This window comes from Anguilla rostrata, chromosome 15, assembly GCF_018555375.3.
Source record: "Anguilla rostrata isolate EN2019 chromosome 15, ASM1855537v3, whole genome shotgun sequence".
Classification (NCBI taxonomy): domain Eukaryota; kingdom Metazoa; phylum Chordata; class Actinopteri; order Anguilliformes; family Anguillidae; genus Anguilla; species Anguilla rostrata.
The window spans coordinates 29,357,298-29,416,533 of record NC_057947.1 but is presented as its reverse complement, the minus strand read 5'-3'; the positions used below and the strand labels follow the sequence as shown (position 1 = coordinate 29,416,533).

Genomic DNA, 59,236 nt, shown 5'->3' with positions numbered 1-59,236 from the left:
CTCTCTCTCGCTATCTCTCTGCCACCCTCTCTCTTTCTCGCTCTCCATTTCTCTCTCTCCCTCCCCCTCTCTCTCGCTCTCTCTCTGCCACCCTCACTTTTTCTCTCTCTCTCCTTGCCTACCTCTCTCTCCTTCGCTCTCTCTCTTTCTCCCTCCCTCTTTCTCCTGCCCTCTCTTTTTCTTTCTCTGTCTCTCCCTGCCTACCTCTCTCTCCTTCGTATTCTCTCTCTCTCTCCCTCCCTCCCTCCCTTGCTCTCCCTCCCGCCCTCTCTCGGTGCTCATAGAAACAGCTGCACAGGCTCCCTCACGGAGGTGAAACGCTGGGTTGTGGGCTCACACTGTGGGTTCTGTGATAAATCATTAATTGCAGGCCCCCATGCCCGTGTGTAAACTTCTCTCCCCCCTCTTACCCGCCCACAAGCTTACGTCTACAGCAGACAGGGCCATGTAACAATGGCGGCACATCTGTCTCCCTGCTCCACTGCAGATACCAGCATACCCATTCACTAGTCAACGGACACATACATATTTAAAGCCCGACTTTTATTTAGCATGCGGTCGCGTTATGGTCTTCAAGCCCTTCTCTGTAAACCAGCCTCTGTACACTTTTGCACATTTATGTCCTGTTAAAGGGTCAGCTGCCTCCATACAGGGAATTCCCACTAACAAAAGACTGCATGGAGTAATTCAGTAGTTCCCAGCACCGTTCTCAGAGATCCACCATCCTGTAGGCTTTCCAACCCTAACAAAGCACGCCTCATCCAACAGCAAGAGATTCTGTTAAGCTGCTAATTAGTAGAATCGGGTGTGCCAAATTAGGGTTGAAATGAAAACCAACATGATGGTAGATCTCCAGAAACAGGGTTAGGAACCACTGGAGTAACTGATGCAAGCAGTCTGTTGGCCATGTTACCTGGCATTCAATTACCTTACAGCATGTAATACCATTTTAAACAGTGTGTAAAAACAGGAATTGCTTTTTTTTCCCTCCCTTTGATTCTTGAAGTAATGTTTTCATCCCCTGAAGCCTTTTTAATGATTTTCTTTTTCTTTTTTGTGTTGTTGCTATGTTGCAGAAATGCCTTCTGGGATACAGGAAACATCTCTCTAATGGGAGAACTGGGTACAATGTGAGATATCTCATTTTACTTCTTGCCACAACAAAATTGAAAGTGTCAGTGTGTACAATGGAACAATAACAGTATATATTTACGGTTACAGTATACTATACAAGGTCAAGCTTTTGACTGGTGTAATTTAGATAACTGGAATGCCATTTAGTTACTCTGTGTATTTTAGAATAGCTGCCATTAAGCTTGCAATTCTATATAACGGGCAATGGGAATTAGATACTGCTTTCCTTGTGAAAAGCCATCAGAGTAATGAGCTCACTCACCAGCTGAAATGGCCTGGTTGCCGTGGATGGGAATTGTACTGACAGTAGTCAGATAAAAACAGCTTGGGAACGGAGATAAAATAGCTTTCAGAAGTTAATGACCCATAATGAACCCACAACGCAATTGAGGGGCACCGGAAATGACCTGAAAATACGGGGAAATTTTAATCGCTGGCGGAGAATTCTGTTAATTTCGAGAGACACTTTGGTGTGATCGCTGGAAGGATTTCTTTGCAGAACTTTGATTTTCGGATCTGAAATACAGAGTCCAGCTCGGGCCAAGAACTGCTCCTCGAGGAATATTTCCACAACTCAATGAATGTCACACAACTCAATAAGACCGATCCTTCCGTGGGAAGAGCAATACTTTTATCACTAGACCATGAACGCAACTTGGCATGGTTTGTGGGTTTTGTGGTCTTTTCTTATAGAAATAGAACATACTGAAATTAAAAATATCAAAATATTGCAACACATGAGAATATACGTGAGCAAACATACACATTTGTGCAGTCGTGAGATATTACAAAAATTTTTTTTAAATACATTGCTGTAAAACATATGTATAATTATATTTCCCACATAAACAGTGAAAAAGCAATCACTGGGTGACCATTAAAAATATACTATATGGGCATCTTCAAGCACCTGAAAACCACAAAACAATAAGATTCTCATTGAACACCTGTCATTAGACAAACTTTTTTTTTTTTTTTTTTACTGATATGCCAATTTAATAAAGCCATTTTAATTTCCTGCTCCTAAAAAGAAGCCTTAAGCATTTTTTGACGCAAGCCCACTTTTATACCCTTTGTACCGTGGCATTCTTCTATGTTAGTTATTATACATTTTACACACATTTACAATACAGTATATTGCACTTCTGTAAGGGCTACCGAGCTCTATGTTGTGCATAGGAACAGTAATGCATACTACAATAAAGAAACATGGTGAGCAGTAGCTTGAACAATAATTGGCAAACTTCAGCTTGGTAAGTATTGTAGTTTTTCCAGAGCTACTTTCCAGTCTTTGGTAAATATTTACAAATTAATCGTTTGCGTGCGGGACCTACATAACATCGCCAATTGTTTAGTTTTAACTGAAAGGGTCATCTGATGTACTCTTTCCATCCTCAGAAAACAGTGATCTGTGAACTCAGCAGCAGCTCGGAGCTGTTCTTTCAGCACCACCTTGCCTCTACACTGTTTTCACATGCAATCACAAGGTAGGAATCTGGGGGGGGGGGGGTAATAATCATTATTATGTAATAATCATTATTATAGTAACATCTCTGTTTAAAAAAAAAATACTTTCCACAAAATAACTGAATGCCATTCCAATCAGTTAGGGTGTTTTTTTTTTAACCTTCTCTGCCCATTATGAAAAGCACAATGGAGAGGTACCGTCAGCTCTCCATCCAAAGCCCCTCCCTTCAAACACATGCACGCGCACTGCCTGACATCTGAGTAATGCAGAGAGAGGACATATGTAACCCATTCGTAATCAGCTGGAAGTCGCCATGGCCAACTTCATACAAATAAATGTTCATGTCAAAAATATTCATTTTTGGCTGTTCTAGGGTCTCATCTTATTTTAGCAGAACGATAACTTTGCTTTCATAATCTGTATGTCTTAATGGCAAATTCAGAGCAAAAATACAACTTTGGAGCTTCTAAATGTAAGATGACAGAACCAGAGTTTTGGATTATCTGGATTATCTAACTTTAGCCAGTTTACTGTCACTTGTCACACAATCACCTCAGTGGCTTTCTCGTCTGCAAGGGAATGGGTTTCACCTGATTTTACTCCAAAAATGTCTTGACTTTCATGATCTGTATGTCTTTGAAAGAACAGCCTACAAAGTCGTGAATGGCCACAAAGAGAAATACAACATACAGAACAATGTTTTCAAAAAGAGGAAATCTTGACAGCTGGATGGATCGAGACATTTTCCCCTCAAACAGAATGACAAAGATGATGCGCCACGATTGATCAAATTGCACTGACAGCCTTATCTCCAGACATTTTTGCTTTAGGGGTGGATGTGCAAGACTTTCAGCACATTCTATTCTAGATGCATGGCTGTTGTATTTTCAAGGCTTCCTGTGATCAATAATGAAGTCATTGGACCTCAGCAAGCACTCACTGCAAGACGGTCCCAGGTTCAAATCCTGGCCAAGGCCATTGTGTGCAGAGTTTACATGTCCTCCCTGGGTTCACATGGACTTCCTCCCACAGTCCAAAGGCATACTGGTTAGGCTAATTAGAGACTCTGAATCACCCATAGGTATGAATGTGTGAGTGAATGGTGTGTGTGTACCCTGTGATGGATTAGTGACCGGTCCAGCGTGTATTCCTCTCGCCCAATGCATGCTGGGACAGGCTCCAAAGTGCCCATCCCCCTTACAATCCTGGCCAGAAATTAGAGGGTCAGATAATGGATGGATGGGCCTCAATAAAGCAGTCCAACTCCTCTTTTTAAAAAATCAGTTTTGAGATCATTAATGTGAAGTCCAATTAAGAGATTATGTTATATCCTCTTTAACTGATAGCACAATTCATAGTAGTAAGGTTATTGCATCATGGATGGGCCCAGCAGTTTGGGATGGAAACCAAACCGTGCCAGTCCCAACGGTGGCTGGTAACCCCACAGGGTGAAGCTGCTGTCAAAAAGAAGCTGAAGGTTTGGTCCCAGCAGCATTACAGAATCTCTCCTAAGGAGATGACGAAAAGACAGGGGTCTTTTTGGAAGGGGAAACTGACCTATTTCGGGTCCAGTTCCGAGTTCTTCTCCCAGCTGATCGCGCTCTGTACAGGCAGCTGGCCAAAGAGCCAATTCACTGCGGGAACCAGCAGGCTTAACGAGCTGCAGGTGTGTGAGGTATTGATCTGTTTGCAGCACTGCACAGGCGTTTTGTCGTCTTCTTGGCCGTCTTCCTGGCTGGCCTCACAGCCGTCTTCCCGCCTGTGGCTGGCACGGTGTCTACTTTTTAATGCCGCTGATCATTGAAAGTCTTACACCTACACAGTTCCTCAAAGGCTGATATTTGCCTCGAGTTTTTACGGCAGATATTCACAGGGTATTTCCATGCATTGCGTAGCAATAGGAAAACTCTGTTAGGAGAGGCCTATGCTTGGTCACAGATTTATACAGAATTGTGGCAGAACGTTCCAGGATCAGCACACTGTGCTGTCACCCTATGAAGCTCTGCTACTCTGTTCATTTCTACGGACAGCGAGTCAGTTTACATCGACAGCTTTTCTGTGTAAGCATTTCTTTACTGCACCGCTGGAAACAATTAAAAACACATCTCTCCAGAGAACACCTACGAATGCAAATCTGTATTAATCCACCGCACTAAAAATGCATAGTTCACACCTTCCTTTGCAATGGTTTACTTCATGAACACTTTAAATGCATTAAATGCATATTAGTGGTCACTTTTTCCTCACGATCAATTATATATATTATAAACCCGAGTGCACAAACCCTGGAATAAGACTGCAGCGTTGAGTAATTAGACGATGGATGAAGGAGGAAGGGCACCAGATGATCTCCGAATGCTCTCGTGGACACGGATCCATATGTACAAATATTTCGGGTCTTTCATCTGCTGAAGCTCATCAGAGTATTCCCGTTAGTCAGACGCAGAGCCTATCTTCAAATGTCACCGTACAGTACTGGCTGCTTTGGACTTACCTGAAGTGTATTTTCTGGCTTTAGGTCATAAACCTCCAAATGCCCTGTATCATCCATAGCAAAGCCAGAGGGTCATCACAAACTTCGGGAAAAAATATCCCAAAATTACCCCCAAGAACTTTCCGGTCAAAAGTCAAAAACACTCACTAAATCTGAAATAGTGTCCCCCATAAACTGAACTGTTCATTTAAAGGAAACAACAACCTTTTGTCCAAAGTCAAATCACAGCATAAATAATAAATTCCCAAATCCTATTACTCTGGGAAGCTGCATGTACGATGGAGAGAAAATTTATATTTTGAGACATTACTGTAAATCACTGCATTATTGCACATTGCAGTGAGCGCTAACAAAAAGCAAAGCAATTTAAAGTTTCAGTTAACTCATCATGCACCATTTCAGCATGCAGAATCAGCATTTCATATCTGAGCGTCTATGTAATTTAAAATGGCCGTAGTCTTTAAGTGTCTAAGTGTTGTAATGTCACAACACAAGTAACATTTAAGCAGATATTTATCAATGCCAGTTGGGCTCATACATCATCTGTAGTTTACTGCAAGTCCAAAAGTGCATCAAATATTCTCAGATGGCCTATAATAATTTAAGAAATGCAAACATATCTGTCCTTTGTTTAAGAATCATTTTATTTCTATATTTTTTCATTTTAATTGGCATGATACTGAATTCTGTTAAAGCCCACTTTTTAGGAGCTCAGTAAAAGGACCATGTCTGAGGACCCTGGGAGCCGCACCTCCAGTCAGGCACATTCCACAGCCAGACATCCCATAATAGACGCCCACATTGTGTTCCGGCCTCTCATCGTTGTTGTCCTTGGCAATATTTTTCACTCAATTATCTCAGAGAGGTGAATCAATTTCCAAAATGTCAGATTGGCCATAATGGCAGTGCATCATTTCTCCATGGCTTTAGTGAGGCAGAACAGTTTATGGGAACATTAAAGAGAAAAATCATTTGTTTTCTCCAGAACACCTACAACCTTCTTGCCAGCAAACGTTCTGCCTCCCATTCATCTTATGACTTTGCAATTCCAGAATTTTAACCAGATATTAATTTTTAAATAGATAATGAGCACTACACTACCTAGCCTGATTGTCTATATCTCGTCAAGCAATAGATGGCCTTGTCTAACATCCTTCATCAGTTTCTTTGACGACAGGCTGTCGGACATACGCCTCCGATTGCTAATTTGCCAATCAAAAGGAACCTGTGTGGCCCAAGGTGAATGGAGATCTCCGAATACAATTTAGTTAAAATAATTTCACTTGCTTTCGTGCATAATTTGGGGCAAATAGAGCATTTAAAAAAATTGTTCTATGGTTTTTAACACAAATGTTCAACACCAGAAAGGCTGTGTTTTTATTACTTCTTGCCACTCTCCAACGTTACCTCATCGATTTCAGCGCCCACAGCGACCTAATGTCATAAATATTAAGAAACCATAAGTTGCAAAATTATTTTCTTGAAATAAAGGACACAACTGAATCAATTCCAACAGCTGCAGTAGGACATTCTCAAACGTATCTCCAGAATGTCTGGGAGAGTTCAATACAGTTCTGTGGTTCAAACCCCAAGTCTCTGGGGTAGGTATGAAACCATAACCAGCGTAGCCAACCAAATCAAATAACAGATCTGCCAGGACCAATCAGATTGCAGCAACACTATCCCACACAAGTTAAAGTTTCTATCAGAGGCTGAGTACCTGGAATCAAGACAAAAGTGTCACTGATGAAAGGGGGTGCACAAGCTATAGAGATCACGATCGACTATATAATTATTATGGTGTACCCTACCACACTGACAGCTACCTGGAGAGGATTAAAGACTATTAGTATCAGTATGTGATTTTGAAACAAAGAAAACAGTAGTGTTGAACTGAAACAAATCCCATAATTATGTCCTGAGGGAAAGCTGGAATTACTACAGTGTGTAACCCCATGGGATCTGCCTTTTAGAGTGCTGGTCCTATATAATGTCTTGTCTTGAATGGGCTGACCTCTGCCCTTCATCCAAGGACTCTAATCATGGTCGGAGCCTCACAATTCAGTTATTGACTATCATAATGATAATATTGATCAAAGTGTTCCGGGGTAAGTGATCCTTTCGGACGTGTGCTGATGGCGGTGCAGAGCTGCCCAGGATTTTAAGGTGGACCGAATGGCCCTTTGATGTTTACCATGCAGGGTAGCCACAGAGAATAAAGGCCCGATAAAGGCCTTCCAGCCCGTTTAAACTTTAAAAGGTGAAAGATCACAAATGTGTGATTAGAATGTTGTTAACTGAACAGTCCAATACTGATGTAACGATCACTGCTGGTAACTGAAAGAAATGGAGTTCTAGATCACCGACTTTGAATTTTGGAAAAAAAGAAAACCTTTCTAACAACTTGCTCTTCAAAGGGTTTAGTTGATAGACTCCTGGTGCATTGTATCCCTGGGAGGCAGTGGGAGAAGAACGGGGCCTTATTTCCGTGAGATTAGGAAATGGCTTCAGTGAGAGAGCTTCCACTCCGCTCACATCCTCATCGTCCCAGGTCTTTGGAGTCCGTACTCCTTTTAATCTCTTTTCCTCCCTTCTGTGTATGTGACCTTAAAATAAAAGGGTATCATTTTAGAATGAAAAGCTTTCGGCTTGTACGTTACCTCAGCACCAGATCAATAAAGATGGTGGATTTTATTCATTAAACTTCCAACCCCTGACGTGTGTGAACAGCTTTAAAGCGGAGATAACTTGCCTAGGCAATGTGACAAACAGTATGCACAGGGGAGTGTGGATGGCTCTTGGCTTTGAATGGGAAAGCAATTGCAATGAATCAGGGAGCCGCCCAGATTTAATTTTGTGGGTAGGCAGTTTGTTACGATCGGCAACACTGCAGTGCATCCATGAAGCCGGGACTGAGAAAATGAATCTGAGAGTCACGGACGTTAGACAAGGTTTTAATCCTCAAAGTGAAAATTACTGCAGTTACGTCAAACCGCTGGGCTTAAGTTGGAGGGACGCAGCATACGTATTGGCTCGCAGAGCCCTAAATCCATCGGACTGACGTGGACGAGCATCACTTTCCACTCTGACCTCACGATTTCAGCTTCGACGTGAAGGACCACCCAACCCGAGAGAATGAATCGCGGGGTCCTTTTCATGTGTGGGTCTGAGTGGCAAAATCCCATGTTCTAATTTCCATCACCTTACTGCACATCGCCAGTGCTGGACAGGAGGACATGACAGAGGTGTGTTCTATTAGAGTGACAGTTGACAGGCGGTTTATTATGTTGTGTTGTTCTTGGGGAATTATATCACCTTCCACTCCGTGGCACAGCTGGAATGTAGAAGGGAGCAACTGTTGAGGGACGCCAATTTCCTTACTGTGAAATGGAAAAAAAATAAAATAAAATCGAACAGAAGATGACGCAGGAGCAGGCAGAATGCTCTGTGAGTGTATCATGTGTGAGCACATACATGTACTGTACATGTACGCGTGTGCTAATGTGTCTGTGTATAAAACACATGTGCATGTGTATATGCACTGCATGGGCATCTGTCTATATGTGCGTGTACATCTTTATGTAAGTGGATGAGAGAGAGGGCATGTCACACCATAAACAAGGAACCTGACACTGACAATTATAGACTTTCCAAGACAATGGATAAAGTACTGTGCGTAATGCAGTGTTGTAAATCTGTGGGATGAAATATAGTGGATGTGTATGCGCAAATCCTTCTCCCACAGGGGAAATGAGCCGCAGGTATGTAGTCTACATTAACATTACAGTTTCATGAGAAAGGCCAGTTAATCTGAAATGCCTCAGTCTGTGGAGCTGCTTCATTGAACTGCATATATGTGAGTGAATATATTACATGCTTGCTGGTTTGCGTGATACACACACACACACACACACACACACAGACACACACACACGTACACTCAGCACCACATAGTGCATTCCAAGGAAATCAAAGGGCATAATCGACATTTCAGACCGGAGTTTCGCAAGCTTTCCTCCAGCACACCAGTCACAGAATAATGTTGCCAATTACACTGCTCTCATCACACAGCCCTGTCCTGACGCTGCCTCTGTCACTGTGACAACAAGCACCTAATGAGCTATGCAGCACACTGCTCTGGTATGGACAGCGAATATCAGATCCTCTCTCACACTTATGCTCATTACCGTGCACGATTGAATCCCATTCCTTCCAGAGCAACTAGCAGAAATGCGTTGCTGCATTTTTGCATCTTCTCATGATGCGTCAGACGGTGTACGGCAACATCTGGTGCAGATGCACCATGGTTGATTTCTACAGTACCTACAGTCCTTCCCTTGGTGTTGTTACAGTACCTCTTTCTTGAGAATTTGTCCATTTTACACTTTTGTGATGATTGAAACAAACAAAACCAGATGGAACAGATATCGATATTGTGATGACGTAATGTTTTTCAATGGAAGAAAGTTTCCATAATGCTACACATGTGCAGGATCAGGGGTCCGGGACTGCGATTTTGGACTGCCCACATTCTGGGACCCATTGTCATGATCCGGCAACTCTCAAAAGGGGAAGATTTTAGAAAACATATAAATCCATGCGTTCCTCCTTGATAGTTGGTGTCTCCCCCCACCCCCCCCCCTTTCGGTGACCTCAGAGACCTTGAGCTTCAGTCACCTGCCTCACAGTTATTTTTCTGGCACCTGCAGATTTTTTAAAATTAAGCACCGCCCACATCCTGACTGTGCTTTCAGAGCGGGCATCTGCCACTCGGCCCTCTGTGTTCCGTGGCCATTCACACGCGAGCGCACGCGGGCACAGGGACACAGCAGCTGACAGCTGCGCAGAGCCGCAAAGCTCACTCACATCTCAATGAGGACACCCTGACGGTGAATAGGAGAAGTCTAGCACTTCAGCGGCTGGCATGTCAGCCATCTTGAAACAAGCCCAAGCGTGTGATGTCTCTGCCCAGTTTTACTGGGCACAGGCTAACCGATAAATCTTCTTTTTTTTTTTTCTTTCCCTTTTGGGAAATAAGAAGGAAAATCAATAGAATGCATCAAATTGGAATTCTATTATGCAGTAGGAAGTAGCAATTAAATCACATCGGAATGTGAAGGGGGGGGGGCTGTTCAAGGCTATTGATTTGCAGTGAAATCACTATCGGCTCAACGGGAGAGGAACAACACAAGCGTGCCTTCCCACAGACCTTACTTCCTGTCTAATCGTCCCCAAGCCTTCTTCTACAGGAAAGAACCGACGAATTACACGGTGGATTTTTTCCCCCAAACGAACGACGGATCGAGTGAGATTTGTCGAGCCGAGACGCCGATCGGATGCAGATGCGGCGTCGGCTCAGGTTTCACACAGCGTGCTGTTTGGCAGCGTTCACAGCACCAGATTCGGCTTCCGGAGTCAGACATTTCAATCCTCGAGCGCCCTTCACGTTACAAGCAAAGTAATGCGCTCCACTCACGGTAAAACAATTCCATGTTTTTTTTTTTCTTTATTCCAAATCCTTGGGCGGTCCCTGAGATTAATATTAATCTGTTCAGTTATTATAAACCGTATTTAGGGTGAAGCTAACAACCGGTTGCCTCATCCGTGGTTTTACTCAAAGCAAGACCCTGAGGATTCACGTCACATTCGGGCCCTTCTGTAGAACGCCACACACGTGCCCCGTACGGAAGCTCTTTCACAGCTCAAGGCTTAAGGTGGATTTTTCCCATCATCCTCTCTGAGCAGCCTCCCCCCACTCATTCCTGACTGAGCTGCAGTAAGCACACTGACAGAGTAGGGGAGTAAAAACATGTATTTATGACTCTTTCCATCCATTTTATTCTCTTCACAAAAAGAAACCCATAAATACTCCATCTGAAAGTGAATACATTAAAATTCTATATAAATATATTTATTTCTGTATATTCTGTATATACAATATATAATAGTTTGATAAGGGCAGATGGACAAAGAGTAACTGCATTTGTAACTGAAAAGAGAGCACAGCCTTAAAGTCAATATTGATCAAATTAATTTTTTTTAAAACAGCTGGATGGTAAATAAATTAACCAACTTTCATACATCGCTCAATTTGATATTAATCAAATGTATATTTTCAATATTTATATTTGATTAGTGTTCTTAAAAAAAAAAAAACGCATTGCAACTACGTGGTTCAGAAAGGCATCAATTGTAAAGCGCTTTGGATAAAAGCGCTATATAAATGCAGTCCATTTACCATTTACCAGAGAGACAGAGAATCCTATTGGCTGGCTTTTGACTGCATAAGGAAGTTTATTTAAAACCCCTTTGTTGATTAAAATGGGTATGCATTTTAGTGAGTCAGCAGTTCCCCTGATTGAGCTGGCTGTGCTCATTTCACCTCACTCTCTCATGGGGGGGCGGAGCTTAGTCAGCACAGGCTCTGTGCTCCTGTCAATCATGCCCCCGGCTCCCAGGGAACTCGCCATCCACGTCTGTGAATGACTAGACGTCAGAACGAGTGTCCTGCTTCAGACTCAAAACGTTTAGCGTGAAATTGCAGGGATGATTTACAGACTGACTGGAGCACACGATTTCAAGAAAGTGCAAAGTGGTGGAAGCTGAGGCCTTGCTTTCAATGGTTTATAAATCCGATAGAGGCCTGATGGATCGGGAGGAAAACCGTCCACGTCACATTTTATATTGGAGATAAACTGGCAACCATTAGGCAGTCAGACCCCGCAATATGTGGAGGCGGAGACCCAGAGCTTTCAGAATTCACTCAATTTCTGGAGGGCCGGTCTGTATTCCAGTTTTTCTTCCAAGCAATTAATTGGGCTTGATATTTCTAAACCCTTTATGTACACTAGTGCAGGTTCACCATATATCAGGCCACAGACAAGCGGTTTCCCGAGTGACGAGTGCAGTCTGTGACTGTAGCTCACGATCTTATTAAAAATAAAAGGTCAAATCAAATAAATGATGGGACTAATTAAGCCGTTAAGAGAGGAAGCTGACATAAAATCCCAAAACGGGTCAGCCCTCTCTGCGTGCCCCTGGGCTGTGCGGTTGGCATTAAATTGCTGGGGGCGCACAGGAAAGCAAAAATTAAACAAAAACAAAAATATATCACCATGACAACAAAGAAAGTCATAATGGGAATGGGAACTTCCTGAAAAGTCACAAAAGCCATTACACGCAAAACACCGAACCACAGACAACTAACGAACAGAAATATTTAACAATAACGAACGGGACGATGGATAATCAAAGCCTGCGACATTTTAAGTGTTCAGTTCCTCTCTGTGACTGGTCAGAGGCAGCACTGGTCCCAAACACTCGTAATGGCATAATAGATAGCGCGCTAGCTGCCTTTAATGAACGCATAATGCATTTGTGCACGCCTCTTCTAATTAAACAGTTTGGCTCATTAACTTCCAGAATGAATGCATGATGAAAAACTATTACAACGCGACGCAAGTGAAAATGGAATCTTCTGTCAGCTCCATTTTTTATTGTAATGAGATGCATTATTGCCATAAATGATAACAGTCATTAATTAATGAAGTAGCAGCTGCTTCTGTCTGTGGGCACATGCAGGTGAGATGCTCACTGACAGACAGACCTCAGATATGCGATTACTATCACTTGATGATGATGGAGATGGAGAAGGAGAAGGTGAAGGAGGAGAAGAAGATGAAGTAGATGCTGATGATGAAGAAGAAAAAGAAGAAGAATATAATTGACTGCATCTATATGTCACCTTTAATCACAGGTCCCTATATTTTGTAACGAGAACACTTCGGATTTTTTTTTTTTAACCTTTATTTACCCAGGGCAGGTTCACTAAGCACGGATGCTCTTTTGCAGGAATGCCCTGCTTCACATTCACACACACATTCACACCTGGGAGCTGCCCAGTACAACCACAATCCTCTATTGTTGGCCACTGAGCAGCTCCACTGGAGGGAGAGAACCCCCCCCCCCCCCCCATGCACCAGGAGAGCACGACAGGAGACCCTGTGTACAGTATAAGACGTACAGTGAATCGGTTATCATGTACTTGCCTATTTATTATTTACCTGTCTTACTGTCAACTACTGTTGCTCTATAATCTAGTTTGTAAATGTAATAGTCCAAGCATTACAATATTAACATGCAATACATATAAGCAACTATCTCTATAAATTCTCCTAAATATGATTTACTTGCTGGAAAGCAAATATCCCACACATTTCCATGTCAGCTCTCTACGATTTTTTCAGCAAACAGGAGTATATCTGAAAGGTACATAAGTAATCAGGTTTCTATAAAGGAACCTTTTCTGGTCCTTTGGGGGGGGGGGGCAGTTTTCAATTGGTAATTAAGTTAATCCAAGTTGGAAATTTGTGTATGAGCCTGCGGTGGCCAGCAGCTGTTTTATCCCTCTTCACACGGAGTCATTAGATATAATGAGTCTGTTTTGTATTCAGTACGTCCCATCTATCACATCAGTTGCCCCTGAAACATGATCTAAAATTCTAGAGTGGAGCCCCTGAGAAACAAAGCATCTATCATTGAGACATTATGTCCTAGATCAGTACAGAATAAGTGGGGGGGAAATGCATCTTGCATGGCACAAATGTGATTTATGAATACAAATGCACTCCATTACATTTCATTCATAGTACATCAGGAGCAATCCATTTATCTTCCAGCACACAATGCAAAATATGAATGACCCAACAATCAGTGCATTAGTCCTTGATAACAGGAATGGTTCTCTTAGGAGTATACGCAAGTATGGTTCCCTTGGCCATTGTGTGTGTGCGCGTGTGAGCGTGCGTGTGCGCTTATGTATGTGCATGCCTGTGTGTCTATTTATCTATGCATCAACATTTTTTTGACATATGCGCCTGAGAGCATTGGATTATGTGTACATCCGAGTGTTCCGAGTGTGTGCACTGTGCAGGTGCGTATCCGTGTGAGCGGGATCATTAAGCCATTTCTAATTTCCCCGGACACAGATGACAGCCTGCAGCAGCACTTCCGCTGGAATCGGGATGGTGATGAGAACACACTTCTGGAACGTTCTGTTGGAAGGCCATGGCAGAAAGTTGCTTCTGCCGCAAGCGTATATTTAGTTAGATAGCTAATGAGACCCTTCTTGTGTGTTTTTTGCACTCAAGTGCAAACTTTGCATGACTGTCTTTTGTCATTTTGCATATTTGATGACGTGACCTGAACATTGTTTGATTTCATTTTATCACAGTTGCATGCGGCAACGTAGCTTGTAAAATCAAGGAGAAATCTTTTTTTTTTTTTTCCAAGCAAGATTTGATAAAAATTCAGCTTTTTTTCTACCATGTTCTGTGTAAAACCTGTGTACGGAATGTGATATGATGGGCAATGATAAGGAAATAAGTTCTTGCAGCATTATGTATCCATGACGTGCTTCTCATAAACAGGTAAGGGCAAAATGTTTTTAAGAAAGTGACCAAGTAAAAATCAAGGTGAAAACAGACAAGAACATGATAAAGGATCTGTAGTATTCCATTAGGCCACAACGTTAAATTTATGACGCAGGTACACGTTGTGCTGCCTCTTTGCTTCGAGAGATCGGTCTTCGCTGTAATCACTAAGGCCTTGAAGGGATATAGTTTGCCAGCTTTCAGGGCTGAAAAATGTATTTCACCTTTTAGTTGTGCTTGAACTGTGTGTATTGATTTGTATGATATCTCAAAAATCATTTTAGTTTTTTTTTTTTTTTTCCTGGGGAAAAAAAAGTACTTAAAAATTAACTTTAAGAGAAGTGTTTAATTATGTTCATTTTACACAGGCCAAATGAATAACCCTTAAAAATAATGTTTCTAAATGCTTGGTACATGCATTCAGGTACCAGACTCATTCCCTGAGGTTCATTTCTTCCTCAAGTGCCACTCCAGGTGCCTTTAAATGATATAGGCCGACATTTTAAAGCGTTATAAACTAAAATCAGAGCGCACATCCTATTTTGCAGAGAGCTGAAGGGCTGACGGGGCTCATCTGAGCTTCAGGCTCTGAAGGAGATGCATTAAAAAAAGGAAGAGTGCAGATCAGAGGTGGACAATCCAGGTTCAGAAAGTAAAAGTTCATCCCAGGATTTTGCCCCAGTCACCTGGATTTGCTAATGAGCACCGTTCTTCAGCACCATTCTTTAGGGCTAAATCAGCTGGCTGAGTTCAGGGGTGGATGAAATACATGGCAGGACTTCTACTTTCTGACCCCTGGAATGTCCACCTCTGGTGCAGATATCCCAGATTCACATAGTTTGGACTGACCTACCGGTTCAGGGGAGCCTTTTTATGCCAGTCAGCAATTCAAAAAACAAAAAAACAAAAATCAACCTGCTTTGTTTGCCCCGTTCGACACGAAACGGTGTAGCGATCCCCAGCCCACATTGACGGGGAATTGATTTATTTGTTATGGTGAGGTGTTATTCTCCCGCTCTTTTCCATCCACAGATGGCAACAGTAAAATGTGCAGTCCAAGGTACGCGCACACACACCACAGTGCTAATGTCACGTGCTAGTTGTTCGGCAGTTCGCACTCATTCCTGCGTTATCTATCACTACAGAAATAAAATATAGTCCTCCGTTAAAATGCTGTTCCCTGGGGGGGGGGGGGGTTCAGTCAGACATCGCTGAGGTGAAATCTGAAAACGTGGGCATTAGGCATGCGAGATCTGTCTCTGTGATTACAGAAAAAAAAAACATGGCAGTAAGACTGATGAATGCATTTACCTGATTTTATTGGCTGCTGTACTGCCCAGGAACTCTGTAACAATGGCGTTTAATTTCATCTGAGGCCGTGGCCTGTAATTACGCCTGTCAAATCTTCATGTTTATTACTGTATGGACCTGTGCGTAAAACTAGCTATTAACTCAGTTAATCCCCGCACAACCTTTCAATTATAAGACGCAGTGATGGATCACGTTGCTTCGGTCTTTCCCGCAGCCAAAACGAAATTGGGATTGGCTCACGCGGGCCAGGTTCATTTGTTCTGGGTTTAAGGAAAAAGAACACTGACCTAGGTAATAATCCTCAGTGAGATCATTTGGAAAAAAAAAATAAAAATTTCAAAACCAGCTAAACAAAACACTGTACCTGTTAGTAATATGGTGTTCAAAAGTGGCCGATGAAGATGACTGTAGTACGGATAAAGGAAAAATGATCTTAAAAGGTTCACAGTGGTCCTATGCCTGCATTTGAGGTATAGTCACAATGTGGTATACGATAATCCCTTCTGTTCAAATGTGTAATGCCCGATCACTGTTTTCATGCTGAACATACTCACTGATATTGTACGTAATTGTGTAATAAATTCTATCCAGTTGCATTCTAGACTTGACCACATGTTTCTACCACAGTGTTCATGACACCAGTGGTCAGCTCTGTACACAAGCTATACATTCAGGACTTTTGAAAATCCACCCGATAATGACATCCTTGGTCACTGTGTCTCCATCACCAGTGGATGGTTCCGCATCCTAGGAGACATTTGGTCCCACTGATTACTGTCCAATCAGAGCGCACGGATACATTTCTTTTTACAGCACAATGCAATTCAAGGTTCCTACCGCTAACTGATGAGTCATAACTGTTTCAAGAGAGTAATAATTCACGTTTAAACATTTAAATAATTGAAAAATATCAGTTATACAAGTGGTCTGCCCAAGTGCTCCATCCCACTCTTTTTTTTTAACAAATATTGGCCTCACCAGGGATTTAAAACTCAAATCCCAGAAGGTGACTGTGTCTGCTGGCTTTTAATGTGTTCCTGCATGTTAATGCTTAATTTAAGTCATTGATCAGCTAAAGAGTCCTTACACCTAGTTTGCAAGGCATACATTAGCTGCTGATTGAAATGAAATCACAAAAAAACCAGCAGTGACTGCAGCCCTCCAGGACTGGAGTTTGAGAACCCTGGACAACACAGATATCTTTGCTGGCATTGTTGTTTATTTTTGACGTATTTTTAGCTCAGCTTACCCCAGTCCCAGGTTGAATGAATGTAACCGCTGTAGCTGATGTGCCAGCTTGCCATGATAAGGATAAAATGAATGGCTTCTGCTGCGACCGATACAGAAAAGGAATAAAATTTGAGCGGGACCCAGAACCACTGAACCATCAATAATAAATGCCCCGAGACTTTGTGTCTAGTTGGAGAGTGAGCTGTAGACTCCTGTTGTGACAATAGCCGCACTGTAGAAAATGCTATTGTAGAGCTGGCGATCGTGCACTTTTCGGGGAGCATTTAGCGTGGCTCCAGTGGACAGTCACTCTACACTGTGCTGGCTCTATAAGGCAGGAGCTGCGAGTTCAAAACCTGAGAGTGCTTTGTCTTCCACAGTTTGTTTATACGTTTATTCGTTTTACTTACTGTCTCGGCTTACACTGACACACACAGTTTAGCTATGCTAGGTCACAGCTACTGCATTTCCAAGTGATACAAGTGATAGGCTAGCATGCCCAGCAAACAGGTAGCCTTAACATTAGTAATGACAGTTACCTAATTTTTTTTAAAAGCAGATTTCTTCACATAATCACATTTCCTCACTGACTGCAGATTCAGATGGAAAACTGACCTCGGCAAAAGTACAAAAAAAAGTATACTAACCAAAAACATTCCTTTATAAATCACCCTTTATTAAAAAAATTCTGACAATATTGTTCAGTGAGCATTGGGAACAGAGCCAGGCCTGTAGCTTTGTTAAAGTAGAGCCTTATCTTTTTTTTTTTTTTCTAAAGTAAGAAGAATTTCATGACCTGCATTGTAAAAGTTTTTTAAATTTTGGGAAGACTTTAAAGGCTATTTAAAGTGTTTATGTTCATTTAATTCAGCTATATTCTAGTCTTATGCATTGAAACACAAGCCGTGGAGAAAAGAAGATGCACCAAAAGGCATTTGTGCCTCAGCACATATAGGGCCTTAAAACAGGGGGTGGTAGGCTATTGACTCAGGGTTGTCATGGTGACTGGAAAATCGGTTTGGAGTTCAAGAAAGAAAAGGAAAAAAAAAAAAAAAAAAAAAGAGAGAAACATCACAGTAAAGTCACAAAGATGTTAAAGATGTGTGAGAAAGCAAATCGGATATCGACTCCATCGCTACAGCCCCACGGGTCATGTCCAGGCCAGCTTATCTTCAAAAGGTTACGGTCTTGGCACAACGGAGCGGCGTAGCGTGAGCTTGCGCCCCTCCTAGATTAGAATGAAGGCGGGCTAATCCGAAAGCGCACAGGATGATTCATCCAAACCATTTGTCTGAGGCGTGAAAACAAACGGTCTTAATTTGGAGGAAATCGTACGGTTTTTATCTGGTATTGATTCTGCACTTGCCCCCCAGTGCCAGTTCTCCAGAGAGGGGGGGGGGGGGGAGAGAAGTACTGCAGAAACCCAATTCCTTAATTTCCACTCTGCTGAACCTAGACGAGGGGAGAAGCCATTCCCCACAATGCCTTGCAGACAAAAAGAGGATATTATCGTTTTCATGCTCACAGTCAGCGTCTCAAATGGCTACGAGAGAGAGAGAGAGAGGGAGAGAGAGACCCAGAGGCCTCTGAATTTCCTCTATCATGTTAACACGTGTTTCTGCTCCACGGGCAACACACAGAGAAAAGAAGAAAAAAAACTCCAACCCAACCGAGGGTCCTGCGTGTGTTTGCATACTGGATGACTTCTTGCCAGGCATGTCAGATACAGTGACATATCAAAATGGGGGGAGGAGGAGGGGTGTGCATAAAAAGAGCTGCGATTCCTGCACGTTTCACCCGATATGGATGCAAATATCCGCAAAATAAAGCAGCCAGTCTGCACTGTAATCTCATATTCTTATTATTTAATTTCCAATCCAGTGTGCTGGAGCGCAGAGCCAAAACAACAAAAACTGTGTCGCTGTCCAAAGACTTACAGACTACACTACATGTCCCAGAATGCTACTTCAGAGCTGTTCAGAGAAATATGTAAAGCGTGAAATAATCATGGTACAAATGCATAGAGTAAGAACACCTTCAAAGCTTAGCTTTTAGCTTGAATCTGTTTAATAGAACAGATGGGCCCATTACCCTGTGACTGGGACACTTATTACCCCATGTTGCTAATGGAAACTCAATGCAGCATAATTGTAGCGGACGATTTATATCCTTCCAATGTGGGATGCAGACGGGAAAAACCCAATGGGACTAAGAGAGGTTTTATTTCACCATTGGTCAACAGATTGAACTTAATTCTGAGCGATCACTACCATTAAATGACTGTCACAGACTGTAATCATAGACTGCAGTGAACGGATTTCTGACTGTGAGTGACTGGTAATTAACAGTGACATAAATTCCATCTTCTTTAGGCCTCACAGACCGCCCCCCCCCCCTCCCCCTCACCTCCTCTCGCACTGCCATTGCAGACAAAAGGCAGAATTCTACAGTCATCGGCTCCCCCTGCTGGTGATAACAGTAACTTCAGTTGCACAGCAGGGAAAAACGCTTCTCTGCAGAATGGTGGGTTACAGCAGTTACAATGTATTAGTCTGATGTCATGAGGTAAGAAATGCATTTAAATAAAACATGTTGGGAGAGTGTATGCAGACTTTTCACAAGTACAAAACATTTACATTACAAAACCCAATACGTATCACTGGGTAAAATATTGTAATAGCATACAACTCTTTTTCAACAGGTTTAATAATGGAGTTAATTATGTGATTATTTACCACAGTTATGTCTCCCACAAATAATCTGATTAAACATATTGATGACTCAGTTTGTTAAATCAGGTGTGTATTTGATCCTTCTTTCAATAAGATCCTGGTGTCTCTACAAATGACTAGGAATACTGACTGAAATGTCATTTAAGCTGCATTAAATGTACAGTTCTCTGAAATCTACCATAGCCCACACACACTAATGTGAACTGAATTTTTTCCTCACTCCCTCCTTTTCTTAGTATCCAATATGATTGTTGCATTGATAGGTGATCAGCCATCCACGGGTGTTGCAGTAATATATCACATGTTGATAGACTGAGCAGGATCATGCTGATGGCACTGGCATCAGACGTTGATTTTTAATATCTTAATAACCAAGTCATACAAAATCAAGTGTGTTCATACACACCAGCTAAACAATCAATGCAATTGCTATAAGATACATGTAGTAAAGTGTATCTTTATACAGTCTTTAGTACCTGTAAATGTTCATCTGGCGTTAGTGTTTGCAATTCTCCAAAATCAAAATCTTACGTAAAATGTAATCTGTGATAAGTGTACTTGTGTCTGTGTGTGAATTAACAGGAGTCTTCTTTCACAGTTGAACTAAACCAGGGTTTTATTTTTTAAAAATTGAAATCTCACTGGTGCCCTCTACATGGGAAGAAACAGTATTGCAGTCTAGCTGCTAATGTAACCCCAGTGTAGGCAAGTATAGGCAACAGTGTATTGTAATGGGTAAAGTGTTGGTCTTGTAACCTAAAGGCCATAGGTTGAGCAAGGTACTTAACCTGCATTCAGTATATATCCAGCTGCATAATTGGATACAATGTAAATGCTATGCAAAATAATAATAATAATTAGTGCTAAATCCCTGTAATGTAAGTGTAGCTTCCCTGCAGAACAGAGGGTGTGTTGACAGTCAAGGCTGCTGTTGGGATCAAATCAACATTAAACGCCTTGCTTAGATTACATTTGCTACGTGATTTGATATTGCACTGTTATCAATAGTCGAGTTCATCTTTAAGACTCCTCTGCCCAAACACGGATCTAACACTATTAACACCAAATTAACTTTCAATTGTTCTCATTAGTCCTATACATATTCAACTGCCCTAGATCAGGTGACATTATAGGCTATGTCACATCCGATTTTTAAAAAATGATTGATTTTCCTTACCAGAGAATAATCGTGGTCTTTCCGTGACCTCGCTTTACTCAATGCGGGAAATCTCTGTTTAGGCAGAATGCATTTATACCCTGCCACACCAATAACGAGCAACAGCTGCGGCCCTACCAGCCCTACCTGCGTCATTTTCCCCCAAAACCACTTTAGCGCAAACCACGCCCCGTAGTTGCAACGAACGTTCAGAATGGATTCCATTGGTCAACACGATGAGAGCGCTGACCACGCCCCGTAGTCCATTGCAAAAATATAATTATAAAATAAGTTGGAATATTTATCGCAAACCGACTTGGCACCTGCGCGAATATGCTATCATTGTGGTTTCAAAGCTTTCTTTTGGCGGTGGCTGAATCTTTTCTTTAAAACGATATCCTGGTTCGCATGTTAGCTTAGGTTTTGCTTGTTGGCCTATTACTGCAATTATCTTTTAAATAATTTTTGAACAACTGTATAACGATGGTTGATTTTAAATGAGAAGCAAGTTATAAAATTTCATTTAATGAGATTGTTTATTGGCGACCAAATGTTGTTTTTATTGTTTAATTTTTGTTCCATGGACCTCTATTATGTTAAAACAAAAAATAAGCAATCTGATCACTTCAGAAAAAAATTACCCTCTTTATTTAACATAGAGAGGCATTCCATGTGGTTCGTTTTATACACGACTTGCCTCATAATGTATTTCCAGTTAATGCAATTATGCAGTTTATCCATGGCAAATTACCAGAATAGCAAGAGGTTGCTAAAGTGTTTCAACAGGGATATATAATTTAAAGACAGTGTAAGCAAACATGCAAACTAATTGAGGGTTGAAATGATCTCACATAAATTTCTTATTTATTTTATTTGTTTTTTTACTATAGGAAAACTTATGAGCCTATTTTAATAAATTTAATAATAATTTCCATCTTTTCACATTCGTTGTAAGAAGACGATATTGTATTGCAGTTGTTTTCATAACCTACTGTAGCCACATTAAAACGATAATAATTGCGGCCGACAAATTGGCCTTAGGACTGTGTCACTATACAAAGCCTTTTTGTTGATGTGCTTAAGGATAGGTCAGGTCAAGTGAGACTGCAGGGAATACTCTGGGAGGGTTAGAATTAGGTACTAAATCACAAGTCAATCAATATTTATTTGGATTTAAGGATCGCATAATTATTCCACTCTTGATGATGTTGGCTTCAAGCAAAAATGATAATTGAATTCTGGGATAAGTGATATCAAAGTGTCTTCATCAGTGAAAATATATTTGGCATGAACCCACGATACTTTTTTCTAACTGTGAGCAACAATGATGGTTCTGTAGTAGAAGAATGCATGGTTTAACCATTACAAATACAAAATGTTTCAAGACCTGAGACGATTCTGTGTATATACTCCTTCACAGGTGTGCAGGGTTCATTTCTGGACTGAGAGATTTTGCAACAATCATTAGCAATGAATGAGCTTCACTGTTTGACGATCAGACAGAGACTAATCCGTTCACAAAGCCATTAAGCCTATGAAAAAGCACTGCTAAGACATTAGAACACTGCTTTCATGTATTGAAAGGTCACATGATCTAGAAGGGCAGTCATCATCAACCACATGTAAAATCCAGAATGTCAGAGCAGTCATGTTTCCACGCTGACATTATATTAAAATGGGATCAAGCCAATATTTATAACAGTTCAGTAAAACCCAAAAAAAAAAAATCATAGGACATCAGTGAAAATACTTGCATGCATTATCATAAAGAAACCAGAACTAAGCCCAAATGAAGTATAAATCGGAGAGCTTGGGAAATGTAAAGCCCTGAAGATGATAGAGATCCAACAGGACACATTCAGCTGAAATAGGAGACCTGAGGCCGATGAACCGCCCCCATTGGTCCAGATTGAACTCTGACCTCCCCAATGCCAAACTGTAGCTGAAGGTCCTATGGGATGACACATAATTGGCTACCTTTCTGCCAGGTTGGAAGGCGCCCCTTTAATGAAGTAAGCCTGAAGACACACAGACCGCAAATAAATGTGCTTTGTGGCGCTGGAAACTCAGGGGGACTCGCTGTCATTCCTCTCCGGGGAAAAAGGCAGGCTGACAGGATCCATCTGTGCGAATTGCTGAAGAGAGCTAGCCATGCGCATCCTCCATGTTGTGGTGTATGTTTATATTTGCCATGCAAAAAAGGCTTGTATGAAGAGCAAGTGATTCAAATGCAATGGCTGTATCATATGGAGGAGACTGTGTTGCGTCCAACATTGTGTGAGAACATTAATTATTACTGCAGAAGCTGGAGGGCGTGTGTGTGTGTGTGTGTGTGGGGGGGGGGGGTGTTAGAACAGATCAATTTCTGGAAGTGGGTACCAGCACGGGTCACACACAGTGAAAACACAGGAGGCTGCAGAAGCACCCCTGCTAGCCTAGCTCCCAGGTAAAGACTGCATTCTCATCCATTGACAAAAAAAACCTGCTGATGACTAGAAGTCCACCAGAAGTCCACCATTTTTTTTTTAGCTGACAATGACCAATACAGGAGCTGAGCAGGGAGGGGGGGGTAAATTCCACATTTTTATTATCAGCTTTTCAAATTAATTGATACAAAGGGATCAATTACAGGACATGAACATCTGACATGGCACAAAAACTTACTACAACAGTAGGAACAAGGAGAGGATGGGCGGGGCATTCTTCAGTGTTAGTGTTGAGGGGATTACTGTAAAAAAATAAAAATAAAGCACAAACTGAGAATATGGACAGATATGTGCTACATCATGTCAGGGAAAGGAGGTCTATATATATACAGTATAAACCTCCTGGGTCAGAGCAGCAGCTTCAGAGGGGACTCTCAGCAATAGGACAGCTATTACAACATCAAATCGAAAAACAGTCTCACCGAACCCTTCATCGGGTTGATCGTTTAATTAAGACATGCCTCATGTGTTAAAGCTCATCTGAAGTTTATACTGATGCCAGTTTTTCCAGTACTGAGTGACCAGTGAGCTGATGTCTTAGATGTGGTTCAATCAGAAATCAAGGATCCACCAGAGATGAAAACAGTTGCTGAATGATGCTAAGGCTAACTGGCTAGTGAGCTAACTAGCAAGCTAAGAAGTCTCCCTTGTGCTCATGTTTAAAACCCCCTTAAAGGCTTGTGCTGATCCTACACATCAAATTACGGTGTGCACTCCCCAATCGGCATCCAGTGTGGCTGTGATTGGTGACCTGGTCAGCACCGAGGACCATAGAGTTCCACCGATCACACGCTACCGACGCAGGTGGAGGTCTACCGGAGAGATTACCGATATCATACGAGACCACATGGGACAAACTGACAACTTGAATGAAAACACGACTGTCATGAACTGCCAATCTGAACATTGTCAATGCTGTCACAGGCCTGACAAGACAGGCCTGTTTATTGGGTGACACCAGCAACGATGATAACGGCGATCAAATAAAAATAATAATCGCAGTCCATGAATTCCTTGGCAAGTCACTGCAGTCTCAGAGCTATCTGTGCTCACGCAGTGCTGCTACAGTAGCCTATGTGTGCATGTGGTAAGCATAGCCACCAGACCTGGGTCAAATACATACTGTTTTTACATACATACATATTTGTTTTGGATTCAAATACTTTTCTGTGCTCTGTTGATCTTGCCTGGTGTAATTGAGCCGGCCAATACGACCAGAAGGCGGGGGTTTGCCTTTATTTGAGAGCATTTCATTGGTTCCAATGCACCAGGCAAGATCAGTAAAGCCCAGAAAAGTATTTGAATCCACAACAAATACGTATTTGACCCAGGTCTGACAGTCACATATGCTAAGACACAATTCCTGTGTTCAACAGCTCTGGCACACAGGGGAATCACATTTCACCATCTGAACTGTTGTGCTCTTTACCAAACTGTTGGGGGGGGGGGGGGGGACATTGGGGGAGGGGGGGCATCGGTGGGGGCAGGGGATGTCAGAGAGAGGGATCACAATCACAGAGGCACTTGAGAAATTAAAAAAACACCACCAGCTATCTGAATAAGGCACAAGGTCACGTACATACTACAGTTACAAATGCGTCTTTGGAACAACTACACAATACACTTAATTTCCAGACAGACGAGTTTTGCGCATCTCGTGCATTCTTCATTCCATTTCTCATTCTTTCTGCCATAAAACGTGACTTTCCAACAGAATTAAAAATCCTAAAAACACGTATGGGTTAAGTTATGGGTTTCAACGTACTTAATCCTAACGAGCAAAACAGATCAGCATTAAGGGGAGGTTTAGATATTAAGTGTTAAAATAGTACTACGTCAAGTAAATTCTGTCAAACACTTCTGCAGTCAGATATTTTTGTTAATAAAAATACTGTATGATAGAATGTATTTCTCTTGGTCAGCAATGCTTGTGAGAATGAGCAAAATGTAGACATGTACTGTACCACAAACACAAAAATTGCAGGCAACTATAAATCACCCAAAGACAGTTTATATGTTTTCTGTGGACATTTTGAAGCCTCCAACAGAAGCATGATTGCAGTACTTCCAGCATTATTTCTACCAATGACATAAAAACGTATTTTGAAAATCTGTCATTACTCTCTTCAGCTCATTTTTGCGCATAAACTCGAGTCCAAAAATAAGTAAAGCTGCCATTAATTAAAATAAGGTTACACACTGTATACATTAAGCAGCAATATGGCAAAATAACATGGAATGGTGATCATTACAGTGTCTAATCTGCTCGATACAATCAAAAATGCTCTTTAAACTTCAGTCATGAAGATGAAAAAGGAAAACATAATTGCACAAAAGTATCTTTAAGACATTATTTTCATTGTCCTCATTAATTCAACCTAGTGACAGCCTAATGCAGTCATGCATTGTAAAAGTGAGCAGTCACCTTGTGAGCAGTCACTTGACACATTGGTCATAAGAAGACAGAGCACCTATAATTAAAAAAAGGGTAACGGGACTGGTCAGTCACAGCCTCTCTTGTGGTGAGCTATGATTATGGGTTATGATTTATCTATATGTCAATGCATAGGGAATGTACGGAATGTGATTGGTCATTCGGGTTTTTAAATAAATATGCTCCAGTTTGTAGTGACTTTGTCTGAAATGTTTGGTAGATGTTTGATGTTTTTTGGTAGAAATGAGCAGTAAAATCATTGCACAAGGCATTCACATACACGTTCTTCTGTAAACAGGGCTCTGCAGACCACCTTTAATTTATTACCATTGTGATAAAACAAAGTTTTTAATTTTCTTTTTTTTAAATGGTGCCCCTTTTTTTAAAAAGATTAAAACCTCTCTTAAAATGTGGCTCAGAATGAACACTGTGGATTAAAATGAAACTTGTTTACAACTTAAGCTGTTAACTGCATGATCATGTGTGAACTAAAATCGTCTATGAGGACTGGAACATTCCAGCCAGCCCTATAACCTCAATCAGGTGATTCTAAGGGGGCTGGGGGGGGGGAGGAGAGAACAGTCTTGGTCAAAGGCCCAGGAGAGGGACGTGGCACAGAGGAGAGCTTTAGCCCCGGGGAACCAGGCCCCTCTTGTAGGCCACGACGCCGGCGGCCATGGCCACCGCCAGGAGGGACGACAGGCCCGCGAGCTTCAGGAACCCAGGGACCGACGGCAGGTTCCTCTCCCAGAAGGTGGTGGTGAAAGGCAGCGCTGGGACCTCCTGGAGAACGGCACACAGGTGAGAAACACGGCCAGAGTGGATAAATCCATTATCTGTACCCACTTATCCTGGGCAGGGTTGTGAGGGTGCTGGAGGCTATCCCAGCATGCATTGGGCGAGAGGCAGGATGACACCCTGGACAGGCCACCAATCTATCACAGGGCACACACAGCATCCACACACACACAAACTCATATCTATGGGGAATTTAGAGTCTCCAATAAACCAGCATGTCTTTTGGACTGCGGGAGGAAACCATTTATACCGCTACTGAACTCCTGATCCATTTCAACAGGCTGGGGAACACTGGGCCAGGTGCACATCACAGGAAACCAGCACCCATTCACTGACCCATAGTCAGAACACTCAGCACACTTACTTGACACTCAGGCTCATCCTGCCAAATTTCGCTCTTGGTGATGTGTCCCATTTTGCAGAGAATCTAAAAGGCAATAAAAAGCCAACAAGGAAATCATTACAACTTTTTATTTTTCACTCCGCCCCCCCCCCCCCCCCACCCACACAGTTTCTGGCTGTTAGTTCATCACAGAGGAACAATGACAACAAGTCGCTTTTGATCAGAAGTTTAAAAACAAACAAAAAAAAACCTTTTCTTTTAAAGACGAGCAGCACTCCCCTGATTGGCCAGGGGGCCGCAGTGTGACCTCTCACCTCTCGGGCGGCTCTTTCGCCCGCCTGCACGGCGCCCTCCATGTACCCGCTCCAGACCGTGGCCGTTTCAGTCCCCGCGAAGTACAGCTTACCCACCGGCTCGCGGAGCACCCTGAGGGCACAGGGCACAGAGAGGGCAGGAATGAGGGAGGGAGGGAGGGAGGGAGGTGCCCAAAAAAGCACTGAGGACCCGGGGCTGGACCTCAACGTTAATCCGAGAGATGACAAATATGTGATTAGAATGGTATTAACTGAACATTTTAATGCTGATGTTACAATCACTACTGGTCATTGAAACCAATGGAGTTCTAGAACACCGACTTAGAAAAAAGAAAAAAACATTCCAAAAAAACCAACTCTTCAAAGGGTTAAATCTTAATGGAGACCACTGGCCTTAGCTTCAGTGGAGGTTGTTATAGCAGCAAAGGGTGGACCAACTCCATATTAACGCCCATAATTTTTGGATGAGATGTTGGATGTCAGGTATCCACATATTTTATTGTGATGTCACACAATCCTATTCTCCACCTCATGCTTCCTCCTGTCCTAAAGTTTGCTCAGTGGAAAATGTCACTGCAGCTGGAGAATCTCCCAAAGCGCACTTCAATGACTGCAAGACAACAGTACCTCTGCTGCCAGCAGGGCAGAATCACCGTGAACTTAAATTACATTACAGGCATTTAGCAGATGCTCTTATCCAGACCGATTTACACAACATTTTACATAGCATTTACACTGTTGATTTTGAAGCTCAAATTTGAACCTCTTTCTGTAAGGCTCCAGGCCACAGCTCCATGGCTCATACTCACTTGCCAAACTGTGTGAGGATGCGGGAATAGAGTGTACAGCCTCCAGAGTTCCCTCCCAGTTCTTCTCCTCATATGCCAGCTAAAGGGAGGCAGCGGAAGAGAGAGAGAAGGAGAGAAGAGAGACAGCACTGAATATCCATTCTTCCATCCAGTTACATTTATTTAGCGACGCTTGATCAAAGGAGCAAAGTGATATGATGGCCATGGAAACGAAAAAACAGGTTCGATAAGGTACAATACTCATTTCGTACATCTACTGGGAAATCGTAAAAACAGCAAAAGATGTCTGACAGTTTTTCCACACAGGAAGTAAACAAGGAGCACACCATCTGTAAATGGACTGCATTTATATAGCGCTTTTATCCAAAGCGCTTTACAATTGATGCCTCTCATTCGCCAGAGCAGTTGGGGGTTAGGTGCCTTGCTCAAGGACACTTCGACACGCCCAGGGCGGGGTTTGAACCGGCAACCCTCCGACTGCCAGACAATCTGTCTTACCTCCTGAGCTATGTCGCCCCATCTGTAATAAGCTGTCACGCACTGGGGTACGACGCCTGTCACAGGCAGCGTTGCGTGATCATTTTTACACATCCGACTGAACTGCTGCTCTCCACGGTGGACCTCTGAAGATTTGAAACTCAGTGAGGGACAAACCATCCTTTGAAAAAGATGTGCTTGCTTCGTTTTGTAGAAAAGTGGGATTCAGACAGTGGTGTGACTAGACATAAAAAAAGATTCAAAATGGATAAATAAAACACTTTGTGAACACTAGAAATGAATTTAACCGGCACCACACGCAAGGCTGCCCCCTGCTGACCAGACAGGGTTTAGCAAATAAAGAACACTCACATGCAGAGCCTCATCTGAGCCGAGAACTCTGGAGTATATTTCACAGATCTTCCTCTTCCTGTGGGAACAGGTATTGATTGGTTAACTTATTACTCCATTCCACTGAAAGTCAGGGGCGTGTTTCCAACAGCTGAACATGACACCTGGATATAATTCTTATAATCTATACTCAATTCTTTACTGCAACTTCTATATACTAGGAATTGAATCAAAAATCAAATAAGGGCAATCAGCGGGGGCCAGAAACTGTAGAGTGGAGCATGCGACCTTTGACCTAGGTCAATGGTTCTCATTGGCATATCCTACCACAGAGAATCTCTTTACCCTTTTAGGTCACACAGGAAGCATTTAGAGCCGTAGGAACAGAAGTCCAGCACTCACCTCTCTTCCTTTGTCAGGTCTGCTAGTTTCCTGGCTTTGCGGGCGAGGATGAACCTGAAACACAGAAACCAAGGAGGGCCCTTCATTCACTCCTACAGACAGGGTGTCTTTACCGCAAAGCTCCGGAACATTCTCAGCCCCAGTTCTGGAACATTCTCAACCCCGCAGAGGCAACGTGATTCGTATTTACCCCATTATCGCTGGGACGGCACCGTCCGGTTTGGTGTCGTCGAGCGTCAGGCCGATGGCAGCCTCCTCCTCCTCGATCACCATTGTTCCACAGTAGCCTGAGAAGGAAGCATGACATCAAAGTTATCTAAGGTGGTTCTACACTGCACTGGTGGAATTAAACGTATTTTTCCATTTTTTATTAGAATATCACATCATTTATTTCTAGGGAAAGCTATGTGCTGATTATGTGCTGTCCTGCGTGATTGCACACCGCAGTCTCCCCTCCACATTTCAATCCAGCAGCACAGATAAATGTCAGCGATTCATTTTAGGGAACTACGTAACGGCAGACGAATGCAAAAGGACAGTTTTCACGAGGCTTTAACGGAATGGCGTCACCTCCGTTACCATGGGAACAAAAAAAACTGGCATTTGTGAATGACCCCTGTAGCAATTGTTTTGTCGGCCTCGCTAGGATACTTCTCTTTCAGGACCACACACTGAGTCACTTTTCAGGAGTCCGGACGAGGGCACGTGACTAAGGACAGAAAGCCACTAGATGTGATTACCACTTCACATCTTCACAGCTGAGTGGGCCGGGCACCTACCTTTCTTCCTCCAGAAGTTCTCCCGGTAGTAGATCATGCACTTGATCACGGAGCCAGTGGGCACACGGTGAATCAGCTGGTTCCTCAGCGGTGGCAGCGGAGGGTTGAAGTGAATCTTCAGGTTCAATGCCGGGGCCGTGGCAATGATGACACATTTGGCCTGTAAAATTCACAAGAGGGAGATAATTTAGAGTCACCCTCCACCCTCCTATTGGCCAGCATCATTATCTAAACATCCTGTCTTTGTGTGGTCAACCTTTAGCATGCTTTTCGTTGCATTAAAGCATTGTTTAAGGAGCTTAGCAATTGCCTACTGACTGCATGGCTGTGGTACACACGAGCCAATAACACAAACCAGCTAAAAAGGTCTTTAGTCACAGATTTACAACCCTTTTTGGAGCTTTGAAGTGATGTCATATTTCTTCTTATTCCTATTCTGTTGACTCAGCAGTTTCCATTTCAAGTGTGTCTTTCTCCTGGGGAGTGACTAGATTTGATGTTAGGGTCTACTGACTGTTCTGTGAGTAGGGTAATGGCTGGCAGGGGCTACTGACCACTCTAGTGACTGGATCGGTGGGTAGGGTCTACTGACCATTCTGTGAGAAGAGTAATGACTGGGTCTTGCAGTAGGGTCTACTGACTGGTCCGTGAGAAGGGCAATGATTGGGTTTGATGTTGGGGTCTACTGACCTTTCTGTGAGAAGGGTAATGACTGGGTTTGACGGTGGGGTCTATTGACTGCTTTGTGAGAAGGATAATGACCCGGTCTGATGGTTGGGTCTACTGACTACTTGGGTGACTGGGTCTTACGGCGCGGTCTACTGACCATTCTGTGAGAAAGGCTCTGGGATTGGCAGGCTACTCCATGCCCACAGACACCTCCCTTCCTCAACTCTGCAGCAGTGTTTAATGAGCTTTGCAGAGGAAAGAAGGGGGGGTGGCCAGGAGAGTTAAAAGGGATTACTAAACCAAATCCCCTCGGGCTTGCCACACACACACAGGCCACACGGGTGCAAGGTGACTCCACACACAGGTCTTAGAGAGGAGCCTGAGCATAGCTGTATGCTAATCTGACGGAGGACGTCCTTACACTCATCTCTAATTCCTGTGATACATGAGACGTGCTGTCTGTAAAATGCCAATACACTGTTTTAACCTGGGATAACTGACCTGGTTCAAAAGTCACAAGGTCAAGGGGATTTACGGAAAATATAATGCAGCACTGTCAGGTATTACGTGACAACTGTAAAGAAGTTATAAAGTATTTGGCTAGTGAATTTCACATGTATTAAATGTTTATACGTTCACTGAGTGGATGGTGTCTCTTTGCTGAGTAGCGACTTATCCAGGTGGGTAGAACCTCACTGCAGAGGGTTTCTCTATTGGGTCAATAGTGTGTAGATTCTGCATAGATTCACACACCGCAAAATCCTTTGTACCGCACATCCTGCCCATATTGCCCACTGCATCAGCCAATCACAATCCACGGTGCACTGCTGTCACAGCGCCATTGAGTGAGCAGAGCTTAACCATGAGATTAATTTAGAGTCATGAACATTCAAAATGGCCGCGAGGTACAGGCTCTGTGGCTAAAAAAGAAGAAGAGCTTCAAGCCACATTCAAAGCAAGTGAGCATGGTACACGGTAACAACCACAGGTCCATTACTAAATGAAACCAGGCAGGACACAGAATAAATGACCAATGCCCAAAACAGATGCACAAGGAACAGCAATGACCAGCTACTTGCATTCAGTACAGTACCATACACAGGCGGCTGTTTTTATATATAACTTGTGTATATTTATGTTGCAATTCATAAGAAATTGTAGCTTTGCTTAGGCAGCTGCTATATTATTTTGGTTATCACATACATCATATTTTCCTTTTTAATATTATGCAGTATCAGATGGTACCATTGTTTCTGGATAACATATTATAATAATAATAATAATAATAATATTCTGGAGCTACCTAGCAACTCAGCCTAGGTATATGAAAAAAGATAAAGAATGCGATGCAGGATGCAGTCACTCTCTGAGAAAAAATTGATGTAAGAACGTCATTAATTAAATGTGATTGTCTTTAACAAGAAGAGCAACTGTAAGTTCATGATCGCTGTCCCAAGTCCGTTTTTTATGAAACATCACACTGAAGACACGCGCACACACTGTCAAACTGGAAGCGACTCATCCAACTGGATCTTAATTCAGTTCAGCAACATTTCCACCTGGGAAGGCTCCATGCAAAACGAGTGCTCCTGGGGGAGGGGCGGAGCTTCGCTGATCAGCTGACCTGCAGCCCCGTTGCCACGGCGCCGGCCGGCTCACCTCGTACGTTTCCTCGTTGAGGGTCTTCACCACCACCCCGCTCCCGCTCTGGTCGATGCTGTAGACGGCCCGCTGCAGCTTCACCCTGTTGCCGAGCATGTCCGCCATTCGCTCGCTGATCTGGCTGGACCCGCCCACAAACTTCCTCTCCTGCCGAAAGCAGAGCAGAAATGGCCTGGTTGTTTTTGCATGCGGGTCTCATTTTCATTCTTCAAACCTCAGTTACTCTGGATTGGACTAATGAAGCCCTTTAAAAAGAGCCATTTGTGACCGTATATAATTGTATATTGAAAAAAATAAATGCATAAGCCTTTCAGGAAGTCTCAGATGCAGGAGTCGTTCGGCTTTTTCACCTTTGCTCTTGTTAACGTGATTACACCCCAACACAGAGCAATTCGGCTATTTGCCAGCAGATGTCTCTATACAGTCAGAGATGAAGAAGGATTCTATGTGGTGCATGTTAATAAGAATCCTTATGTTGATAAGGATTTTTTTTTTTGCACATAAAAAGAGACTGAATTACATCTAGGTAATCCTCTGGGATAAAGTTACAATCGTGAATTTACAGATGGGAAATTTCTCAGCAGAGTTACTTGTGGGCAATAGCGACAAAAGCAGCACATTGAAGGAGGTAAGATGCATAGATTTTAATGAAAGCAACCAAAACATATTGAAAGTAAATCCCAGCTGTCAGTTACCAAGCCAATCAAAACAACATTATCCTTGTTATTTTGAAAACGAACTTGCCTGCTGTTAGTTTGGGGGATTATTCATTATTTCCATTAAGAAAGACCAAATCAATTAAAACAACAATAGCTACAGAAAAAACGGCAGGTTGACTCAAGTTTCCATGGCAACACAGTAACACTAATTCCATGATGCACTCAAAGAGGGAGATTCCAGTTCAGCGCTAAGGCACTGACCTGAAATAACCTAGAATCATTTGTCGCACAATTTTTTAGTAATCAGCGCAGCAAACTGAGCGACTTTGCATTAAATTTAATAGACTGTGACAGCTCAGCACATGTATGCGGTCATACACTTTATGGGTTTACTGTACATATCACACGAGGAAGCCCAGAAATGCTGGAAACAGACTGAATAAAACCTCAATGGCCCAGTGGCTAACAGCTCTGACCACCTCTAATTATGTCATTCAACGTAGGATCGCTGGCAATATTGGGTTGGTTGGTCTAACTCAGGAGAAGTTGATCTGGATTGGCTACTGCAGTGGTTGTCAAAGTGAGGAGCGCATGCAAACAACAAGCGGTGGTGGGCGGGGGGGGTTGGGGGTGGGTGGGTTTCTCAGTGGGGGCTGAAAAATTCATTAGAAACCAAAAAGAGGATGGCATCCAAGAGGAACCACCCTTGTTGGCAGGGGATCATCAAAACTTTCCTATTGCCAAAAGGAGGCCTGACCAAAAAAATGTAAGGTCTGCTGGGCTATTGGATGCGGAATGATTGGAATCCGGAAGGACGCCTCGTGGGAGGAAGCTTTGTGATGTCACAGAAGCGTCCCTGCAGTGGAAGCGCTCTCTCTCCGGAAAATCACTATGCAGGACTGCATGGCCCGATTCTCACAATGAGGAAGGGATCACGGGCTCTTTGAGGCTGACAAGTACAAGGGTCAAGGTTCAAACAAACATAACAAAAGAAAAATATTTTCCCTGAGGCCCACACAGTCGCTTACAACTGTCAAAACAAAGCATTGCTATTTGAACGTGGGACCAGCTGACAGGAAATGACTTATAAACATTTGTGGCTCATATAATCCTTAAAGTGTGCTTTTGTGGAATTACCAAGGGATGTGGATGCCCAGTATGTTAAATAACTGAAAAGTGGATCTCTCTCTCTTCTCTCTCTCCTCTCTCTCTCTCTCTCTCTCTCATGCTGCAGGACAACAAAGCTCAGCAGGAGAAAAGTCACCAGTGTGCAGCCCTCTCATAGTTCAGTTATGCCACAGTGGGTTGCACGATTAGGGGAAAAACAAAAAAATAAAATAAAAAATTATTTATTTGTCATTTTTTTAAAAATTACAAATAAATAATTCAATAAATAATGAAGACTAATCCTGGTTTTTCTGCTTAGGGCAGGCTTGAAGGCAGGGCAGCCCAACCCTGTTCCTGGAGATCTACCGTCCTGTGGGTTTTCATCTCAACCCTAACTTAGCACACCTGATTCTAGATCTCCTGCTGTTGAACGAGGTGTGCTTTGTTAGGGTTAGAGTGAGAACCTACAGGACGGCAGATCTCCAGGAGCAGGGTTGGGCAGCCCTAGTTTAACGGGTAATGTGCACGGGAAAGATTACACTGGCGTTTGCCACTCCCAACTTGGCACCGTTCCTCTTCCTGATCTGCCCACGCTTCACGTACCTCTGCACTTTCAGACAGCCCTGAACCCAGGGGCACAGGCCAGCTATGGCATTGCATAACATTACATCACATTACATTTATTTGGCAGACGCTTTTGTCCAAAGCGACGTACAAAAAGTGCATTTCATGGTCATAGACAACCGCTAAACGCAGGTTCAGTAAGGTACAATACTTATTCTGTACAACTATTTCTAGCCAAGAACACAGTTTAGTTCACACAGTGAACACTATTCTGGCATTGCCGTCCCATCCCATGTTTACCCCCCGGCACCGGTGCAGAAACACACACAAAAATGACCATATAACTCTGGAGAGGTCACTGGTTCCATTTGTGCATAGAGGAATGACACACTGTACAAATACTCATTGCTTGGTTTAGTGTTAATCTGAAGACAGGCTGACATGCAGTTTACTGTATCAGGTATCCCTCTGTATAGCAATTTAATGAATCATTTACGCAGCTACGTATTTATTCAATGACTGGACTGAATTTACATTGTGCCATGATCGTTATATGAATTGATAGTGTAACAACTGTTCGCTGCAATAATCCGAGCTGACACAGTAGACTATATGACCAAAAGTATCTGGACACCCCTTTGGTCCGGGTATGTTTATCATGGTTTGGGGCAGATCCCTTAGTTCCAGTGAGGTGCCTAGCCCAAACTCTTAATGCTACAGAGATGTCGGATGTCAGGTATCCACATATTTTTTTTGCCATGCAATGCATGTCTCTGTAATGACTGAATCTTCCAGCTCTACACCTGGCCTCCCAGGTGTAACTACACGCAACATGCACCTGTGACCTGCCTCCGTCTGGGCTCACCTGTCCACCGTTCGTGGTGGAGAAGATTCTCATGGTCCCGCCACACTGTTTCACGTACCACAGGAACCAGAGAGCCGACACCTCATGAGGTTCGGAGGTCACGTTCACGTTCACGAAGAGGGTGGCAAACTGCCGGGCAGCGCTGGACAGACAAACGGACAGGGGAAAATCAAAGACAAACTGAGCAGCTGAGACTCAACTGAGACCATCTCTACAAATGTATAATATGGTCATTAACCGCTGCATTACCACCACCTATTTTATGACTACCTCTTCACTACGAAACAGGAGCACCTTGGGATGTTCTCTGATAATAGAATGTATATTTAATAGACCTACCCCTAGCAAACTCAACAAATGTCTGCAAATTAACCCTAGGCAGTGCTTTGTTGGACATACCAAGCAAGCTTCAAGTCAACGGCCCACACGAGTCTGATTCATAAATGCTTAACTTGCCCACCCAAATACCTTTCCCATGTTTAACCAAGCAAGGTTTCCATTGCTCTATAAACAGTCCTGAAAAAATCTAGAAAAATGTTTCCCATCTATTATGATGCTCTGGATGCGGTAACCATGGATTTGTTAGCAAGGAGGAGCTCGGCGCATTGGGTACCGTGTCCAGCAGAGCTTGTCGAACAGTTCTTTCATTGTGATCTTGTCCCACTCCTCTGCATGGGGGGCCCTCCATGGAGCTTCCACGGGAATCTGCAAAGGAACACGCCCACATTTCACCACCATCGGCCAATCAGCTCCTTCCTCATGCTGTAGCCCACCTGAATGACCCCCGAGGGCTGTTTCCTGATAAATTCCCTAAATGCAGTTTGACAGTTATTTATGTTTTTGTAATAAAAAGCAAGTCAAACTGGTTTATTAATGGCTGATACATCCAGCTAAAAAACCTCACCTTGTAGCATGTTCGTTACTGTAGTACTTATAACTAATTACAGTACCAAGAGCTGAAGTATCTCTACCTCCATCCCCATTTGATCCATCGTTCTCCACAGGTTGTTATAGTCCAAATAGGCAAATGGGTTCCACATGGGTGGGAAGCTTCCCTTGAATGGATATGATTTCCCCTAGAACAGAAAGACGCAAGCAAGCAGTAAATTACCTCCTACGTCAATGGTCACTCTATTGATAATGATTACAGAGAAAGGATGTTAAGGGACATTTTCTTTTCCCGTGACATTGTTTGATGTAATCCCAGTACCTAAACACATGCCACCAACACTATGATCACCAGTAAGCGGTAAGCAGTATCAACAACCTGTAGACCCGCAAGTATATTTTGTTTCTTAATTTTACAAATGCACCGATATTAACACAAGGAACCCACAGGGCACAATGGGGTTTAATGTGGTGGCACACAAACCCTGGACACAAAGTCAATGTCCTGCTCAATGTCCTGGCAACATCGCTGACTGTGTCAGTGTTGGTGACAGACTGTATAGGACCTCAAAATACAAGCCCTTATCCTTCCGTGACACGTGCAGCAATTAAGGACAATTTAGAACTGCGAGCGCCACAATCTCAGGCTTTCTCCCGAGTGTTTTAAGCAAATTACCCCTCATGCAATGGGTGCTGACAGATCTGTTCGCCGTGACCGAGCCTTTTAGGCAATCAGAAAAGTGGAGGTGGCTGCACAGACAGAAACAATCAGTTACATTCAAATTTGGCCAATCAGACACCAGCAGCTCTTGGGAAAAGCCATCAGTGCAGCATCACTGTCTGTTTTCCTTCAACCTCATTATACATACAGCCAGAGTCAGTGAACGATGCACATAATTACAATGGCTTATTGTTATATGACTGGTAGGAGGCCAGCACTATTGCCCTGAGCCATCATGATATTCAGATCTGTCCTTGCTCGATAGCAGTTCTTGGCAGTGGAACTCTCATCAAATGAAAACGATTAATGTTTTACTTCGTATCAAAGTTAGCCGAGAGATCACACATTCTGTTTGGAAGATAAGATGCACCCTGCGCAGCATAAATCAAAGTTATCTTTCAAACTTTCGACTGGAGCCAGGATTCATTACGGTTCCACCCATCGGACCTCTACAAAACCACGAGCATTATGTGACTAAAAAAAGCAGAGGAGTTACTGATGTATTTTATTTATTTGAAGGAGAGGTTACAACTGACACTGACGCAATGTTAATGTGACATACGTGTGTGTGTATGTGTACTGTTAGGACATACACGTGAGTGCATATGTTTAGTGTTAAGACATACACGTGTGCATGTGTGTGTAGTGTAAGGACAGATACATGTGTGTGAATGCGTAATGTCAGGACATACACACGTGTGAGAGAGACAGTAAAAGAAAAAGAAAAATGCAGTCACTTCATACAGTAAGAAGCGTGTAATGAAGGTCCCTCCTGGTCTAGGCCTGGGCTCTTACGTACGTGTGAAAGGCCATGTTTCAGCGGCGAGGCAAAACCCTCCGCCAAGAATGGCTATCAGCTCATCTTACTCAACAGCAGAGTGCACACAGGGACACGGCCAAAATCGAAGGGGGGGAGCGGGCGGGGGAGATCTTGCATAACTCGCAATTTAAAAAGATAAATGGGTTCGTCTGAAGGGCCATTAAAATTTCGAACTAAACCATGGACGCGGGATACAGTTGTCGAGTGGGGCCATGTACGCAGGATTTGGGATTGTCCCCACCCCTCCCACCCCCATCCCCCCGCTCAAAATCCAGAGCAGCCCACCGGCTGATCTTGACGGGGGCAACAAAATGGAAAGACGGTACCCTTATGCTCAGGGGTGGGCAGTTCCAGCCCTAGTGGGCCCACGTGTATGCAGGTTTTGTGTTTCCACAAGTTACCCTGGTGCAATGAGCTAAGGTAAATGGCAGTAGCCTACACACCAACACCAGTTCACTGGTACGATAGATCACAGGAAAACGTTTCACACAGGGACACAAGGACGGTCTTCAGCTGTCATTCATGCGCTCGACAAGAAATGCGGCCAAAAAAATTGTCAGATGGTGTAAATGTCGGAGGTCAAAGGTCGGCATGAAAGCCAGAAACAGACACGGCCCTCGGTGCGCGCATCTGCTCTAGCGCAAAAACAGGATACAGTTGTCGAGTGCGGAGTCGAGCATTCCTGCCTCACGTCAGAGATGCAGCCCTTGTTTCGGCCAACGTTCCCATTCCGCAACGCCGGTTCAAAAAGCTTTTCGGTTTTCCGTGCGAATTTTTCCCACAGACGAACGCAGCCTCCGCCGCGTTTCAGCCGCAGTACCGGGCAGAACGCATTCGTCCGCGGAGGACAAGCGCGCCCTTTGATGCGCCAGAGAATGCGGGCTAGCCCCCGCGATTTCCAGCAACAGGTCTGTTTCCATGCCAACGGGCGGCGGAGAGAACGCGCTGGGGGTTACGTGCGCCGCGCAGACCGTTATCGCTAACCCTTTGTGAGCGAACCGCTCGGGGGAGGAGCTCAAACTGCCGCTTCACCCGGAGGGGGGCTGCCGCTGCACTCCACAACAAGCCCCTTCAAGAGCCTCTAGACTGGACCCGAAAATGGTGGGCTCCACATTACACTTCATAGTTCTGCTGATACGGCACGCTGGACATGGCCTTGCAGATTAGCACTATTGAAAAGCGGATTATACTGGAGGGTCACTTGGACGTTAGCCGTAATTATAATGAGGGTTTGGAAATGTACGTCCCCTTATTGGTTAATACTGGCTCCGATCCACTGCAGTATAACCTCTGAGTTACAGCATTAGGAAGCTGACAACAGTAATCACAAACTTAAACAAACTTTATTGGCGAAATGTATGGCTTCAATAAACAGCATTCAGCGTGACTTCTGCGGTGCTGAAGGAAATTTCTCCATAAGCCATCTGTTATATTAGATTAGATCAAATTACATTATTAGATCACTGAAAATTGTTCTTGCTGCTTAAGAGTTGTGTACATCTTAATTCTAATCTTAGGGAAATGTGCCTTAAGGCAACCAACCATAAACGACACCGAAGTCCTCCTGCAATTAGCACGACTTAGCTTACGACGTCCTGCATATGCGTATGCTGTGCGTGTCGTTTAAAATAAGACGGGCTGTTTTCAGTCGCAAAAATTTCCCTTGAATCTTGCATCAAGATTTAGTGAGGCGTTTTCCATTGTCTCGCCAATGTTAAGTCGTGAATCCTTATTAATAAAAGGTTAGTGGACCGACGCGGATCCCCGGGCATCGCCCTCGCAGAGCGGGCCGCTCGCTCGCTCGCTCAGCCGGTGTCTGCGCGCCGGGGCGAATCACCCCTCTCGGAGATTCCGGAATGAACGGGCTTATCGTGACCGGAACCCGACGCCTTTTGATTAGGTTTGTTACCGTGGCAACGGCCCCGGGGAAAGCTCTCGGGCGGGAGGAGGAGGAGGAGGAGGCACGGAAGAGAGCGTCTGAAAGCTCGGAGATCCTTCACTGTCGGGAGCCCGTCGCTTCAATCAAGAGGCTCGCGGTCCGAATCGCGGCCGTCTGACATTAACAGGAACATCGCGGCTCCTTCTGCAATTTCTGCGCCGACGTGACCTTTCCCACAACGTCTCCAGGCTATACTTCCTCTGCCAGCTCTCTCTCTCTCTATCTCCCTCTCTCTCTCTGTCTCTCTCCCTCTCTCTCTCCCTCTCTGTCTCTCTCTCTCTCTCTTTTTCTCTCTCTCTCTATCTCCCTCTCTGTCTCTCTCTCTCCCTCCCTCCCTCTCTCTCTCTCTTTCTCTCGCTCTCTCTCACATCCCCCCATCTCTGCACAGTTTCTTGAACGTGCCTGAGGCATTTTCCGTTGTCTCACTAATGTTATTGAATAAAGAATCAACTTACGATATAAGGAGGAAAAAAACAACACACAGGCAAAGTAGCCTGGTTTCTTAAAAATGCTTATTTTTTTCTCAATCTACAGTTTACCCCATGTGGTTACAAGGTTTAGCATACTGTTGTTAATCCATGTTTTGAAACTCAGTCTCTAGGGAACAGGCAGTAACAGTGCTCAATCTCGCTCCACGAGTACGCCTTTTTTTCAGTTAAACTGTGTCCTCTTCCTGTTTGTAAACAACAAATTTCCAGAACACGAGAAACAATCTTACTTTCACTGTTTCAGCTCTGTGAGTGCTCTTGCAAATCTCCCCTTCAGTCTCATAAAATTAGGAAATCTTAAGTGACTTTGTTTTCAGTAGAATGGACATGCTACTGTAATTGGACTATGTTGTCAAAGCCCTGCCAATGTTCTACTCTTCTCTTGGGAAGGCACAATGGCACAAGGTCTGGTCAACAGCACCTACAATGTAATGTAATGTAATGTACCTACACCAGGGTTGCCCAACCCTGTTCCTGGAGATCTACATTCCTGTAAGTTTTCATTTCAACCCTAATTCGGCACACCTGGTTTGACTAATTATCAGCTTTAACAAAATCTCTAGCTGTTGAATGAGGTGTCCTTTGTTAAAGGATGCAGTAAAAACTTCTGGTTGATCTCCAGGACGCCCAAAGCCCTGGATCAAAAACATCATAGGGGTGGCACTCTGTCAAGGGGGCCTTTTCTAACATGTGATCCATCAGTGGAACCTCATGACATCATCAATGCAAGCCTGTGGCATCCTGGTACGGGCCTCTGACGACCAACTCTTGAGCGTACAGAGGTATGTGCACAGCGACAATAAGAACACAGCATAAAAAAATAAAAAAAACGTTATCCCTACGCACGCAAGACAACGGCGTGATTTAGAGTGTAGATAGCGGGGCAAGGAAATGTCAGGAGGAAATCTGCTCTCAAAACCCAATAAGGATGTGCCACACGTAAGCATTAAAAGCACTGATGCCTCGTTCCAAATCCAATACAGTTTGGGAAGGAGATGGCCTTCATCTCGTCTTCCTACCCCCTCGTCCACTCAGAGCAGAAGAAACCGCATTACAGTGCTCCTTGGGGCAAAGATTGCCATCTCCAGACACCAACCCACGCTAATGCCACAGAGGACGGACGCTCAAATCCAAATCCGGCCCTGGTTTTCTTTCCTCCCGGGTAATTAACTGAACAATTACTGCCACTGATTGGCCAGACTGTCTTCAAACCTGACTTCCCGGTAAAGGGAGGGTAGGAAAACCAGAAGTTCTCAGGCCCTTAAGGACTGTTTTTGGGCTACAGAGAATCCCAATCCCATCCGGAGCTACAGTGGATGTGACACAGATCAACACTGCGGAACAGGGCCTTCCGTCAGACTCCACGTGAGCAGTTAAGAACCCGCAGCCCAAGGGCGGAATGACGGAGCTACCACACGGACCCCATTTCAGGAGCCCAGTTGTCAAACGCACCTCAGATTTAGGACGGGGGTCTGCTATCACTCAGTGCGGGAAACGCCCTGCTCACCTTGACGTAGTGCACCAGGTTCTCCTTCTCGTTCACCTTGTACGTCCTCACCCCGAACTCCTTGGCCAGACGCAGGATGCGGTTCTGGGTGGGGCCGATGTAGGCCCCTCCCAGGTCCACCCATTGGGTCTCCTTGTTCTGCATTTGGATTTGGCAGAGAGAGAGAATGCGTTCATTAAACAATGCACTTCATCCAATCTTCAGAAGACAAACCTTATTCATCTTAAAAGTAATGGAAAAGGATGGCAGGAGAGTGTCAGAGGAAGATAATTATGTTAATAATACTAATAATAATACTATTACTAATAATAACAATAATCTTTGCAATTTACAGTTTCGTACAACAGCCCAATGATGGGTCGTTCCATTTCTAAACTATTGAGATTGTCCGAGCGAGACTGACTCACTCATTACATAACCACATCATCATCAGTTCCATCATCATCATCATCATCATTATCATCATCATCATCATCACCACCACGGATGTATACCATTATTAATAAGAGGGCCAGCACATGCAAGACAGAGAATGGAATTAAAATTTTCAGCGTACAGATGTGCTCATGCCAACTGACTGTGATTGAGTGGGGCAGTGGGTGTTGAGCGTTTCACTAACATGTCCATTAATTCATAAAATTCACATAAGATTTAGGTAGGGGAGCCAGGAAAGTGGGTTATTATGGGCTGTAAATCCAAGGTTTGGCATGGGAGAGGTCTGACGGACAGATTACATTACAGGCATCTTATCCAGAACTCACTTATACAACTTTAGAATTAGCGTACAATTGGTTCTTGTTACATAGCATCTATTTATACATCTGGATAATTACTGAAGCAAATTGCAGGTTAAGTACCTCACTCAAGGGTACAAGGCTACAACGGCAGTGCCATGCCTCATACCTGGGAGTCGAACCTGCATCCATTACATTACATTACATGTACGGAGTGTGGAGTGTGGCACAGTGGGTAAGGAACTGCGCTTGTAACCGAAAGGTCGCAGGTTCGATTCCCGGGTAAGGACACTGCCGTTGTATCCTTGAGCAAGGTACTTAACCTGCATTGCTTCAGTATCTATCCAGCTGTATAAATGGATACAATGTAAAGTGCTATGTAAAAAAGTTGTGTAAGTCGCTCTGGATAAGAGCGTCTGCTAAATGCCTGTAATGTAATGCATCCCTCAGGTTATGCAGCCCGGCTCTCTAACCCTTGCGCTACGCGTGCCGCAGGGGGCGTCTCACCCGCACAGTGAAGGTCCTCCCTCCAACTCGATCCCGGGCTTCCAGCACCACCGGACTCAGGCCCGACTCCACCAGCAGCTTGGCCGCCGACAGACCTGTCGAAGAGACGCACAAAACGCAAAAAAAAACAAGAACCGCTGAGTCTCGGGCAAAAGGGCCGGTCCAAAGTAGAACAGCACTACAGTGTCATGCAGCGCCCCCTAAGCTGGGTCATACCATTTCTTAAACGCTGAGATCGCCTGAGCAAGCCTGACTCCCTCAACACATCTCCACAGTAATTGCAAAGACAGAATGTATTGCAGGGTTCGAAAGAGGCCCCCACCCAGTCCGTGAATGCAAAAGAAAAGGCAGAAAAGACTGCCCTGTACAAACAGGGGAAAATATTCCCTCCTCACAGATAGTCAGTCTACAAGTGAGTCTTTATCTGGTTTTCCCTCAAAGACTCGGGTGGATTCGAATGCTGTCCATTCTTACCTAACAATAAAAATGAAACTTAGGAGATAAAATAACAATGGGCATCATACTTGCATTGCTAATCCTCTGCGTACAAGCTAAGCCATAACATGACAGCACATTATGATGGCGGTGGAGACAAATACAATACCTGTAACGTGTGCTTGTGTTGTTAACCCTTTGAAGAGTACGTTTTTTGGAATGTTTTTTTTTTCCTTCAAAATTCTATGTTAGTGTTCTAGAATTCCATTGCTTTCAATTGCCAGAAGTTATTGTTACATCAGCATTTGAACATTCAGTTAAGAACATACTAATCACATATTTGTGATCTCACACCTTAAAGGGTTGAACTGCTGAAAAACAGGACCGTTCCTGTGAATAAGCAGTGTGTTAAGTCTGAGGGAAGAATCCCACAAGGTCACATGACTTCCTCTGAGGATCTGAAACCATGACCTCCTCAATTTCCACGTCCACGATCAGCAGGTCACACCACAGGGCAGCCAGCTGATTGGCCCTTGTGACACTTTTGCGGGGTACCACACTAAGTTAACTTGAACAAATTCTCATGAATTTTGTTTTTTTTTTTAAAACAAAAAGAAAAAAACACCGCACGATATCTTGAGAAAATATGAATAAGTGTGAGACAGCTGCCGCACGGACAGCCCCTCCGTTGCCCTGGGCGAGCGTTGTCCTGGTCGAACGTTGTCCCTGCCCTGATTTAATAAGATTTCACACAAGCCTTCCCAATTACTGCCCTTCCTCATCAATATCCAACAGCGCCATGGCAAACACTCCAGACAGGACTCCCACACAAGCCAGCCATGCAGACACACACACATACACGTATGTGCAAACACGCACACACACACACACACACACACACAAGCACACACAGACATACAGGCACACATACGCATGTGCATACACACACACACACACACACACACACGAGTGCAAACACGCACGCGCACACACACACACACACACAAGCACACACAGACATACAGGCACACATACGCATGTGCATACACACACACACACACACACACGCGAGTGCAAACACGCATGCATACACACAGACACAGACACACATACACATGCGCATAAACACACACACACACACACACACACACGAGTGTGAGATGTTTTTAGACAGTGTGACTCAAAACAAAAGTTTCACTTCACATTTCACACGGTAAGCAAGCACCAGCAGGTGAGGCATAGAAAGATTCCCGAATGAGAAGGGAAAAAAACACTCAAATGGTGGCGAGAAAAAAAAATACTCCGTTGGGAGGAAATCTCAGGAGGAACCCGGACACAGAGGAGGAGCCCATACTCGGCTGGCTGGCTCAGCGTCAATAGTTAAAGATAAGATGAACTACACAGGTAATGGGGAATCTATAGGAGCAAATAGACTGTGCTTTGGCAGATTAGAGACTGACGTGAAAACCATCTGGTAAACTAGGAACTCTATGCAAACAAGACCAGGTCAAAACCTAGTATATGGCTGGACCTAACACACTTCATCCGGCCGACCAATGGTGTAACTTCATAACTCGGCCGACCAATGGTGTAACTTCAGCACTCACTCAGTCACAGACATTCGCATTTATTGGGCTGGCCCCGCTGTTGCGGTCCAGCCAAAAAAAAGTTCTTGGACTTCCTAGCGTAGATCAGGAGGTGCGAGGTGGTCTTTTGTGCTTCATCAGTGCAGTAGTTACTACAGCAGGTGGCTGTCAGTCTGCACAGGCCACTGCCCAAGTGTTTAATGTCAGGTGTTAGCCGACCTTCACCTGCCTTCTATCAAAGACCCAGCACGCGCCAGTCAGCATGTCTGTAGGTTTCGTAATTTTCTTGGCACAGATTCACTGCTTCAAAGAAATATACGGTGGTAGTATAAGCATCCCTATGTATCAGTGGTGGTTTCTTTAGGACACGGACTAACAGAAAAAACTACTGCCCGAAACAGTTATCCCCTCACAATGTTCTGTAAAATTAGACACAATCAGACACAATTAGTGATGTCCTGCCAAACTATATTCTTGTCAAAAGTCTGTACTCATTTAAGCCTTTAAGGTGTAAGATCATGATATTGTGATTAAAAGAACATTCTAATGCTGACGCATCAATCACTACCAGTATTTGAAAGCAATAGAGTACTAGAACACAGACTCAGAATTTTGAAAAAAACATTCTAAGAAATCTACTCGTCAAAGGGTTAAAACCTCAGGGCCTGGACTTTGGTATCAGTATTGTGCTGGTCACGCAGTGCTGGATAAAGTGTACCTGTGATTGGTTTAATTGTACCTTTCAAAATTTCAAGTTGACCTTTCATCATTCGGACCAGGGCCAAGAACTGTAGCGCCATAGTCATACCACTTTTCATCAGTGGTCAATGTGCAGTTGTAAAGAATAAAGCACAATTGTCGGGTGCAGTTTCATTCACTGTAGTTCCAGCCTGAGAGGAGTGCTTTAATCACGGACACAAATGCAGCATTATTCTTTCAAAAGCTACTTCATGGACAGCAATTCACATAACAATCTCTCTTCAAAGCCAATATGCCTAGATCCTTTTGTTGTTGTTTGAAAAAAAAACTCAACAGAATTATTTCAGCATCACATCAGATAGTTAAAGGTCATCGATAACAAGACATCTTTATGGATTAGACTAGAGGACATCCTCATATCTCAAGCAAAAATCAGTATGCCAAAATCAAACCAAATTGTCATTATTCATACTGTATCTATATATACACAGTCTGGCTTTCATATCTAAAATGGGGTGTGTCTGTCCTTTCAATTCAATGTTGAGGTTGTTACTGCCAAGTTGGGACGTGGGAATTCTTCAATATGAGTTTCATCAAGGCAGATTTAAATTAATCTCACACCAGATTAAAATATTTTTGAGTGGAAAGCTTGGCTGCAAGCAAGTACAGGTCCATGCTGGACCACGGTGGAAGATGGGCAATGACTGAGTGGTTTGTAGAGGCATGGGGAGTTCGTTCCACCACTGGGGGGAGCTAGGGTGGAGAAGCTCCGTGGTCGGGACGAGCGAGAACCATTCACCCGGATGGCAGGGAGTGCAAGTCGCCCTGCTGCAGCAGAGCAGAGTGGTCGAGCCGGTGTGTAGGGTTGTAGACACACAATATGGCACTGCTGCCATACCAACAAGGCCTGAGAAAGAAATATCATCTACTGAAACTGTGACACCGGGTAGATGGTAACACCTCATTCTTGTCTCGATTTGTTTAGGATCAAGCTCAGGTAAACGGCACAAGGCATGCCTGCAATCATTACTTTCCGTGTTGCAACAACAGTGCTGCGGATTAGACATTCTCTTCCACAAAAACTCCTAAGTGGGTCAAAAACTCATCATGACACCATCCTGGAATTGGCCTCCGATTCTTTTTCTTGGAAACGTTAACGAGAACAAGCAATTTGATTGCGTTAAAGACGCCGCCAAGCAACTCTGGAATGGGCCCTGTGTTTTCCGCTTCTCTAACAACGGCAAAATCGCATTACGTCCCCGCAAGACGGGAGATTGGAAGTGACGCTGCCCACCTTCAAATCCCCGTGGATTGCCTTGCAGGAATCTTCTCATTCAAATGCTAATCTGCCATCTTTGGCCAGCCAGCCCTTCCATCCTCCACCCCCCCCCCCCTTGCGGCTCTACGCAGCCACTCACTGAACAAACTCCAAAGCTTGGAAATGGGGAGCAGGTCCACAGGGCGTAAAAAACGTTGACTGTCTATCGAGCGTGACACTGCAGGAACACTACAAACTGACGGCACAAATCTGGCCAGTGTATAAAGTATCTGTGGAAATCCAAAGAAAATGATCACATGCATCGATGTGTTTTCCAATAATTCCGTAATTTTGTCATAATGCGCACGTGCACATGCATGCACACGCGCATGCACACACGCACACACAGTGTTTGATTCAGGAGGTCAGACATCATGCTCCACAAAAATGGCAGCGTGAATATTATGATCCTAATCATAAACTGCTACAAACACTGAGAAAAGCATGTCTGGCATTTGCAGATCAAGGCATCATTGTTCTTGTACTATGCTAAGGTGTAGCGTAGCATGAATATATTTTTATGTTCTGAGAAAAATAAGGCAATTGTCGCCATATGCATGTAGTAACTGCAAATCATTTGCAAATTTCAAGCTAACATAACTTTTAGTGACAGATTCAGCCTCTAAGCATTAATTTCTTTTTTGTACGGTGTTCTGTTTGGATCACATCAGTCTTTCCTTATACGGTGAGACAGTAATTTCTAGAAAGGCCACTCAGACATGAACTCCAATGGACAGACATATTACCAGATTTATTCTTCCTCTATGTGCTCCCCACACAACACAATTCTACACAACAAGGCAGGACGCTCTCTGTGTGTCAGACAAAGCCACTCGATACCTACAAGCCTTTAGAGCAGCGAATTGCAAGATATCGACCAAAGAGGGACATCAAAGATGGGCTCATATTTTCACTGCCTCACGTCCTCTACAGTAATTCTGCAGCATTGATTGTATTTTCTGATAAACAAAACAAAACAAAACAAAACAACAACAAAAAATGTCACTGCAACAGCGTTAAAAACCAATTAGCGTCGAGAGCCAACGGTGAAATGAAATACCATGTCAGTCATTAATTCTTCTTCTATTGCCAGCGAGAAATTTCGGAAACAATGGCGTCGCGGAGATTAAGCACTCGACAATGAGGCGGGCTCCCCCGCTCTTTGTCGAGAGGTACAAAGCGTTACTTAGGTCTCTTCCAACCAGTAAAGAAGCAGCGACGCGACACATTGTCCTTTCATAACGAGGACGACCGGGCCAAAGCCAGTCAGAGGCTAATGATGTGGGCGTGCCCTGCGGTAGGCCCGACTCAGCTCTGGAGGGTCCCCCATTTGTCCTGATTAGCCGTTTCACTTTCCCATGGTTTCCCACGGACTTAGCGACAGACGGCAGAACAGCAGTTTTTCAAACTGTCTCCTCGTGCTACAATAAGCACAAGCCTGCTACGACTGCTATGAAGCTACGATATTTGTGTCAGTGAGTTTTGGCCAGACTCGTTTTTATAGGTGCTCACTGACTCCAACTATACGCCTCACATTTTGAGTCTATAAAAAAAAGAGATTTATAATAATGTAAATAGACACTTTGGTAAAGCAGGAAATATCAGTGAATGTAAATAATGTAAATCTAAATCCGCCTCTCTCTGCTACAAGTGTGTGAAGCAGAGAGGCGGAGCAGAGAGATGAACGCCAGTGCGTTTTCATTCTCCAGTTGCAACACAACATTAAATTTACTAAACCGAGCACTGAGGTAAATGGGGTAACTGGTGTAGTACACAGGCTGGCTTAGTCTCCTGGTTTCGGCAAGACGGAAAGAGAGGACTATCTTGTTTGCTAAATTAAATGTTCCCATTTCATTAAACATATTCCTCTCTCCTCCCATGGATGCAGGCAGTTTTGTTTCCCCATGTTTATCCAGCCTAAGTAAATACGAAAAATTCACTGATCACAGAATAGAAATGTCACAGTGCGCCTGATGCAGACCCAATTTCAATACACGTTTGTGCAGCTGGAGTGATTCAGAGCGATTTCTTTTGAACAGGAAATGCAATGATAAGAGTAAGAATACTGTACATAAGTATTTGTACAAGCTCCCGTGAGCTACCTTTGACAGATTTTATCAGCTTGTAGCACAGACAGATTACTACCAGTTAATGTACACAATCCAAACACAATTGAACAAAGACGAACTTTACCTTAGTGACGTAACTGCAAGCATTACAGGTGCAAACCTTTTCTCTCTCGTTGAGAAGGGACATAAATTATAAAACACAACATGCCAACTGTTCTCCAACATCCTGCTTAATGTAATTACAAAGCAATCACAAGCTAGCCAGTGATTATTTCACAAGATACAGGCCAATAATGTTATGTTAAAACTGTCTCAATGATTGTTAGACAACATGATGGCATACAGCAGATACTCTTGCCTAGAGCAGCTTGCACGCAGTTTGAATGATTTTTAAACATACAACCCATTTATACAACTCAACATTTTTACTGAATCAACTCTCAACCTTTGAGTCAGTAATGGTTGTTTCCGTTCTCCGGACCACAAACCAGAAACTCCTCCTCTCCTTAACTCTATAGTTCAAGCAGGAGCTGGAAATCACCAGAGGCCAGAAAAATCAGTTGGCACTTCCATCAATGAGGCAACTATGAAAGGACACACAAACTGGTGGCTCTCTGGTAAACCGCTCTATTTTCAAGCCAGATTTCATGATTTCTGAACCTTTAGCCATCTTGTAACCTTTTCATGTGAAGCATGACTACCCAAACCAACACCCGACTGGAAAAAGCAGACCTGAGAATGTGCCTTCCCAGTGATCTTTTGTGTGGTGAAAAGTTGGTGAAACGCCATCGCCGCGTTCTGCTGAGGAAGCTGGCTACGTTTGGTTGAAAAAGCAGAAGTTTTAACTAAGACATAGCCAGGCTATATCCAGATAAAACCATATCTATATTGGGGTTAACCTAGTCTGTTTACGTCAAAATGTCTCTCAACATGTAGATTTCCAGCCCTCCAGACGTCTAGATCCACCATGGTGTGAAAGAGCTGAGTGTGTTGTCATAAACTGCATTTAACAATGGTTGGGGTACCAATGCATGTGCCCAAACATATACAAAGTATAGGATTAAAATTTATGATAGAAGAGTATGAAATTGAGGACATCTGAAAAACAGCACAACAGTCACACAGTTAATCACTGATAGAGGGCCCATCACCTTCGACTCATACAAGTGAATATCCAATATACACAGAAGTGAGAGTAAATCATAAGAGCATGCCAGATGTGTAAGCACCCTTATTTGCCATTAACTGTTCTGTGAGTGGGGGGGGGGGGCATCATTACCATGCAGCCCCTGTATTCCTCCAGGAGGAGGGTCTGCTGGTGGAGGCAGTGGGAGCCAGGACACTGGCCAGGTCTGACCTTATATGGTCAAATGTAAAATAGTGTGGCATGAGGGAAGATTAGTGGAGCCGAAAGGAACACTCAGGGATGGAATGTTCTAGAACACCACCGCATTCTATCACCAGCAGTGATTGCCGCATCAGCATTAGAATGTTCGGTTAAGAACATGCTAACCGCGTTATTTTGTGATCTCACACTTCAGAAGGGTTAAAAATGAACCGTCAGCTTGGCTTACCAAGAACAGCCTCTGCGGGCACCGGTCCAGCAGTCTGCAGATAATAATTGCATTTGCAGAGCCACTGGTTGCAAGTAAAGTACCCTCTAGGGTTGGAGGTTCAAGTGACATTTCTCCGCCAGGCCTAATTATGGGGCTTGATTAAAATAAGTGGGTCTAACTTTCCATATTAAAAGGGCATTCTGTAGCAAAAGCAATTTGGGCCTTGTCTTGTTCCTGTCAGGATATCCAGGGGGAGGGGATCAGATGGGTGGCCATTGCCAACTTTTACCAAACAACAGATTGTACTTATTTTAAAAAAAGAGATCTTCGCACTTAAAAAATATATCATTGCCAAGAGGAAAATGTTAAATGCGCTTAAGGTTTCAGATTCAGCCCTGTCACAAAGCCAGTGACATGGTTAATATTAAACTTCTTGAAATAGCACAGGAAATGCTTTACAAATGAACTTGGACCGCCTTTTCCCTCCACCAAGATCTTGCCAAGTTTGGCGACAGCGGAAATCTGTTGCATGCTAACGTTTTTGGCAGAGAGCAAAGCAGTGACAAAGTCAAACATAAATGACTAATGTCAGCAAAAAAAGTACAACATTAATAGTGGCCACTGACTTTATTGTAGTTTACCTACCCTATTAACCTATTGCAGACAAAACCAGTTTATGCTATCATTATTAATTCTTTATCTTATCTTTTGGGGTGTAAAATTAAGACATTCCATATCACACAACGTGCAGTTGATCAAACTGTACACCCCTGATCAAAAGCACATTTTTGTAGACTGTGGTTATTAAAGATATGACTACATTTTATCCACGGGGCAATTTTGCTAATTCTGTGCACACTCCCTTCAATTAAAGAAACTGGTAATAAAAGCATAACATAAAATATATTTGCCTCCCTGTGAGCGGCAGTTTCATGGGGGGGGGAAAGGCCACAAATGGTTGAATAACGACCGTTTGCGACAGAAGTGTGCTTTAAAGCCGTCTCTGAAAGCACAAAGTGCATCTGGAAGTGGATGGGCTGGAGCAGCAGAAGGCCACGCTGGGTTCCACTCCATGTCAGTTAAGAATACAAAGACGAGGCCACAGTGGGGACGTGATCACCAAAATGGACGATTTAAGATGGGGGAGAAACATCGCCTGGTTTAACAAATCTTGATTTCTGCCGCAAAAATACAAATGGTACGGTCAGAATTTGGCATAATAGACAGCAAGAATCCATGGATCCATCCCACCTTGTGTCAACGGTGTCAGGCTTGTGGTGGTGATGTCACGGTACGGGGAAAGTTTTTTTTTGGCACATAAAAGGACCCTTAATACCAACGGAGCATCATTTGAATGCCACAGCACACCTAAGCATTGTTGCTGACCATGTGCATCCCTTTATGACTCACTGTCTACCCATTTGCCAATGGATACTTCCAGCAGGATAATGCACCAGGTCACAAAGCATGCATAATCTCAATCTGGCTCCATGACAACATGACAGCGTCTTCAGTTTACACCAGTGGCCTGCACGGTCCCCAGATCAACTCATTAGAAAACCTTTGGAATGAAGTGGAACGGGAGGACCACAGCATGAAAGTGGGGCCTAAAAATCTGCAGGGACTGCGTGATGCTGCTGAGTCGGCATTGATAGGTTCCCTGCTTTAGTTACAGGTTTCATGTAACTATGTAGTACCATGTATATATATTAGACTGTATGTAGTGTATTAAGTTTCCTTTTCATACCATACTGTGTCTGTAGTTTGCTTGCCTCTATGTCTAGCACCTCTGTAGTGTGTCTCCGTATAACACCTCTAGTGTCTGCGGCCTATGCTAAATGGCTGCGAGGGTTCCCAGGAAGGGACAAGACCACTTGTCTCCGGCCCGCCACTTAACTCAACCTTTTTATATGTATGACTGCAAACTGTATATCCAGACACCACACAGCGTGATGGGCAGAGATTCTCTCAGCGCAGCGCCCGGGTGTGCTGGGTCTGTCTCTCCCTTGCACATTGAATTAAACAACAAATCCTCTGAGGAAACTTTGTCAGCGTGTTCTTCATCGTCCTGCATCTGACTCCACGAATAAGGGCAAAATATCCTAACAGCATGGACCAAAATGTTTCCAGCGCCTTGTTGAATCCATGCAGCAACGGCACTTGGCACCCCTGGTCACATTTAAGGGCACTTAGGTTTCTTTTCTGTCATTGAAAGGGACTTAGCACTTTATGAATATTTGGTACATCAATCAAATTCCTATGGTTTCCCTCTTTGTTGTCTTCTCCACCAAATGAAACTACACAGTTCTAAGTATTGGTTCATCTGCCCAGTAACAGCCCAATTATAGGGAAGTGAATTTTCAGTCCTGTTAGAAAATCTTATCAGTCTCTTTTCATAAGTAATTTACGGTGAGCAGCGGCAAATATCGGCCTGTTGTGAAACATGCTCTCAGTCTCAGATTCTGCATAAAATCAGTCAGTAAATCATTTATAATGTGACTATATTTCTTAACAATCAACAGCTCTCATGCAGGGGAACAGCTGCTTCAATAGTCTGTGGCAAACGACATTCCCTTCAGCTTACCAACGTGACGTGTGTCAGCCGTTGAAACCTTTGCTTCACCATATGCCCCAGTTGTCAATTAACCCCAGGCCATCCCCACACACTGGTTTCTGGTGGAGTTCTCCTCTCTGCACTGTGGCTGCATGGCCAGACTCTTATTAAGCATAGTAGAAGTACACATCATATATTAACGTTGTATTTGTAGGTTGATTATGTCCTGGTAGTTCGGTTGAGAGGGCAGAGAAATTGCAATTCCGCTTAGGTCATACCTGGCCCAAGCCATCAAACCACTTTAACGGGCTATTGAATTTGTAATATGTAGCCTAATATGATGAAACAATACACCACGAGCTGGTATGCTGGTTAACTGTTAGGTGAAAGCGAATGTAAGAAAACCAATTAAAATTTATTTAAATTAATTTAAAAAAAATGTAGTCATGTGGTGTAGGTTACGATGTGTGAAATACCATGTGTTCCTCGCTCTTTAACCTTCGCATCAATAGCCTACCTAGTCACGTGTTACTTAAGGACTAATAGGGTGCATGTCGTACATCCATCTACCCTCCCCTATACACTATCATACGGAAAAGCAGTGGCACAAAGCGCAATAGATCATATATCTTGTGACATATAAACTTTTTTTTTCCAAAACACGTTTCGATTTTTGTCGCCAACTGCAACTGTAAAGCGTTCTGTAAAAACTGTCATTTCAGTTACGAAGGATGCGACAAAATTAATTGAGTAAAACATGACAAACTAAATAAAGTAGATAGATTTAACACGTGTGCAGCCGTGTTAATTTAGTACGACATGGGTTAGCTACAATCATGAATTTAATTGCAGTAAATCACCTGTTTCATTGGCGTACTGACATATTACAAAATCGATGGTTCTAAAAATGAACACAACCACTAGAAATCAATATAAATCAACTTAATATATATCTTAAATAAACGTGCAAGCAAATTAATATTTCATTTAATAAAAGCCCACGTATTTCATCATCTGGTATTGCTACTGCAAAATATGCATCATAAAGTCGTAGCTAATGTCACCAATAGCAACACTAAGAAGCTATCCAGCTACTTATGTAGAGCAACAAGCGATACTCGATTGGAACGCATCTTTTAGTAGCCTATTTGGCAAACAAAAAACTAGTATCAATAAATATTTTGTTTCATAGATTCTTACGGTGCGTTATAAAATCCAATATAAGTAAATATAAGTTGTTGTGGCTCTTTGTTGCACTGACCTGAGATACCTCCCCCGATGACAATCACGTCGTATTTGTTCTCCGTCATGGTGCTTGCTCTGCGCGTCTTCGGCCGCCGTTCGCTCGGTTGGAAGGAAGAAGAAGTGTGTGTTCGTATCTCTATCAAAGGCTCAGAGACAGCCCCACTTGAGAGCTCCGCCTCTGGCCAGTTCTCGGTTTGAGTCCCCGGTACCGCTGAACTCTGGACTTTCAGCAAGCTACCCCCTCCCCACCCATTCGTGTGGAGGTACCGTATCTCATCACCACCTCTTCTTACCAGCAGAGTGAATGCAAGAGCATCACAACGACAGTAGCGTGAATGTGTGAAATGTTTCACTGCGAATGTACACTGGTTTATGAAGTGTATATGTGTATGTTTTCTTTCTTTTCTTTTCTTTCTTTTAACTCAACCAAATACGAGGTTAAGTTTAATTTTTTTTTTAAAGCTGATTGATCATGCAATGTAGAAATCTTGCTGTTGGCCAGTGGTAACCAACTGTTTTCTGGGAGATCTACCGTCCTGTAGGTTTTCACGCCCACCCTAGCAGAGGACACCTCATTCAATAGCTAGAGACCTTGTTCAGCTACTAATTAGTGTGCTAAATTAAGGTTGAAATGAAAACCTACTGGGTGGTACCACTGCTGTATGCTATTAAATTAGGCTGTTGGTCAGAGTATTAATTGAAATGGACCAGCTACTATTCCAGCTAAAATTTCTCCCCAAAAGCAGAAACGGTCCTAAGCACCGTATTTTAAATGTAGCTTACCTCCTATACGGTCTTCTTTTGTAGGTCTATGCATGTAGGCTATAAATAGGCTATACGATTTTTTTTTTTTTTTTGGCCCTTTAGTTTCACCCAATTGGCTAAGTAACGGTTGCTTATTAGATTGTAATTCATTAGACCCATTACGTGTAGTTGTGTGTAGATCTATATACGCTACAATAATTTTAATTGTTTACAGCAGCTGTCGTATTTGCCTGTTCTGTCGTGTTTTACACAATATGTTTATGAAACGTTATGGAACGAGCGTCATCGGTTCCCTACAGCCTTGGAGATTTAGGACTATAGAACGACCCCTTGTGGATAAAAGAAGAGGAAACTATTAATCACCGGAATCAAATAGCCTAAGTCTTCCTGGTTATTCAAAAGCAGATATAGGCTACGTGTCCGGTCTTGTCAATATCCTCGCTACAAACACATTTAGTGTATAGAGGATTGTGTGCATAATCATTTAGTTTTAAATTAAACGTTTAGTAATATTTATGCAAAAATATGAAAATTTGTGTTGATAGTGTGTGTGTGTGTGTGTGGGTGTGCGTGCGCGTCAGAGAGGGAGGGAGGGAGCGGAGCAGGGAGGGGCAGTTACAGTATAGGTTAACATTTAAGATAAAATACAAAAAAATGTGCAAATAAATAAAATATCAATGTCCTTCTGTCTCCTGAGGAACAAAAAGACTCAAAACATATTTTAAGTCACAAAGAAAAACAAGCCAAGAAATTAAAACATGAACAGAAGAAATCACAAAGAAATGTATATTAGACATTGAACTTGTAAAGTATACACTTTGTAATAAATTGGTAAGAATCCCCAAGAGAGAAACTATTTGTTCAAGCTTTGTGTGTCTGGGTTTTTAAATGGGAGCCAGTCTTTTCTACCTATGGGTAGGTGTAAGGTGTAAGTTCTATGCATAATACCATATGGGGAATGTTGTTGTTTTCCAGAATAATTTTACCTTTTAAAAAAAAAATTAATGTAGCATAAGGTTTACATGAGAGTTTTATGTGAGAGTATCTGTTCTGGCACATTTGTGAGCGATAGCATAGCAGCTATCGCTAACAGAGAACTTTATGTTCTCCATAATGGACATACTGCTTGTAATCCAAATCCACTGTTGATCTCATTTGAGGAGTAAGCCACTAAGGACCAGGCCAGCACATCTTTGTCCTCTCTGTCCTGCGGGGCAAAGTGGGCTTTCCGAGCAAGGAGGCAGGCCCCCTCACATAGATATTCATGATGGGGTTAAGAATATTATTCATAAGAATACACAATATGGTGTAAACAGCAGCTACGGTCAAATGGTGAAACCAATGTAGGATTCTAAAATACAACATGGTTTTCGAGCAAGAAGCCATTGAGCAAGTCTTGATGAGAGAAAGAGCTTTTAGTTTTCTAAAGTTTTAGCTGACTATTCAGAATTGTTTTTTTGAGTCATCTCTGAAAGGTGCTACATTTTAGTGGTTATCTAATTTAATGTCTGAGAATGTATACATTTCAGCCAGTATGAATACTGATATTTAACTAATTTTGGTTTTGTGTAATTGACAGACAATAGATTTTGGTTTCACTGAATAGCAGTTTGAGAGGCATAAAAAATCTGGCATAAAATCACATTATTGTGATTTTGTAATGAATCAAACAAATATGAAAGCATGAATGACATTTTTAAAAAATTCTTTTAAAATTTTCACTTGAGTCTTGCTCGTATGAAAATGGTCATTGACAACCCTCTCACACACACACAAAAAAACATGTACGCACACTCACATGCATGTGTATACATTTATATATTCAAATCTATTCAAAGTTTCAGATGAACACATGAAAAGGAAATGTTCCACAACCTATAAGAGGTCAGCATCAAATATGGAATCGAGTTTCCTGAGAATTTATAGCCAGCAGAGGGCGCTGTCAAACAAGCTGTCGGACCACCCTGTATCCTTCTTATTTAAAACCGTGGAAGTTAAGTGTGTATGGGCAATGATTGGGGCTTGAATGGGTGACCTCTTAGTGAAAAAAAAGCTACTGTTCCAAAATAAACCCAAAGCTCCAGACAGCCGGGCGATAGGGGCAGTGTTCTGTAGAAAGTACGAATCTTCAGGTGAGACCTTGTCCTGGTGGATTAAATGGCTGGCTCAGTGTTGACCCTCGTGGTTCTCAGACTCAGTGCTGGGTGACCCCCTCGTGTGTGTGTGTGTTGGTTTTCGTTGCAGCCAATCTCTTGCTAAATTAAGGTGGCTGAAAACATGTTTTAAGTGCTTTCGTAATATTTTCCTTAAACTTATTAACACGGCACAGATTAATGTGCAATTTGTACACACTTTCACCAGTTAGGAGCCTATTGATTCACCTCAATCTTTAATCTGATCAGTTTATTTTACTTCCTTTTATATATATATGGTACAATAAGCACAATATGAATATGGGACTTGTATTCTTCATGGCCTGCATAGCTCCAAACATGAAAAGCATCTAATTAAGAAAAATTAACAGCTTGTTAAAATTCTGGGATTGCAAGCGTGGTTGGGACAAAAACTGGCCCCTAGGGGGTCCCCCAGGACCAAGTTTGAGAACCCATAAAAGATCCCATGACCCTTACTGAAAGAGTGAGTGTGTCAACCCTATTTCCTGATTAAATTCTCACTAATAGAGTCACCATACATATGGACACCAAATTCACCCCTAAATCTGACTGGGTTCAGAAACCCCAAGTATTCCTGTCCTCTTTGATTCCCCATCTCCTGCTGCTCCAAAGGGGGATTCTCATAGTTCTCAGTTCACCCACATGGTTAAATAAAGGATCAATAAATAAAGAAAGAAACAAACCCCACTGCAATAACTGCAATATGTACCCATATTTGGTAACACTATACCCAATAAAAATACTATATTTCATCTTGTAAAATTTTCTCATATATTTATGTTTTTATTGTTCTTCTTCTGTAGTTTTTTTTTTTTTTTTTTACAGTAAAATGGAAAATAATTCAACGGCACGTGAACACACGTAAGCCAGGGAGATCATAGAAGTGTCACACCTGCCATCTGAAATGGCAGTGTGCTTTGAATGTCTTCCTTTACGATATGCAGAATGGTAATGATTGTTCCAGAGATTGTGAGAGAATGTGAGAGTGCTTATCATATTGATTATGCTTTGAATGATCTGAGGGCCATATGTGGCCAGACGCTGGAAAGCCTCAAAAGAGGAAGTAATAGAGCAGCAGAAGTGATAGGACGGGGGCCAGAGAGATAACTGAAGGAACATCTGCTCAGGCAGGTGTTTTAGGAGTAGGGAGCAAGGGTAAATGGTTGTGTGAATGTTTTTTTTTGTTTTGTCATTAGATCTTTGTGTGTATGGAGATACAGGACCAAAATTAAAAACACATAAATGTTTTAAACTTCATATTAAACTTAATACTAGAGAATTTTTGTTTTGTTGCAAGGCTCCACCTTACAGGAAAACCTTCCAGTCTAAATTCTTGAGTTCCTCCACTCTGCCTTTTGTGGGTGAGGGGCCCCTTCATGAAAAATGCGACTTTGGGGCACCTCTGTGACCAGAATTTCTTTTTATCTCTTTCTCTCTCTTTTCAAAGTGTTTCACAATAAAAAAAATTTAAAATAATTGCAAAAAAAAAAAAAAAAAAGACAAGCCAAGTTGGGCTGAATGGCCTGTCCTCATCCATCACTTTTTCTTATGTTCTA

At 43.1% G+C, this 59,236-nt stretch overlaps 1 long non-coding RNA gene and 1 pseudogene across 1 annotated transcript; both read right to left on the bottom strand.

Moving 5' to 3' along the window:
• Positions 1 to 7,817: 7,817 nt before the first annotated feature.
• Positions 7,818 to 21,087, bottom strand: LOC135241106 (uncharacterized). Its single transcript, XR_010325885.1, has 3 exons — positions 20,978 to 21,087; positions 19,475 to 19,534; positions 7,818 to 8,476 (listed from the first exon to the last, which is right to left on the bottom strand). It is a non-coding gene; the product is annotated as an uncharacterized LOC135241106 (long non-coding RNA).
• Positions 21,088 to 23,519: 2,432 nt separating this feature from the next.
• LOC135240449 (amine oxidase [flavin-containing]-like) lies at positions 23,520 to 55,331 on the bottom strand (annotated as a pseudogene).
• Between the last annotated feature and the right edge of the window lie 3,905 nt (positions 55,332 to 59,236).